Source organism: Astyanax mexicanus, chromosome 20, assembly GCF_023375975.1.
Source record: "Astyanax mexicanus isolate ESR-SI-001 chromosome 20, AstMex3_surface, whole genome shotgun sequence".
Classification (NCBI taxonomy): Eukaryota; Metazoa; Chordata; class Actinopteri; order Characiformes; family Acestrorhamphidae; genus Astyanax; species Astyanax mexicanus.
In genome coordinates, this window is record NC_064427.1 from 38,157,866 (window position 1) to 38,229,954 (window position 72,089).

The 72,089-nt window shown below is 37.4% G+C and overlaps 3 protein-coding genes across 15 annotated transcripts in view; 2 read left to right on the forward strand and 1 right to left on the reverse strand.

Moving 5' to 3' along the window:
- The first annotated feature begins 2,931 nt into the window (after nt 1-2,931).
- On the forward strand, nt 2,932-50,241 carry synj1 (synaptojanin 1). 12 transcript variants are annotated; one of them, XM_049468919.1, is made up of 34 exons: nt 2,932-3,019; nt 5,474-5,627; nt 5,737-5,823; nt 6,577-6,844; nt 8,037-8,262; nt 9,154-9,237; nt 15,636-15,697; nt 20,511-20,607; nt 20,728-20,903; nt 22,938-23,019; nt 23,149-23,301; nt 24,719-24,884; nt 26,068-26,091; nt 28,382-28,573; nt 29,293-29,380; nt 29,829-29,969; nt 31,368-31,560; nt 32,668-32,826; nt 33,204-33,360; nt 33,494-33,611; nt 34,792-35,004; nt 36,142-36,220; nt 37,201-37,363; nt 38,471-38,656; nt 39,644-39,682; nt 39,848-39,961; nt 40,180-40,206; nt 41,604-41,648; nt 42,097-42,135; nt 43,670-43,710; nt 44,548-44,737; nt 45,661-46,004; nt 47,806-47,829; nt 48,731-48,818. In XM_049468919.1, the coding sequence occupies exons 2-33, from the start codon at nt 5,504-5,506 to the stop codon at nt 47,824-47,826; spliced, it is 4,098 nt and encodes a 1,365-aa protein (XP_049324876.1). In that variant the 5' UTR covers nt 2,932-3,019; nt 5,474-5,503; the 3' UTR covers nt 47,827-47,829; nt 48,731-48,818. The 12 variants fall into 12 exon arrangements, with proteins under 12 accessions (XP_049324876.1, XP_049324877.1, XP_022537172.2 ...); XM_049468920.1 differs by having other exon boundaries at nt 47,809-47,829; XM_022681451.2 differs by lacking the exon at nt 47,806-47,829 and having other exon boundaries at nt 48,731-50,241.
- Nucleotides 50,242-56,072: 5,831 nt separating this feature from the next.
- On the forward strand, nt 56,073-65,163 carry cfap298 (cilia and flagella associated protein 298). Its single transcript, XM_007247239.4, has 8 exons — nt 56,073-56,356; nt 59,022-59,178; nt 61,517-61,684; nt 61,769-61,836; nt 61,935-62,093; nt 62,843-62,974; nt 63,175-63,270; nt 64,521-65,163. Exons 2-8 carry the CDS (start codon nt 59,040-59,042, stop codon nt 64,629-64,631), a joined length of 873 nt encoding a protein of 290 aa, XP_007247301.2. The 5' UTR covers nt 56,073-56,356; nt 59,022-59,039; the 3' UTR covers nt 64,632-65,163.
- A 2,406-nt stretch (nt 65,164-67,569) lies between these two features.
- eva1c (eva-1 homolog C (C. elegans)) overlaps nt 67,570-72,089 on the reverse strand; it is a 14,696-nt gene continuing 10,176 nt past the window's right edge. Inside the window, exons 7-8 of one of the 2 annotated variants that reach the window (XM_022681461.2) lie at nt 70,921-71,010; nt 67,570-69,466 (exon numbers count right to left, since the gene is read on the reverse strand). In XM_022681461.2, the coding sequence (XP_022537182.2) occupies nt 69,066-69,466; nt 70,921-71,010 (491 nt within the window). In that variant the 3' untranslated portion in view covers nt 67,570-69,065. The remainder of the gene's footprint in view (nt 69,467-70,920; nt 71,011-72,089) is intronic. The other variant, XM_022681462.2, reaches the window with a different exon arrangement.

Genomic DNA, 72,089 nt, shown 5'->3' on the forward strand with positions numbered 1-72,089 from the left:
TGCTTAAGGAACATTAAAAAACGGTACACTTGTGTCCCTTTTAATAAAAAAAAACAGCAAAAATATAATAATAATAATAATAATAATAATAAATATTTAGCATCTAGTAGCTTTTTTGCCATATTAGTAAGCTTTTTGTAATTAAATAAGCTTGATAACTCATTATATATTGCAAAAAAACTATAATAGTGTAATTATAAGACAATTTCATGCCACTGATATAATGGCATAAAATAACGATGCAATTATACACTTATAAAGCATCTATCTATCTATCTATCTATCTATCTATCTATCTATCTATCTATCTATCTATCTATCTATCTATCTATCTATCTATCTATCTATCTATCTATCTATCTTTCTGTCTGTCTGTCTGTCTGTCTATTACTAAACATCTATATCACTGAAATGTCATACCTGGAGGGTAAGCCACAATGCAAGTGCCAAAATGACAATTGTCTACACTTTAGACAATAGTATTTAGTTTTAACTTTATAATATTTATGTAGCTTATTTTATCTGTACCAGTGTGATTATCTTCTGTTTTTCTTTTCATGCAGCTTTCAGTTCAGCAGACTTCAATTGAAGTATTTAATAATCAATAAATCATTAATTACATAAATAATACACTACAAACACAAGATATTTCCTGTTAAAATATTCCCTCATTTTGAATTTGATGCTGCAACATGCTCCAAAGAAGTTAGGACAGGGGCATGTTTAAAACCATGTGTTACGTCACCTTTCCTTTTAACAACACACAATAAGCTGTTGGGAACTGATTACACTAATTTTTTTAAACTTTATACGTGGGATTATTTTGCTCTCTTGCTTGATGTTCAACAATTTTGTGCTTCATAATGTGCCACACATTTTTATTGGAAACAGATCTGGACAGCAGGCAGGTCAGTCTAGTACCTGCACTCTTTTACTATGGTGCCACGCTGCAGAATGTGGCTTGGCGTTGTCTTGCTGAAATAAGAAGGATGTCCCTAAAAAAGATGTTGCTTGGATGGCAGCATATGTTTCTCCAGAATGTAGCTTTCAGCATTAATGGTGCCTTTACAGATGTGCAAGTTACTCATGCCATGGGCACTAACATACATCCATACCTACCTACATTGCACTGATAACACTCTGGATAGTACTTTTCCCTTTTTGGCCTGGAGGACACAACATTTATGATTTCCAAAAACAATGTAAAATGTGGACTCATCAGACCACAGGAAATTTTTCCACCCTGATTCAGTCCATCTCAGATGAGCTCAGGCTTGGAGAAGCCACTGGTATTTCAGGTTGTTGTTGATATCTGGCTTTCACTTTGCAAGGCAAAGTTTTATCTTGTAATTGTAGATGAAGCAACATAGTGTGTCCACTGACAGTGGTTTGTTTTCTGATGTGTTCCTTAGCCCATGTGGTTAATATCCCTTACAAAATGATTTATAATGCAGCGCAGCCTGAGGGATCTAAGGTCACATGCATTCATTACATTACATTACATTACATTACATTACATTTGGCAGACACTTTTGTCCAAAGCGACTTACAATAGTGAAGTGCAATTCAGTGTTGGTTTACTACTTCGCCTCGCAGAGATTTTTAAAAATTCTCTGAATCTTTTGATGATATTATGGACTGTAGATAATGAAATCTCTAAACTCTATACAGTTTATTTATTTCAACATGAAATATATTTTCTTTGTAGTGTATTCAATTGAATTCGGGTTAAGAAGGATTTGTAGATCATCGTATTCTGTTTTATTTATGTTTTACACAGTGTCCCCCTTCACTGATATTGGGGTTGTAATATTAATTATAGAAGAAAAAGAAGAAAAAGAAAAAGAAGAAGAATAGATACTTAAATTATCTCAAATAAATGTATGCATCCAGTAACAACAAACAGTTTGATAAATACACTCAGAGAAAACAGAAGAATAGTAAATATGAAAATATACAAAGGGTATAACAACTTTGGTAAAACAGTGCAGTAGGTGGTGCTAACGGCCAATAAATATTTAACAAAAAAAAAAAAGCTAATAACAGAAATTGGAGGAAAGCTAATCAATATAGCTTACATAAAATGGTCATTATAAATTTTAAAAATAGATTTTATTTTGATAAATTAATTATTTGAATTAAAAACAGCTCTCTTGTTGTTGTTTTTGTTTAATAATTAATTTGACAAGTTTAATATGAAGCTTAACAGTATATTCTATGTGTTAGAATATTAGACTTGTTGTTATAATAACACTTTATACACATATCTGGAAAAAAAAATAAGAGACCACTTAAAAATGATTTTTTTTTGATGAGTTTCTTTGGTTTTACCAAATTATATATAATATAATATAATATAATATAATCAATTATATAAAATATAATATAATCAAAAGATGGATGGATGATCATAATCCATCAAACCAAGCTGAACTCCTTAAATTTTTGCACCAGGAGTAATGGCATAAAGTTATCCAAAAGCAGTGTGTAAGACTGGTGGAGGAGAACATGATGTCAAGATGCATGAAAACTGTTATTAACCAGGGTTATTCCACCAAATATTAATTTCTGATCTCCCAAAACTTTATGAATATGAACTTATTTTCTTTGCATTATTTGAGGTCTGAAAGCTATCCATCTTTTTTGTTATTTCAGACATTTCTCATTTTCTGCAAATAAATGCTCTAAATGACAATATTTTCTATTTGGAATTTGGGAGAAATGTTGTCCCTAGTTTATAGAATAAAACAACAATGTTAATTTTACTTAAACATAAACCTGTAAATAGCAAAATCAGAGAAACTGATTCAGAAACTGAAGTTTTTTTTTTCCAGAGCTGTATTTAAGAGTAAATGTAAAATGTTTAGAGGGTTAAGAATTGAGGAAATAAAGCTCAGTCGTGACGGGCGCAGATTATTACACCACCCCTGATGTACCTGGGGGGCGGGGCTTAGTCCGCTCCCTGCCGAACCACTGTCATTCAGGGACTGTCAAACCGGCGGAGACACAACACTGCCAGGTACCGCCAGCCTCCGTTTATGCTTTTTAGTTTTCGGTTAACCAAGAACTGCTTTTAAGATGTTTTTACATTTATTCAATATAGTGTATAAACGCTCTCTGTGGCAGTTCGCTGTCTGTAACGTTATCCAGCTCTCTGTGCTAGTTAGCTGGCCTCGGATAGCCTAGCTAACGTTAGCTTAGCTAACGCTATAGTTCAGTTAATAACGCTTCAGCATAAAGCTGCAGCAGTTCCCGGTGTTCTGTCAATTTGTGCGACCTTGTCAAACCGTGCTACCCTAGTGTATTTAAAGATTGTAAAAATACAAAAAATAGAACATACTCCCGGTAGAAGTTACAGTAATATTTTTGAGTAACAGTTACTCTAAATCGTTGTATCGGAGTAACGTTAATGTTATGGCAATATAATTTATTGTGATTATAAGCCGTTTTATATATATTGTTTTATTATATTTTTATTTTTTGTTGTAATAAATATCTAATTTAAGCAAAAAAATAAATGTCACTGAGCTCAGATTGAATAATAAATTATCAGGAAAAAACATGAAAATAGTAAAAAAATAATAATAATAATAATAATAATAATAATAAATGAGACATAACGCATGCGCAGAGCCTGTAGGTAGCACGTTTCGATGGGTGGCGCAACTCGACAGAACACCGGCTCTCTGCAGGAGCTCCCTCTGTGTTTGAGTTGGATTAGCTAACCTAACGTTACCCTGATAATAAACCACATTATCGAGGCCACGAATTAACCTAGCTAGTTAGCGTTAGTCCTCTAGCTAATGCCAGAATAGCCAGCTAGCAGCTGAGCTGAATTATTCGGGAATAATGTTTGTGAGTCATTTGAAAACAACCTTGGCCACCAGCTTCACTCCATCTCCTCAGCTCAGGTCGCACAGGACTGGCTAAGCTAGCGTTAGCTGGGTTATCTGTCTAGCTAAGACCACTTCCTTACTGGGGCCCGTTTGTTTCTGTGGAGCTAGGAGCTAACAGCTAGCTTAGCTAATCTATGTGAGATAGGGTAAGGTAGCTAACCTACCTTTAGCTTTAGTGATGCACCTTACAATCACGACTACTGTGGGTTAGTTAACTAACATAGCTAACGTTACTGTTATATATATAGCAAGATGAAGTGACAGTTACTGTAACGTTAGCTATGTAACATTAGCTTAGCATACCTACAACATTTGGGTTATAATTTGTTTGTATATGTTTGGTTTTGTTTAGCTTCTGATTTAAGGGCCTGGCTACAATCCTTTAACTAGCAGGCTAGCTGATGGCTAACAGCAGGTTTGTGTGCTGCTCAGTAAAGCTGGTTCGGTTCGGTATTAAAACGCTCTGTGTTTTTTCATGGTGACCTGTCGCCGTATAGCTATAACGTTACATCGATCTGGTCGTGCTGTAACTTAACTGTATAAGGGAGCTAGCTAATTTAATGTCGATGGCAGTAAAGGACAGACCCCTTCTTCTATGGTGTTCTCTGGCACGATTCGTGCTTAATTCTATATCATTGCACGACAGATCAATCATTTATAGATTGGAGCATTAAATTCAAATAACCTCTTTCCATACTGCGAAAACAAAGATGATCTTTATCACTGTTTTTCTGCATTCTGAAGATGTTTATGATGATGGCTAGCTAGCTAACCTGGCTTAGTGTATTTGTAAAGTGAGAACCTGCTGAGCACCTTCTGCTTGTAGATGCTGGCCCAGAAAATGGTTAAACATAGAATTGGGACTACACAGAATTTGAAATGGAGCTTTTATATTAAAAGGAAGATATAGACTAGGATTAAGCTAAAATCAATCTGTGATCTGTGATGTTTAAAAAGATGATATGATGTTGGATGAGAAGATAACTGGCTAGCTTGGCTGTTTTTTGTTTTTTTAGCAGTCCTGTGATAAGCTGCATGTCTATGCTGACCTTCAAAACTGTTGTATCTACGTTTCTGGGGTTTATGACCTTTTCACATAAAATGGATTTGGATATAGTTTTTTCTTTTATATAATATATTTTAAAAGAACTCAATTTTCTAGCCAATTTAGGAATATGAAGTGAATATGAATATGAACTCATCCTATCATTAGCACATGCCTTCTCCAACACATGTAATGTCAGCCACTTTCTCATTTTCAAAGTGATGCCGATTCCACATCACTGGGCATCCAGCATGTTTGGAGGAAAGCACCGGCTCCTCAGCTTAGAAAATGTCATCGGTCCACCTCTAAGAGAGCAAGACTAGTTGTTTTCTCTCAGATCTGAATAATGTTTTTTTTTTTTTCCTTGTGTGAATTTTTTTTAAAAAATGGACCAATAGAAATGCTCCAAAATGACTTGATTGAATCAAATCTTTTTCCGTTGTTTTATTGAACAGCAATGAAAGAATGTTGCATGACAGCGATGCTATGAAAGATTAATTCTAGCTCACGTGTTCATGTCTTTGATTGGCAGGTGTAAAGCAAGTTGTGTCAAACATCAACCATGGCATTCAGTAAAGGATACCGCATTTATCACAAGTTGGACCCGCCACCCTACAGCGTGATTGTGGAAACAAGGAACCGGGAAGAATGCTTGATGTTCGAGTCTGGAGCTGTAGCTGTGCTCTGTAAGAGAATGCTTCTATATATTTCTATTAATATTGTTTAAATGCTTAAAGATGTAGGTGCCTGTTAGCATCCCAAAACTTGCTGTTATCTGTCATGTTTCAATTTCAGCGGCTGCAGAGAAAGAGGCCATCAAGAACACGTATACCAAGATGCTGGATGCTTATGGCATACTGGGGGTTCTTCGTCTTAACTTGGGTGAGTATACAGACTGTCCAGCATTAACTGGAAATATAATGGTTATTGTCTGTCAGAACAATGTTGAACATTACAGTTCCCCATTTGTCCTTCATAGGGTGTTGCCACAACAGGGCTAAATCCCAAAACAGATTAAAGGGAAGTTCTTGATCTCTTTAAAGAGATGTTGACCTCAGAGTTGGCACTATGAAGTCAGTAGATTATTGTGCCTTGTGGAAAATGTTGTTTTTAATATTTTATGTTATTATAATGTTGTTATTTTAATTGCAGAGAAGTTTGTTGTATCAGTTGTTAATCTGTTAATAGTTTGCAGTTCAGTTAAGTGTGGTTGGTACTTGGGCTGCACTGGAATTGCATTTGCAATATGTATAAAATGTAAGAATGTTTTCACATGAAGAAAATCTAACATGACATAATAATGCATCCTGTGTGTCGAAGATTTGAGTAAAATGAATATATTTGGGCAGATTTAATCTGTCTTTGTTTAATATTTCTAAGAAAATGAGAGCAGTAATATTTCATTTTGAATCGAGCTGTAAAAATAAAACATGTTTGCACATTAAGCATCCTGTGATGTGACATTTGAGCATGCACACATTGCGATAATGATGTTAAAACGATATACTGCTTTTTTTTTCTTTCTTTCAAATGCTGTGTGCAGTAAAATAAAATGTTGCAAAAAGCTGTGAACCCATCAAGCCCGTGCTTCCTCTTTCACAAACTGATTTCACAAATGTTATTCTCTTTTTTTAGGAGACTCCATGCTCCACAGCCTTGTCGTAGCAACGGGGTGCAGTTCGGTGGGGAAGGTACAGGATTCTGAAGTATTCCGGATCACAGCTACAGACTTCATCTCCCTGAAGAATGACCCGACTGATGAGGACAAAATCTCAGAGGTGCGAAAGGTTTTAAACTCTGGGAATTTTTATTTTGCCTGGTCCTCCACTGGAGTCAGCCTGGATCTCAGTCTTAATGCACACCGCAGGATCAGAGAAGACACGTCAGACAATCGCTTCTTCTGGTGAGTTAACCAGGTTTATGTTTTCTGCTTGGAAATTGTTTTGCAGTTGCAAAAAAAAAGAAAAGAAAATGTGTGAATGTTACATTTGTGAGGAGAAGGCATGAGCTCACAGTTTATGAATGCCATTGTTTTTTGGCTGTGTTTATATGTCGTAATGGAGAGATTAGCCAGGCTATTGTCCTTCTTAGAAAAGAGACGCCTCTCATGCATTCTTAGGTGTCAAATTCTTGTCTGGTGTTACTTTTGCTATCTTTTTCTCACTATGACATTGTGTAATTATCAGTTTTGCTGCTGTTTATGTCCCATTTTGGCTGATTATTTGTCTGGCTACTGGTGCTTAGTAATGGGGGGTGTAACACAAATCAATACATTGATGTGTCACATTTATTATGTTTTGCAATCCTGTATTGATTGTGTTTTAATCCATAGTTTACATGTAAAGATTGATGGCAAACAATATCAGATCTCTCTATTACAATTTACACAAAAAGTAAATTATCTTTTTACTCTGCATATCTATTTTAAGGCATATGATGATGTTGTTATACTATGACAATCATATTATATTGAATTTATAACAGCCCCTGTATTGTGATATCTCCATATACAGCTCTGGAAAAAGCATGAGACCACTTAAAAAGTATGAGTTTCTTTGATTTTACCAAATTGAAAACCTCTGGAATTTAATCAAGAGGAAGTTGGATGATCACAACCATCAAACCACCAAACTGAACTGCTTGAATTTTTGCACCAGGAGTAAAGGCATAAAGTTATCCAAAAGCAGTGTGTAAGACTGGTGGAGGAGAACATACCAAGATATATTGATTTTTGACTTGTCTTTGAATTATTTGAGGCCTGAAAGCTCTGCATCTTGTTATTTTAGCCATTTCTTATTTTCTGCAAATAAATGCTCTAAATGAGAATATTTCTATTTGGAATTTGGGAGAAATGTTGTCCGTAGTTTATAGAATAAAACAACAATGTTCATTTCACTTAAATATATACCTATAAATGGCAAAATGAGAAAAACTAATTCAGAAACTGAAGTGGTCTCCTAATTTTTTTCCTCAGTGTGGTAATCCTTTTAGGTTTTTAAAGATTAGTAAAAATAATAAGAAATGACTCCATCACAGCTAAATACACAGTTAAAATCTGTGTACATGACATCATGTTCTGTACTGCTTTGAATCAGGAATCAGTCCCTGCATCTGCATTTGAAGCACTATGGGGTGAACTGTGATGACTGGCTTCTGAGGCTGATGTGTGGCGGAGTGGAGATCCGCACTATCTACGCCGGCCACAAGCAAGCCAAAGCCTGTGTTATCTCCCGCCTCAGCTCAGAGAGGGCTGGCACACGCTTTAATGTCCGAGGCACCAACGACGATGGCCAGGTGGCCAACTTTGTGGAGACTGAGCAGGTGGGTCTTCTCTATTTCGATATTACATTACATTACATTTGGCAGACGCTTTTGTCCAAAGCGACTTACAATAGTGAAGTTCAAAAGTAATAGAAGTTAAAGGTAAAACATCTTTAGACAGGGCCTAAAGGAGGTCAAAGGGAAATAATGGAATAGAGGAGTGAAGGAGAGGAAGAAGGAAATGAGGTTAGAAGTAGGTAGTTAGTTAGAGGTGTTAAGAGAGTAGGTGCTCTTTAAAGTGCTCTGTCTTCAGAAGTTTATTAAAGATAGTGAGAGATTCTCCTGATCTGGTAGTAGAAGTAGTTAGTTAGAGGTGTTAGGAGAGTAAGTGCTCTTTGAAGAGCTCTGTCTTCAGGATTTTATTATTAAAGATAGTGAGAGATTCTCCTGATCTGGTAGTAGAAGTAGTTAGTTAGAGGTGTTAGGAGAGTAAGAGCTCTTTGAAGAGCTCTGTCTTCAGGAGTTTATTAAAGATAGTGAGAGATTCTCCTGATCTGGTAGTAGAAGGTAGTTAGTTAGAGGTGTTAGGAGAGTAAGAGCCCTTTGAAGAGCTCTGTCTTCAGGAGTTTATTAAAGATAGTGAGAGATTCTCCTGATCTGGTAGTAGAAGGTAGTTAGTTAGAGGTGTTAGGAGAGTAAGTGATCTTTGAAGAGCTCTGTCTTCAGGAGTTTATTAAAGATAGTGAGAGATTCTCCTGATCTGGTAGTAGAAGGTAGTTTTGATATTGTAACAGTTAGGATGCATTAACATGATATTGAATAAATACACAGAAAGCCAGGTCCTGTTTAAGTCCTGCATGCATTTATCTTTTTTTTTTTTTTTTAGTAGTAAATTCTGTAAGTATATAAAATATATTTATGCACATTTATACGTTGATCTGTCATCACCAGGTCATTTTCCTTGATGACAAAGTGTCTTCCTTCATTCAAATCCGTGGATCGATACCTCTGTTCTGGGAGCAGCCAGGTATACAGGTAAGCGTGCAAAACATTTGCATGGCTCTATCTCAGCATCTTTGTAATTTAGTTGGAAGTATGACCTCTGAGTTTGGCATTAAAGAGAACTCGGTCAGCATTTGCTTGGTTCGACTGTGCACTGACTGTGTTTGTTTATTTTATATCGGAAGAATTCTGTCCAGGGAATTTTGTTGCATCTGAATCAAAGCCGTCATTCTGGCACACACAAGAAGGATGCCAAGCCACACCTGGTATTTGGAAGGCTTAATTTTTAAATCCTTTGAAAATTGGTGGCTGGTCCTTTTTTAAGTGCTAAAGGCTTCGTGCAATGTCAGTGATGATAAGTACCGATAGGTTGATGGGTATAATTTGGTAAGCCTTATTTGGACAGATGTTATTCAGTTCTATATTAAATCCTGAACATACATGAACTGAATTAAAGCAATTCTTAAAATGTATTTTCTTTCCATTGACATTGCACAGAGGTAGTGGCTTGAGCTGGTTGAGGAACCTCTTGCTTTTATGCATCTGATCCTAAAAGGGTTCCACAGGCATATTGTTTTAATGTTGGTGTTCTTTATTGTGAAATGTTACTTTATTGTTAAAACAAGATGTGGTTTGTGACCCAACAGTGCAGGCACCTTCAGATTAAATCTACACACACAAAACAAATTAATCAGCACCAGGCCCTTAAGTTATTATGCAGATTCTGAATATTTTAATATATTCAAATAGGTGTTTTGAATGTGTATTAGAAAAAAAGCTTGGAGGGTGGAAAATGAAAAATGATGTACAGAATCAGTCAAAATTTGGACCCACCTCTTCTAGGGCTGCAACGATTAGTCTGCATAATCAACAACATAAACTATAAAAAATAGTTGTTAGAATAAAATATTTCTTGGATGGATGGATGGATGGATGGATGGATGGATGGATGGATGGATGGATGGTTTATCCCGAAGGAAATGTAGGAATATGTTAAAGTAACTACATACTGTAATAAAATAATAATTTTCTTAGACAAACAATCATTTCAGAGAGGTATCTCCTTGGAAAAAAGCAAGAAAGAATGTTTCCTACAATATACTTTGTGGGCATGACAAAAAAATAATCGCGACTAATCGAACAAATATTCTGCAGATTAGTCGACGACTAAAGTATTCATAAGTTGCAGTCCTAACCTCTTCTCATTCTATGTGTTTTCTTTCTTTTTATGATGTTTTAACATTGTATATTTAATACTGATGACCGGTTTAAAGCTATACAGGAACATGTGGAATTATTTGGTAAACTGAATATATTTTTAGGTTCTTCTATGGCAGGGCTGTCCAAACTTTTTTTGTTGGGGGCCAGAAGGAGAAATATATTTGAAATCACGGGCCACAGACTCTGTAATAAAACAAATAATGAAATATACCACTTTAAATAATACATTTTCCTGATTATTTCATTTACACACCATTTTACTTGACTTACTATCTTTATCTTTGACAGTGTTGTGTAAACTAAGATTTTTCAAATTGATGTTTAATTTCATGATGTCTCTTAATTGCGAGAACTTTTAGACTCTTTGGCCTGTTTTTCTGCGCTAGAAATGCACACCCTCTCCGCTTTTAGACTCTTTGGTCCGTTTTTCTGCGCTAGAAATGCGCACTCTCTCCGCTTTTAGACTCTTTGGCCCGTTTTTCTGCACTAGAAATGCGCACCCTCTCCGCTTTTAGACTCTTTGGTCCGTTTTTCTGCACTAGAAATGCGCACCCTCTCCGCTTTTAGACTCTTTGGTCCGTTTTTCTGCACTAGAAATGCGCACTCTCTCCGCTTTTAGACTCTTTGGTCCGTTTTTCTGCGCTAGAAATGCGCACCCTCTCCGCTTTTAGACTCTTTGGCCCGTTTTTCTGCACTAGAAATGCGCACTCTCTCCGCTTTTAGACTCTTTGGTCCGTTTTTCTGCACTAGAAATGCGCACCCTCTCCGCTTTTAGACTCTTTGGTCCGTTTTTCTGCACTAGAAATGCGCACCCTCTCCGCTTTTAGACTCTTTGGTCCGTTTTTCTGCACTAGAAATGCGCACCCTCTCCGCTTTTAGACTCTTTGGTCCATTTTTCTGCGCTAGAAATGCGCACCCTCTCCGCTTTTAGACTCTTTGGTCCGTTTCTGACACCTAGCGTTCAAACTTTGAATCTCACATTATAAAAACCTGCTTAACAGTGGGCCAACTTTCATTCTATTTCTAAAATACCTCGCGGGCCGCTCCAAAAAAGGAAACGGGCTGCAAATGCCCCGCGGGCCGTAGTTTGGGCACCCCTGTTCTAAGGAGCAACATTTAGCTTTGATAACAGATTTGCACAATCAGTGTTTTCTTGAGGTAGAGTCTTGAAGGAAGGAGTTCCTGAAGGTGCTGAACAATAGTTGCTGCTTTTCCTTCACGCTGCAAAGCTCCAGCTCATCCCAATTAAATCACCATCTCAGTTGTTTTTAGAACAGGGGATTGTGGAGGACAAGCTCTTTTTTGTGTCCCTTAATTTTTTGATGTCTTTAATATTAATCTGTAAATTGAATAAAGAAATACAGAAAACATTGAATGAGAGGGTCTGTCCAAACTGGTAATGTACATGCCCCAAATAGCACACGTTTTGTTCTATAAATGTTAATAATATGTGTTACAATAGTTTTTTATTTATTTAACTTCTAGTCTCCTCTTAATTTAAACATTTCAATTATAATGCTTCCCATACAAGAGTCACTTGTCACACTCTGAAGTGTTTTCCCATGAAACAGAGCGAAACCTGAGATGCCCTGGATGCTGCAGCTGAGCTAGTATTAAATATTTATGGCAGAGACCTGCACAGGGCAAGAATCTTGGGTGGGTTTGGGACACACCTACTGCAGGACTAGGGTAAATATAGAGGCTTTTAAAGGCTGTACACTCTGACTTTTCTCGATCCGTGGGTGTAATCTGGATTAGGCGGTTTACTGGAGGAAATGGAAAAGATGTAAATGCAAGTACATATTTATTACATGAGAATATCCTGGAAACATTGCAGTTGATCATTGTTTGGTTGCTCTGTTTGTTAAGAAAACATGTGGTATCAAATCAGGTAGCATGGTGAAGCAGGGTGCGGCAGGATGTAAACTGTAACTGTGTCGTGACCAGCATCTCTCTCTCTCTCTCTCACTCTCTTTCTCTGTCTCTAACTCTCATTCCCTCCTTCTTCCTCCAAATTAAGCCTGATGCGGTCAGTGATCAGTGACTGTTAACAAAGTGGCTGTAAAAGACTACTGCAGGAGAATATTAAGACTGAGAGCAGCTGAGCTGATGTGGCAGTGTTACTATTTTCTGTTCTTGCTGTTCTTAACGCTTGTCTTGACTTCATGGTGGCCTAGTGAAATGTGATGCTGTGACAGCGGTTCAGTTTACAAAATGCATTTGAGACCAAAACAGTAATTACAGTGCTAGAGCAGATGTGCTGTTCTCATGATGGATGAGGGACCATTGCTTTACCAAAATGTAGAGACTGAAAAAGAATTGTCAGAGCCTGCAGTAATTGGGGGGTTTCAAGAATTCATACATGCAAATGCAGTCAAGCCCCTTGCAGTTAGGTCCAGTTGCTGCATTGGCTTACCATTTTGGCACTAAAAACAGCAAAATCTGTGAAGCAATCTTGTACTGTGGTTGTTACAGTGGTTGTTACATTTGAAGCAGTTAGTAGCCATTTAATGGTTAAAAGTTGTTTGTTTGCTTTCTGTCTTAAGACCTGACAATGGTATTTGGTTAGCTAGTTGCCCTTTCTGATGTTGTGCCGAAATCTGTCTCTATGACAGAATCTGACTCCCTTTAAAGGTCTCATTCCATCGATTTTTCATTCATTTTAAAATGTCTAGCTGTGGTCTCTAGTATCTAGGCCTCCAGTGATCAAGTATAACGCTGCTTTAGTCCGGTGGAGGAGTGGACGAGGAGAAACGATAGGATTTAGTCTTCTAAGAGTTAATCTACAGTTACAGTAGATACAGGAATCACCAGTGTGATCAGTTGTGCACACTGCTGTGTGATGTACAAACACGTAAAGAGGAGTTTTATTTTGGCACATCACCCTTTTCAGATATCCTGTTCATGACCTGCATCTCAAAAAACTGACTACATGTGAGCTTGTTGACTAGGTGAATTTAAATATGTAAATTATGGTGGACATAAATGTTATTTGTAACATTCCTGGCACATTTTCAGTGTTTAGTTTTTGGAATTAGCCCATTTTCCAGCCTTATTTCAGTTATGATGGATTTTCATTTTCATTGTAAAGTGTTTTAAATGCACTATGTGTTCAGGAGTCCCAGGATTTACAGAGAAAGGCAGGCAGCCATTTTGTCTTTTGATGAATAAACAAATGCTAATGCTAAATCTAAGCTACTTCAGCTAACATTACTCTTGTAACCCTGTAGCTAACAATCTTGCATCTTTCACCTCAAAAACAGATCTTTGTAAAGAGGTAGTAAACTAATACCAAGCATGGCAGCTCTGGCAGCTGTGTCTGTTAGCATTACCAAGCCAACCCTGCTGAACCTGGCTGCTAGCATTGCAGCTAATTTGCTCCAAACACTAAAGGGCATGGATGTTTTGTCTGTTAGCCTTGTGGCTCCAATCCAGCTGAGCCTGGCTGTTAGCATCTCGGCTAATTCGCTCCAAACCCTGCAGAGCTCCTGTGACTTTTAGCATTGCAAAAAAAAAAAGCGCTGCTAGCATTGGGGCTACCTTGCTGCAAACTCTGTGGGCCTGGCTGAGGGAACTTTGGCTTATGATGGTGTGGGTATTTCTTTTCTTTTCTTTTTTTTTTATATTTTATTAATGTGACAGTTTCCTAAAATTTCCAAAACATATTCTTGCTTACTAATACTTGCTTACTGTTTTTGCTAGTACCCATTTCTAACCCTTAAAGTCTAAAGCTTCATTACTCACACCTAGAAACATTAGAAACACCTAGGCCTGTCACAATAATAACTTTATCGATATATTGTACAATACATGAACATGACCTCAATAATATTTGATAATCTTAATATTGTCTATTGTGTTTATTTGTATGTTTATTCACATATATAACAGTGAACAATATTTTAGCCAGTCCTGCTTCAAAAACTGACCAATGCTTCAATAACTGTGAACTGCAGCAAGTAAAGAAATAAGTATATAATTCCAAACCTATGATTAATTTAAATTGTGTTGTCCTAAAAAATGTATGATTGTTTTTTTTGCTATTCTGTTATCATTATTTTAGTGCCATTTAATGGTCTTAATATAAAAAAAATAGATCTAGACAGATCTAGAATCACCAAATTCTTAGGTTACTTTTTGAATTATAAATACGTTTATTTAAACTTTAAGTTTAGCATTGAATTTTAGTTGAAATTTTATTGGTCATCTTTTGGCTGATCTACAGTAGCATCCGTCATGTATATGTCGATTTTTTGAGAGGAAGCAGGTTGAAGTTCATGCATTTAACAGCAGTTGAAAGCAGTGACATAATTGTGTCACTGCCCACAACATTAAAAATGAGCTCAGAGCAGTAAAATAGTCCAAAGTACGAGATTACACATGTCCTTTTTTTTTTATCAGCTCTGACCATAAAATCAATTTAATAGTACAGCTCTATTAAAGACTATTAAAGGAGGATATTGCTTATGTGCATGTTATTATGATTTAGGGTCCTCAGAGTCTCCTGGGTTTCAGTGTGTTTAGCCTTTTTACAGTAATTACTATTATTATTATTATTATTATTATGAGAGTTATTGCACAGTATATGGACATCTTTATTAATTTGTGCTGATATCAATATTGCACATTATGTTTCTTAGAAAGGACAGCCTATTAAAGTAAATAAACTGATATGTCTTTTATGTAAACATATGGCTTTGTTTTCTTTTTAATTAATGTTTTATGTGTTTATGATAAGGACTGGATGACATGTCCAAAATTTATATCATGCTATATATTTCCAATTCGATCTCGTAACTGTACTTAATAATTAAAAGTTCATTGCCCTGTAAAAGGATGCAATTGCATTGAATTATGCTATTATATCATCATTAGCTTGTAATAATTGCATACATGATTTTAAAATGACAGTAATTTATTGCAAATATTTCTGAATAGTGTTTTCTCCAAACAGAAGCATTAAATACATGATTATGCTAGAATATTCAATGCAAGGTAAAAATCTGTTTAGACTGGGGTTGACTTTAATAGACTTTATTGAAAAAAAAACCCTTTTTTGGTTTTCTTTTATTTTACTGTCTGCCTGCCTCCCTCTCTTTCTCTGCTGCGTCAATTTAGTTATTTCTCTCTGTATTAAAAACATATCATTTGACGTATGTCTCTCTGTTCTCTTTCTCTCTCTCTTTCTCTCTCTCCACCTGTACATAAAGGTCGGCTCCCACCGCGTCAAGCTGTCTCGCGGCTTTGAGGCCAACGCTCCGGCTTTTGAGAGGTAATTAACCCGTGCTGCTCCCTGCTGGTGTGCCAGCCACTGTGCCACTGCGCAGCTGCTCGGGACAGTGTTCCAGCATCACTGCCGCATTACAGGCAGACTGTCTGCTCCAGCATGCACAGTCTAACAGACTTACACAACCTTCCTTCAATCAAAGTGCTCTAAACATACAGTTTAATATCTGACCAACACTTTTCACTGGCCTCAAATTCACACTGAATGCTGTATAGCTTGCCGTATCTTTAGAAACTGACATCACAGTATTGTCAAGGTCAGACAGAGAGCGAGAGAGGAACCTCTTCTGGGATTCTCCACCAGTGAAGAAGAAGATAGCTTTGTGTCATAATTTTTTATTTAAATAAGCTCTCAAGCACAGGTATTGGGCAGCAGTCTTAGGATTTTTATTATGTAGTTTCATTCTACAGTTTCGGCAGCTATAATGCATAATGCAGCTATGATGTAAGATATGATTTAAGTATAAATTAGCTCAGTATTTTGCACATATACCTGATCTCAGGCAGATGTTATCCTGTTCTGGCCTAAACCATTGTGAGGGAGCTCTGTGGGAATTAATTGTTGGATATGTGAATCAGTGACTTCACTAGAGATTAATGAATGACACAGTTAAGCCTATTAATAAATGGTCTAGGTAAAAATGCTACCCTAGAATAAGTATTAAAATGCCCCCAAAATATTGGTTTACCATCCATTTTTAGAGTAGTAATATGTGTAGAGAATGTAATAATAATAATAATAATAATAATAATACATTTTATTTATATAGCGCTTTTCAAGATTCTCAAAGACGCTTTACATACAAAATAAGGCACAAATTAAAAGGCAAAAAATTACAAGCACAAAAATAAGGGACAGTCTTTAAATTGAACACAAAAATAATTATAATAAAGGCAGTTTTCCCAATGACAATTTACAATTTATATAGCAGGGTCTGGGGAGGCGGTAGCTCACCTCGCGGCGGACCGCCAGCCCACAATGTACAATGTACACAATGTATTTGTCTCTACACAATTGTTATTTCTGTGATTATATCAACCAAAGCTTATTCAAAACAAGCAGAGTCAAGCAGTGCTGTATGCTTTGTCGCAGACAGACACGTTTATTTACTGTAAATACAGAGTCAGTCTTTTTAATCTTTTTTTTTTTATGTTGTCTCTCTTGAGACTGAACAGAGACTGAACTACAGCTCTGGAAAAAAAATAAAATACTACTTCAGTTTCTGAATCAGTTTTCAGAAATCAATATTTGGTGGAATAACCCTGGTTTTTAATCACAGTTTCCATCCATCTTGGCATCATGTTCTCCTCTCTCCACCAGTCTTACACACTGCTTTTGGATAACTTTATGCTGCTTTACTCCTGGTGCAAAAATTCAAGCAGATCAGTTTGGTTTGATGGTTTGTGATCATCCATCTTCCTCTTGATTATATTCCAGAGGATTTCAACTTGGTAAAATCAAAGAAACTTGTTATTATTAAGTGTTCTGTTCTTTTTTTTCCAGAGCGGTATATTCTGTTTCTATTCATGCCTCTTCACTGCACTGAAAACCAACCTGTCTAAAACACCCTTAAATGCATTTAAAACTTTCACTATCAGTTGGCTAAAAGGTGGTCTCAGACTGCTTTCAAACAGACTCTGGAGTGGTTTCCTTGTGGTGAGAATGTGAACCCACCTCTGTTCAATGCGGTGCAGGTGCAGTTTAATCTAATTAATTACCCAGATAATTACTACAGTTAATAAATAATGCCAGCTCTGCTGCTCCATGCTAATCTTTTTCACACTGAATGCCATGTATGTAGCTCTCCCCGCTCACACCCACACAGCTGCACTTCCTGTGCTGACATCCAGCTGAAAACACTGTTTGAAAGTGTAACATCAAATTTTCTATGTTCAGTGTTAAAGTAGTAGTAAAGAACTTTCTTGCTCCCACGCCAGACATTTCTGACCAATCAGAAGAGACAATGCGCTTGCTTTGTTTATTGGTGCGCATTTTGGTGCATTTAGGTTTGTGCCTGTGTGAAAACAAACCAAACCGAGGGGGAACGAACCACTCCAAGTAAATAAACTCAACTGATCCAAAAAGGAGAAATGAACTAACTACAGGTAAAAAAAAAAAAAGTAAGAAAAACACCCTAAATTAAAAGTGAAAAGCTTTTATAGAAAATGTTAAAGGTTTTCTATATATCTAATAATGGTCGATAGACTTCAAATAATAATAAAATAAAATGTCACAGTTGTGGATAACATGATTTAAAATTGCTGTCAATCAAGAATTCAAAAGTAAATCTTCTTATAAACGTAGCTTAAACTAAATAAAAGGAAAACTTAAGCATAGACCTAGTTTAGATGCATTACAAAAGGGATCTGTGTCAGTATTTTAAATGTAAATAGAATGCAGGCTTTTTACATTGTTTGGTTTCCAATTTTCCTATTGTAATTCTTTGAATAATTAAAGTTTATTTTTAAAAGAGAGCGAGGACCTTGACAAAATAAAACACAGAATGGCAGTCTTACACTTAGTGAGTCATGTCCTCAGAGTTCTAAAATGAGCAGTGTTAAAATCAAAAGGAGACCTATACACAGTGTACGCGTCTTTGTCCTTTTCCTTCTTCTTACTCTGACGTGTTTAAGATCTGTATCCCACCCACTTTGGTTCTTTACAATAGTCTTAGTCATCCTCTTCCTTATTACCCTTGCCACATAATCGAAATGTGAATGTAATATTTGTTTTAAAAACTTGTGTTCCAGACTACACTGAACACTATTGTATCTGGTTTTGTTTTTTGTTCTTGCTATTTCTTTCCATGTTCTAACATGTCTGATTAATCACAGTCTAGAGCAGGGGTACTCAACTTAAACTCAAAAGTTTGGTACTTGCCTTATTCAAACTCACCTGAATTAACTCATCACTTAATTACCAGACACAGAAGGAATCCCAGGGGGAAATGTTCATATTACAGTAGCCAAGTTACAGCAAGCAACAGAAATGGCGAAAACAGAAGTAAATAAAATGTAATATCATACAATCTGTATACAGTGAAATAAAATATAATATAATAAGAACTACAGAAAAAAATATTAATTGATAAAGTGTTGGTCCCCTGTAAACAGCAAATTGGATAAGGTTTCTATGCATTGTAATTATTCAGTGAGATATCCCAGTTCAAATCCTAGATCATAGGTCGGCAATAGGCGCCCGCGGGCCAGATGCGGCCCGCAAGCAAAAAACATCTGGCCCGTGAGGTTGAACTATAATGAAAAAAAAATAAATCGGACTGTCCGTCTCAAAAATGCTCTTTATTTAGAAACTTAATTTTCCAAAACAGAAAAATTTATTAAAGATTTTTTGATAGAGCCACGGGCTGTTAGATAACTGCTAGCTTCTTTATTCCGTTATTTTTTTTTTTATTCGTTTGTTTTTTTTTATTTAACAAACAGGTATATCATTAATAGCGCCCCCAATGGTCAGTCCACAGATTTCACCCACATCAGCCCACTTGAATGTCTGCTTGTCATTTTAAGAGCGCCCTCCCGCCACCGCTCCCGCCACCGCGCCCGCCAATCCCCCCCCCAAACCCCCCTCCCCCCCAAGTGCTTGTGGCCCGCCATGTAATGGCTTGGAAAAAATCTGGCCCGCGGCCAAACTTAATTGCCGACCCCCCTGTCCTAGATCATGCTGCTTGCCACATGTACAACCATCTGTTAGCTAATGTGTCAGAGCTGGGGTGCTGCACTTTCCTCTAAGTGAACTGGCTACCAAGTGATTCTGTGTCAGCGTCTGATGCTTGACTCCAACGCCCTGCTAAACCAAACTTAACATGCCCCAAATACACACACCTTTCTCTACCTAGGAAATTCAGAGTAAACACTAATATGAGTAACTTAAGTAAAATGAAAGAAATATAAAATAAATGGCTTTGGGTGAGAAAACGGTATCAAGATGAGTTGCACAGCAGTCTGTGAAGTTTACGCTATGTGCTAAACAGATGTTGGCTGCCTAAAAAGAAGCCAACTTTAGCTTTGTAAGGTGGTAGTGTGTATATGTTTGAAAAATTTGTCTTGTTTATTGTACAAGTGCTTATTTGATCTGATTTAAACCTGATCAGGAGGACAAAACTTGAAATCTCTGTTCAACTCTCAGCTTTAAATGATAAAACAACCTGCAGGATAGAGCCAAATGGCACAGACTCAGCCAGACACACAGATCCCTAATTTAGCAATCTATAGGTGAGCCGACAACCGAGCAGCTTGATATAGGGCATGTCAGTGTGTCTCTGCTATCGTAATGACGGGAAAAGTATGCCTTGTGCGGCTCGAAACACAAGGCAAGTTCTAATTCTCTTAATTAATCATGGGTGTGTTTATGGCGTAACATTCAATGAACCAATCAGCGCATCACTTGCCATTACCTTTAAGAGCCAGGTGCGCTCTGATTTTGGCGGATTGCTACTTAAATGGTTCAGCACTTTTGCACTTCTCAGAGAAAACTGTTGTTTTCCACCTTGCACAGGGAGTAGGATAGGGCCCACAGAGATAAGGCAACTACCAAACTTGACTTGAGGCACTTAAGTTTTGTATCCCTGGTCTAGAGTGTCCCCAAGTAATTTGAACCACTTTTAATGGCAGTAAATTGACACTATCTAAATGCCATACACTATGTCTGTCTGCTGAGTTCATAATAACATACTTTTAGACTTCACTGTGCTACCTGTGCGTGCATGTACCGCTTAAATATCAAGGCTTTTTAAAATTTTACAGTTACACGCTCCAACTTACCTGTGTAATTTCCTGTGCAGGCACTTTACAGCTCTACGACGGCTCTACGGCAAACAGGTGATCATTAACCTACTGGGCATGAAGGAGGGGGAGCACATGCTCAGCAAAGCCTTCCAGGTTAGCCATCTTCCAAATGCATTTTTGTTTAAAATATTTCAGCAGATATTATGTCCATGGGTGCAGTCGGCAAAATGTTTGGTACAAATCATCACATATTTTAATTCTGCCCCCAAACAGAGTCACCTAAAGGCCTCAGAGCATTCACATGCTGTGAAGATGGTGAACTTTGACTACCACCAGATGGTCAAAGGAGGAAAGACAGAGAAGCTGAGCACTGTACTGAAACCGCAGATCAACAAATTCCTGGATGAATGTGGGTTCTTCTATTATTCTGCAGAGACTGGAATTGAAAGGTGAGTAGATACATACAATTTACCAGGGTTGGACAATGAAACTGAAACCCCTGTCATCATTTTAGTGTGGGATTTTAGGTTTCATGGCTAAATCGGACCAGCATGGTCGCCAATCTTCATTAATTGCACATTGCACCAGTAAGAGCAGAGTGTGAAGGTTCAATTAGCAGGGTAAGAGCACAGTTCTGCTCTAAATATTGCAATGCACACTATAACATTATAGGCGACATACCAGAGTTCAAAAGAGGGCAAATTGTTGGTGCACGTCTTGCTGGAGCATCTGTGACCAACACAGCAAGTCTTTGTGATGCATCAAGAGACACGGTATCCAGGGTAATAAGTCAGCACACCACCAAGAATGATGAACCACATCCAACAGGATTAACTGTGGACGCTGTAAGAGGAAGCTGACTGAAAGGGATGTTCGGGTGCTAACCCGGATTGTATCCAAAAAACATAAAACCACGGCTGATCAAATCACGCAGAATTCAATGTGCACCTCAACTCTCCTGTTTCCACCAGAACTGTCCGTCACCGCAATCAATTATTGTGCTCTAAAACCAGGTGTTTCAGTTGCATTGTCCAAGCCCTGTATATAAGATTCAGTATGAGTATGTTCAACAGCAGGTAAATTAGCCTAAATCTCTTCATTTTTTTCCTATCTAACATTTGTTTGCGCTGTGAAAGTGATTCATGTGGGCCAAAGAGGAATGCTTCACGTGAAGATTGGGTTTCATTTTCTCCAAAATCATAGGAGTTGTCAAAAAATTCCACTCACAGCTGGGATTGTCATAGGGAATGCATATGAGCTGAAAGTATAAGAGGCATTTTGGGTTTGCGTTCTTTGTTCCTTTAAACTTTGCTTTATTAAAAACAAATTGTTTTCTTTGACACTGTAGCTGTTTCTTGCTGTGACTACATTCAGCCAATTCTTTACAAGCACTGCCGTTTTGACCCAAGCCTTTAAAGAGGATCGCACACTTAGTTATGTTTAAAGCTCACCTTCCGCGAAAATCCGATTTTTCTTGTTTTTTGTGGAATACAGTAGGTCTCTCCGAGTTGAATGTGTACACCTGCACATTAAACTGTTTTGCAGCCCCCATTGTCTGCAGGAGCTAAGCAAAGAAATCCCCCCTCCCCCCCTCCGAAAAACGGGTGAATTTTGAATTATCTTTCTGCCTACGTAGGCAGAAACTCACAGACCAGCCCACCTTGGCTCGAGAAACTCCCAGAGGCGGAGCTGAAGCGACGCAACATCACCGCTCATCAGTTAGGAGGTGGGAGGCAGTGAGCGGCAGAGCGGCGGAGGGGCGTCGCAGTGCTCCTAGCCAATCAGAGGAGAGATATTTGCATGCTGTTTGCATGTATGAATATTCATGAGCAAAGCTGGAATCCGGTCATTTTGGACACACCCCTAAAACAGTCCATTAAAAAAGAGCTATACAGAGACACCTGAGCACTTTTTTTTTTTTACAAAAACGGCTCACATGTCATTCATTCATACTAGAGACCACAACTAGACATTTTAAAATGAAAGAAAAAACGACGGAAGGTGAGCTTTAAACAAAGACATTTTTTCAAATATATATTGTCCGTTGCTTCATTTTCCCACCTCTGAAACCCTTACTCACACCGAAGTCATCCATTCTCACATATCCTAATGCCTGTTTTTTGTTCTCTTTGACATAAAAGCATGAACTGCAATCTGGCTATCTACTTAATGCCACATATTGAAATGCCACAAATTCACATTTTTAATTTAAATCAAAAATGTCACATTCAGTGTGTTCATTGCTGTTCACACTGCCACACAGATATCATATATATGTATCACACATGATAGAAAAGATCAGATTTGGGCTACCTTTACATGGTGTGTTAACGTAGCCACATTTTCTTTTTTTTTTCTTGTGGATTGTACAATAGTTTTGTTCGGTCTGAACTGAGGCCTTCACGGGTTTCATTGATCCCAGCATTCCTAGGCAGCTTAATCCACAGCTATGCAAAGTGTAATTTCTGTTTCTTTCCTTGTAGATGCCAGACTGGAACCACTCGAGTCAATTGTCTAGACTGCTTGGACAGGACAAACAGTGTCCAAGCCTTCTTTGCACTTGAGGTGTGTCCATATTGCTGTTTACACTGGCAGAGTTTTTGCCTTCCAGTTTAACACTAAATAAATGTTCTGTGGAGATCAAATAATCCTCATGTTTAATAGATTTTTTTTATACACTTGTCATTTGATCAGATGCTGCCACAGCAACTAGAGGCTATGGGACTTACAGAGAAGCCCCAGCTGGTAGCACGCTTTCAGGAAGTGTTCCGGACCATGTGGTCCGTCAATGGCGACTCTGTCAGCAAGATCTATGCTGGCACAGGGGCTCTGGATGGCAAGGCTAAGGTACAGTTTCCTCTGTCGTTGTTTTATTCTGTGTCTTTCATTATTTGTAGCTGTTCCAGAAGCTTTTTTCGTGCCTGAGTTTAAGATCATAGAAATCATACACAGCCTTTTAAAGATTCTAAAACACATTTAGAATTCATGCAGTTTAAAGATGTAATTTTGCTAGAAAGTGTTTAGTACTTGCTCTATTTAAAATACAGTAGGTCACTCAGAGTTGCATATGCAATATGCATGCTGCATGTGAAACTGTTCTTCTACCCTGGAAAATCTCCTTGTATGACGTCAACCCGTAAAATAGGATTTATGGCCTCCTCAGCTATCGACCGCCCACTGCAGATCCTTGAAGGGAGTGTTAAAGTGCTGTTAGCCAATCAAAGGCATTGCAGGCGTTTGCATGTCAGGAATATTCATGAGTAAGAGCCAAAATCTTGTCGTTCTTCTCTGCCAACTCCTCCACCAAATTAAAACAACCTGAAACAGGATCACCGGATCTCAAAAATTCCTCACTAGAGGTCACCTCAAAGTTAATGACAAAGAAATGAAATATGATGTTTAACAAGAGAATAACTATGTGCTGCCAAATTTTAATCAATTTTTGATGTTACTGAATTTGTCCTAGTAATTGAGGAAGCCTTCCTGGAAATACAAATTAACTAAGGGTGGATACACAGTCACGGATTTGTTCATCTTAAGTCTGATAGTATCAGTTTGTATTTTACAATAGTTCTTGGGCTATATCTTTACCCAAGACACTGTTATGAAGCAAAATGTTTTTGCATTGGCATTCATTTTGTTCAATCCAGGCCAGACCCAACTACAGACACTTGGTAGTCTGTTACACTTGGTACAATGCAGTCAGTTTACTGACTCCAAATATCTGTAGCTTTAAGGTTTTCTTATACATCTGTGTGGATCTGAGTCTGTCTCTTTAACTCTTAATGTGTGTGTGCTATTGTTCTCTGCTTTCCTCTGGACACTTCTCTACCTGTTTGGTAAGTTGACAAGCCAGTAATTGTGGCTTGAGTCTTTACACACTGTGTCTCTGTATCTGTGTTCTTGCTCTCCTGTGTGTCTGATGATGTTTAATAAAAAGAGGCTGCGAGAGAGACAGACAGAGAGAGAGAGAGAGAGAGAGAGAGAGAGAAAAGAGTGCATCACTGTCTGTGCTGTCAGATTTAGTTTGTTCTGTTTTCACCCGATTAGATAGGGCTATTCCTCAGCCTTAAACCTGAGGACACGTCATCACAGATACATTGCTAGCATTTATGTATTGAACAGTCAATGTTCTTTTTTTTTTTTTTGCAATGTTTTGTCATTTTCTGTTTAACAATAAAATATATATATATCATTCCTCTCGTGCTTCACATGTGCTTATGTGTTTTCTTTTTTCCTCTTTCTTTTACATGTGACTCTGCAGACTGGAAAGCTGAAAGATGGAGCACGTTCGGTCACCCGGACCATCCAGAACAATTTCTTTGACAGTTCCAAGCAGGAGGCTATTGATATTCTGAGGCTAGGCAGCACTCTGAACAGTGACCTGGCTGATAAGGCACGAGCCTTGCTTACCACCAGCAGTCTTTATGGTACGCAACCAGAAGTTTCTAAGTACTCTATACTAATAGAATTTCCATTACTCTTCTCATTTATAACATTGTGAACATAGCATAAGTGCTTTTTAATATAGGATAAAAGTCGCCACTGGAACACAGCTTAAGCTACTTAAAGCTCTACTAGGTGGGATTGAGATTTTGTGCTCTTGGGCTCCCCCTACAGTTGCAGAGTGTAATAAATGTTTCATTAGAACTGAAGGTCGGAAAGCAGGTCGCAGTTCTCGCGAGCGTTGGTTGCGGCCGCCTCGGAAAACTTAGAGTCTGGTTTGAGCTCAGAGGAGCTCTGGCACAGACACGAGAGCACCGCTATTCCTCCTATTACACCTCAATGCAGCGCTGCAGTGAGTTTCAAGCTGTAATTTTACTTCTTTAAAAAAAATAAAAAATCAAGGAAATCCTACCTAGTGCTGCTTTAATTAATGCTTTTGCTTCAGATTAGATTTGCAAATCATTATCATATGCTGGCCTTTATTATACTGCAAGATGCAATTTGAATGTATTTGTGAAAGTTTTTTTACTCTTTTTTTGTGTGTATTAATAATAATTGTGAACTTTATTAATATAGCACCTGTTCAAAACAAAGTATTACAAATTGCTTTACAACAAGGAATAGGCAGGATATAATGTACCAAACAATACATTTTTTAAAGGAAAAAAGAACATGTAGATATTTTCAAGGACCCTTAGTTATCTGGAAAGGGAGTTCCAAAGATTAGGCCTGTATTATAAATGGCCAACTGTCCATGTTTAAGCAAGGTTGCCATGTATGATATGGCTAACTTGTTTCTGTTGGCTGATCTGAGTGCTCCTGAGCAAACATAACTGATAATCATGTACTACTGGTAGATATTGTTAAGCAAGGCCATTAAGGCTTTTAAATATTATATATACACCTTCATTTTAAATTGTTAGAGTCAGAACAGGAGGATTGGGAGATGAGCTTGTCATACAGGTCTGATTCCTTAAAGCAGAGAGGGATAAAAGGGGAGTTTTCCTGTGTTAGCGAGTTAATCTGCCTCCTCCAGCTGCCCTGCGTGCGAGATTAGTTCTGAAAATGTTCTGTGCTAATACTGTTATCTGCCTTGCCGGCTAACCGCTAATCATGCTACCTCTTTCCCTCCCTCTCTCTCTCTTTCTTTCCTGCTTACACGGTTAGTCTCTGAGCCCATTTTACAATCAGGTACAGTATGTGCAGCTCAGTCGTAAATGTTAACGATGCCTCATTTTAGCAGCCCCATTGTGACTGCCTGTTTATTTTATTTTACGACATTCTGCTTTTATCACCCTGTCAGAGTGAGATTCTTTTTCATGTGTGTTTCAACTTAAGCAAACTGTTGTCATATGTACTTTTTTTTCCTTTCTTTTTTCACATGGCCATGCTTTTAGTTGTCCTCTTTACACTCATCATCAAAGGAATAGTTGCAAAAATAGCTGCACCCAAAAAGAATGGTTGGATGGCATTGCTATTCCGATTGACGATAAAAGTTACAAGGAGCAGTAAATGATTGAACATTTTGACTGATATGGACAAGTTTAGGTCATATTTATTGAGCTATAACTGCAGAGAGCACCGTAGTGTGTGACATAGGAGTTGTAGAGGTTCCTAATGGTGTCCTATGATAATCCTTCCAATGCAGCTTGAATATTCTCATGCAGTTTCTTCAGATTGTGCAGTAGGGGTGAAGCTTTTATTAGGACTGGGTATTGTTTTAAAATTTTCAATACCGATACAATACTTTAAACTCGATACCAATATCCGAACAATACAAAAAAAAAAAAAGAAAATTTTCTTGCATAGCATATTCTAACAGCAGGCATGAGTAGTCTCATTCTCCTTCTGTCATCATGAGAGGCTACCATCTTTTTGGATCTTGTTGGAACAATCACACAATGATCATGTTTGTGGTGCTTTATTAAGAACAAGGACAACAGCAGATTTATTGTGCTATAAATCTTTTTCCCAGAGCATACTGCTGGATGCAGTTCAGTTTTTTTTTATGAAATATCAGCACTAGATTAAATTAAATGGCAAAATTCTATTACTTTAAAAATTAGTTATCATGATTTTTTTTTTAATGCTAACAGTTGCCTTTATTATTGTGAGGGGACAGTATTTATAGTGTATTTAGGTCTGGCAGATTAGTGTTTTTTTTACTGTATTATAATGTCTCAGGGTAGAGAAAGAGAGAAGAGCGTGAGAGAGAGCAAGCTCCTCAGATTTGAGCACATCAAACAGTGTGAAAGAAAATGAAGTGTGGATGAATCTTTTGAAGTAGAGCCAGAATTTAGAGCACTTTGACATGTTTACCTTGTGTGTACGCTCTCTCTGGGTTTTTGTGCATGCTTTTTGCATTTACCACATTTTTGTGCGTTTCTTGCTAAGTAAGAGTTCGCTCTTGAGATTGCAGTGGTATCTGGCTGAGCATTGTCTTGTTAGAACGAAATCGTACACAATATTTGCACAATATTATATCTCCTCCAATGCTAAAGCCAGATTTTACCTCAATATGATCTGCCATTCTTTAACTAATGACAATCTAGCATAAATACCCACCAAGTTTATTTACTGGCATTTTATTCCATGTGGATTAGGGGTGGGCGATATGGCTCTAAAATAATATAACAATATATTTCATGGTATTTCTGCGATAACGGTACTTTTGGCGATATGACAAAACACTAATTAAAAAATATATTTCAAGAATACACTACTGCAGCACAATACAAATTAAATTATATTATTGCATACAATAGGATATAGTATGGCACACCCCTAACTGAGATATAAAAAAATATATAAGAATTTTATCAGATTTGTAACAGAAGTCAATGATCATAGAATCCAGTCATGATACTAAGAATAACGCACTCCATATATCTCCAAATATCCAGGATAAAAGTAAATTAAATGATACTGGACAGATATAATCGGTCTCTAGTAGATATATAATGGGAAATGAGAACAGTGTGAATTTTTCTTTTGCTAAAAACAGTAAAACAAAAAAGTAGTACCCTGATGTGGTAATTGGGAGTGGGTGAAAGTTGGCTATTGTTATATATATATATAATTATAATAATAATTATAATAATAATATAATTATAATATATATAACTTAATATAATATATATATATATATATATATATATATATATATATAATATAATAAAAGATATAATATAATATATATCATATATATATAATATATAATATAATATAATATATATAATACAATAATAATAATAGTAATAATATAATAATAATAATATTATTATTTTTATATCGTATTATTAATTAATTAATTGTTATTGCATATATTATTACATATGATACGATATGGCACACCCCTAATCTGGATGCAGCTAGTTTGATGATGAGTGTATGTAGGGTTTTCAATTGTAGGTTTTATTGCTGACGCAATAAAAACATTTTTTTGTATGACTGTTGTTTGACTGTGCTCATGTGTTTCCAGCATCTCCCAGAGTGTTGCTGGGCATGTGCCAGAACCACCACAAATACACCAAGCCCAAAAAGATCCGCGTATGTGTTGGCACGTGGAACGTGAACGGGGGCAAACAGTTCCGCAGCATTGCTTTCAGAAACCAGACCCTCAATGACTGGCTGCTTGATGCTCCTAAGATTGCTGGCCACCCCGAGTTCCAGGGTAAGAGATTTCTTCAAATATAAATACAGTACCAGTCAAAGTTTGGACACACCTCTTCTCGTTTAACGTGCTTTCTTTCTTTTTATGATTTTTTACATTGTAAATGTAATATTTAAGATATACAGGATCACATGTAGAATTATTCTGTAAATAGAAAGTGTCAAACAGACCAGAATATATTTTATATTTTAGATTCTTCTTTGTGGACAGATCTGCACTCTCTTGGTATTTTAATCTCTTAATGTCTTCATGAGGGAGAGTCACCTGGAATAGTTTTCTCAGCATCTTTAAAGAAGGAGTTCCTGGAGGTGCTGAACAATAACTGCTGCTTTTTCTTCACGCTGTGAAGCTCCAGCTCATCTCAATTAAATCACTTCAAATCACCATCTCAGTTCATCAGGTTTAGATCAGGGGATTATTGTGGAGAAATAACACTTTTTTTTTACAGTTTACTACGTAATTCCATATATCCCTAATGTTTTATGTCTTTAATATTAATCTATAATGTAGAAAATAAATAAAATAAAGAAATAATAATAAAAAAAAACATTAAATGAGAAAGTGTGTCCTAGGTGTGTGTACTGTTTTTATTTTTTCTTTATGATTGTTAGATATGTTTTTCTTTAACCTTGTTATGGAAACACTGCACACTGTTGCAGATGTTTAGTGTACTGTAAACAGGTTGTCTCATCTCTGATGGCTGTCTCTTTGCTTCATAGACAGCAAAGCTACTCATCCTGTGGATATCTTTGCTATTGGCTTTGAGGAAATGGTGGAGCTGAATGCTGGCAACATTGTTAGTGCAAGGTAAATGGAGAAAAAAAAAACACTTCAAATAATAATTTCTTCATCACAGCATAGCATCCTTCAGTAAAAAGTACCTAAATATTTAAATAACCCTAAAATTATGTATGGGCAATATATAGCCATAGAAATAGCTTATTTATTAGGTTATTTTATGCCACTGAAGTGAGGATAATGTGCTAGCATTATGATGTTGTAAAAAGCAATACATTTTTAATTATTAGAAAAATATTTAGACATTGTAATTTTAATATGTGGTAAATATAATTAATAAGTAAATCAGATTTTTTTAAACAGTCTACATACCAGCTTATTAAATCATAATGAGCAATATGATGTTATGCCCATATATTGTACGATAAGTCAATAACGTCATTATCGCTACATGCCTGATCAAAATCTTTAGGTTTTTCATTAAAGAGAAATTAATAATCCCCCTTTTTCGTCACAGCACCACCAATCAGAAACTGTGGGCAGCAGAACTGCAGAAGAACATCTCACGGGATCATAAGTATGTGCTGCTGGCCTCTGAGCAGCTGGTGGGGGTCTGTCTCTTTGTCTTCATTCGGCCTCAGCACGCTCCTTTTATCAGGTATATTCATACATGGAAAAACACACATACATTTATTTTTATTTATTTAATCATCATTGTTTTGCTTATAGTAACTACATTAAGCAGCCAATCTAATGATTTAATGATGACCCCTGATAAAAAACCCTCTCTGGTGTTTGTAGTCTTGAGTTTCTGATGCCTTACATCAGGGGTGTCCAAACTACGTCCTGCGGGCCATTTGCAGCCCGTTTCCTTTTTTTTGGAGCGGCCCGCGAGGTATTTTAGAAATAGAATGAAAGTTGGCCTGCTGTTAAGCAGGATTTTATAATGTGAGATTCAAAGTTTGAACGCTAGGTGTCAGAAACGGGCCAAAGAGTCTAAAAGCGGAGAGAGTGCGCATTTCTATTGCAGAAAAACGGGCCAAAGAGTCTAAAAGCGGAGAGAGTGCTCATTTCTAGCGCAGAAAAACGGGCCAAAGAGTCTAAAAGCGGAGAGGGTGCGCATTTCTAGCGCAGAAAAACGGGCCAAAGAGTCTAAAAGCGGAGAGGGTGCGCATTTCTAGCGCAGAAAAACGGGCCAAAGAGTCTAAAAGCGGAGAGAGTGCGCATTTCTAGCGCAGAAAAACGGGCCAAAGAGTCTAAAAGCGGAGAGGGTGCGCATTTCTAGCGCAGAAAAACGGGCCAAAGAGTCTAAAAGCGGAGAGGGTGCGCATTTCTAGCGCAGAAAAACGGGCCAAAAATTCTAAAGGTTGCCATAATTAAGGAGTTTAATATTAAGAGACATCATGAAATTAAACATCAATTTGAAAAATCTTAGTTTACACAACACTGTCAAAGATAAAGATAGTAAGTCAAGTAAAATGGTGTGTAAATGAAATAATCAGGAAAAAAGTATTATTTAAAGTGGTATATTTCATTATTTGTTTTATTACAGAGTCTTTGGCCCATGACTTCAAATATATTTCTCCTTCTGGCCCCCAACAAAAAAAGTTTGGACACCCCTGCCTTACAGTCACCCCAGTAGTTCCATGTTAAATGGACTATGCTGGGAATACAGATATACAGATTTAGATTCAGGTTCCAGTCTGTACAGAGTGAAAGTGTTCAGTTTAAACAAAAGGGAACTTCAAACTGCAAAGGGAAGTAGTGAGTAACAGTTAATCACTACACAGGAAGCTGGCAGTAAAGTTTGCCCATCAGTTATTACAGGCATTTGGGTGTTAACGGAATATGGGAATAAAAGTGATCTAACTATCCCTAAAATCACATTCATCACTCAATCTCTGACTGGCAACCTATGGACAAATTTCAGTTTGGCAGGTGCCAGGAGAACAGTTCTAGAACCCGTTCTAGAAACAGTTGTGCAAGCCTAAGCCATGACACTTCCTCCATCATGTTTTTAATATAATAATGTTTTTTTTTTTGTTTGCTCGTACAGAGATGTTGCTGTAGACACTGTTAAGACCGGTATGGGTGGAGCCACTGGGAACAAAGGAGGAGTAGCAATACGGATGCTCTTTCATACTACAAGTATCTGTTTCTTGTGCTCACATTTCGCTGCTGGACAGTCGCAGGTCAAAGAGAGGAATGACGATTACGCAGAGATCACCCGTAAACTATCATTCCCCATGGTAATTAACCCAGCAAATCATTTTGCCAGTCAACTCAAATTCAGCTGTCCAGTCTGACACTTTTGCCCATATAAATTATATAGCAATCAATTTTGAAGTTTCTTTTCTTTTCATTTCTTCTCATAAAGAAATTCATAATAACAGTTCAGTATTTTTTGACCTAAAAGAGATGTTTCCTATGAGGGACGGTCTGAATTAGAGCCGGATTTAATGATTAACCATAATGTTGGGCAGCATGAATGTATTTTTTTTTTTTATTTCACTTTTAAATAGAGAAATCGAAGTGTAAATTAATTCACAGCACTTCCCACTGCAAAATAACCCACATCTCTACTGCATTAGGATGACCCTTTGTCTTTTATAACTTATAAATTAATAAAACTTAAATTAAACAAATAAAAAAATTAAATTTGTCAGATTTTAAATTATTTTTAGATGAGAAAATTGTTAGATCTAAAAATGTGCAATTAATACATTACCCATGCTGAAATAATTATTTTTTGCACATTAAGTGACTGTACTTTTCTTTAAAAAAAGGTCAATCTTAGCTGTTAACAAATAAATAAAAACAATCTACAATTTAGTTTCTAAAATATTGGAATTATAAAAACAAACCTTTTTTCTAACCTAACATGAAAGATTGTGTTGGCTAGCGGTAGGAAATATGGCTTTTTTGTTGTGATAACAATATTCTTGGCAATATTACAAAACATTTATTTTTTATTATAAGAATATACTACTGCAACAAAAATATGAATCCATTTTATATAGTATAAATACCGTCATTTTAAATATTTAGTACATTACATTTATTTGGCTAGCTTTATGTAGTTGCTAAGCTCTTATCTTGCCAGCATTGGTAGTGTGATGTGATTAGTGGACAGGAATTAAAAAATTGAGGGAAATTCTTCAGTTAGCCATTTGCTAAATAACAAAAAAATACAAAAAAACAAATAAACCTTGTCCGTTACAAAAGTGTCTGGGTGGTTCGATAGCATTACAGTAAATTTAATCACATATAGGTGAGGAATGATGAAATTTGTAATGTAGGTCTGTATGCTTATCAGAAACTTTCCTCTTATATATATTTTTTCTTCTCGTATCCAGGGTCGTCTGCTGTACTCCCATGATTATGTGTTCTGGTGTGGGGACTTCAACTACCGCATTAGCATTCCAAACGAGGAGGTAAAAGAGCTGATCAGGCAACAGAACTGGGATGGCCTCATTGCTGGGGACCAGCTTGTGGAACAGAAGAACGCAGGATTGGTAATCACCTTTTCTGTTTTATTACACTGACATTACAGCAAAGTCATGGGGCAGGAAATAGTATTGTGTCTCTTAAACTTTGCCAGGTCTGACCTGTGGTCTTCCACATTAAATTCTAATGTATTTTCTGAATTTTATAAATTAAATTTCACGAAAATGAAATGTCCAAACAACATCAGACCCCACTATCAGCTTAAGCTCTGATGATTCACATCACGTTGCCATTAAACATGCTAGCCACTGTTCAACCTTCATTGCAAGATAACATCTTGTAGCTTCTACATCTCCTAATTTAAAAGAATGAAAGAATCAGGTAATAAACAAACTGAGCTCACAAGAATCTTCATTTCTAAAGCCTGTTTCTCTCTTGCTTGCAGGTATTCAGGGGCTTCATCGAAGGAAAGCTTGACTTTGCTCCCACTTACAAGTATGATCTTTTCTCTGATGACTATGACACCAGCGAGAAGTGCCGGACGCCTGCCTGGACTGACCGTGTGCTCTGGAAGAGAAGGAAATGGAACTTCGACAAAACTGGTGTGATTTATTATTTTTAGTTTTAAACTTTCTTAGTTTAGTGTATTCATTACACAGAATTTAATTGTGTATTATACACCTTTTTGACTGTCTGTCTCTCTGTCTGTTGTGTTTGTGTATGTGTATTCACCAGCCGAGGAGTTGGAGCTAAATGTAGTTGGAGCTCCAGTAAATGATGAAGAGCAGTTACCGTGGAGCCCTGGCGAGCTGAAGTACTATGGAAGAGCAGAGCTCAAGACTTCTGACCACAGGTACTGCAAAACAACTTTTCACAATTGTTTGTGTAATTAATAACAATTTTAAGAATTTTAGTTCATTTAATTTACCGTATTTTTCGCACTATAAGGTGCAACATATTATAAGGCGCACTATCAATAAAAGTCTATTTTCATACACAAGGCAACTTACTAACCGCTAATGCCGTCTAACTACCGCCCGACAGTGCTACACTGAGGAACCCTGAGTGTTCCGGTAAACCAGGTCAATATTAGCTAGCAGTTCGTCCCACATAGCTTGTTTTAACACTGTAAATGCACAGGCTGCATAATACTCATCTCTGAATGGCCAAATGGCTAGCACAGTAAGCTAATGATGCTCCAGCAGTGCTAGCCAGGGTTAGCAGCAGACTACAGGCCGATCATTTTCACCTCTGAATGGCCGAATGGCTAGCGCTTAGCGGGTGATGCTAATACTGCTGGAACTAAGAAACTCCTGTATAACGCTGTACATCAGCAGAGTGACTTTACTGCTCCTTACAACCTGACTGATTCATACATAAAGTGCACTGGATTAAAAAGTGCACAGACGGTTTTTGGGAAAATGTAAGTATTTCAAGTGCGCCTTATAGTGCGAAAAATAAGGTAATTTGGCTGTAAAGCTAAAACTTGGGTTTTGTCGGGTATTTGTTGGCCTCAGAACGCAGGGGTTATATCAAGGTATTATATTTTTCTTGTTGATTTTTGTCAACGCTCCTTTTCATATCATTAACATAAAAAAAACAGGAAAATGAACAATAATATGCTTTTTTCAGAGATGCCCATCCTACTGGTTTGCATTATCTAAAATATATACAAAAAATATAAATCTGCTTCACAGTTCTTAAAACAAAAATCTTTCTGCCTCACTCAGCCCTCTGCTTAATAACAATCATGATACTGAAAAAATGCTGTTCATTGAAAAGAAAATGTAATGTACAAGAAGACGAATATCTAATATTGGACAGCCCAGGACCTGTCTGACTTATAGGTCCCAGATTATGTCCACTACAGTGAACAAAAAATAATGATCTCAGGAGGGTAAAGACATGCATGGACCTTTTAATTGAGGAAGAGTTTTGCATTGACCTGGATCTCTAGGCATATGTTCAATCAGAACTGTATATTTTGTAGTCACTGTTTTAATAAACACTACTGTTTTTCCTGTCTCTTCTAGGCCAGTAGTAGCAGTCATAGATGTGGACATCCTGGAAGTGGATCCAGAAGCACGACACCAGGTTTATAAAGATGTCATCGCCCTGCAGGGTCCCCCTGACGGGACCATCTTGGTCTCACTGTGCAGTTCTGGGCCTGATGACTACTTTGACGATGCTCTGATTGATGAGCTTCTAGACAAGTTTGCTAACTTTGGAGAAGTCATCCTGATCAGGTAAGGGTTTAGTAAAGAGGTGACCTAAAAATTGATTATGTTGTTAAGCCTAAAGCCCAAGCCCAAGCTGCTGAACAGTGACTGGGTGAGCAGTTGCTCGGTACAAGCTGCTTTGGCTGCCAAATTACTATTGTTTGACTACTGTAATTTCCTTATAACAAATTACTTCCCTATTAAAGCCTGCTTTGGTGGATAGAACTGATCCTTATTGACATCCAGTAAAGAGAAATTCAAATTCTTTACTATTCATTGGATAATGGGTATTGGAGACAAAACCTGTAAATCCTTTCCTATGAATTGAAATCCAAGCTGACATTTGTAGTCAGTAGGTTAGGACATCATAATCCGTAAAAGCTTCTTCCATCTTCTTTTTCTGCTGTAGTTAGGCAGCATGTCATCTAGTGAATACCGCCCCCTAGTGGTTTGAAGCAGAGACTGTAAAAAAAGATGGACGTCGTGTCGCCGTTCCCATTCATTCAATGAAAATGAAGCCAAAGTCTTCCTCCATGTTGGCGATTCTGACGCCCGATTCTGCGCAGTAGAGACCAGAGGAGGGAGAAAGACTGTGGAGAGACCGTCTACTCATTTAAATAACCCCGCCCCTGAGGGCTGCCTTGCGGTCACAGACTGCAGAGCGGAGCGGGGCGGAGCTGACGGTCTGTTATTGGTCCCGCCCATAAGCAGCCCTTTTACAATAACCACACCTTTTTTTAATAGAGCTGAATAACGTTTTAAAAAACGAATTCTGTGGGGATATAAAATATGACAATATAAGCAGAGGTTACACTAGCTGCTGCATTTAAATAATGCAGGTAGAATTACAGTATATTAGAAAAAAACGTGATTGAAAGTTGTTCTGTTTTAACATTGAAACCTATGGGGATGGGTGGAGTTACACAGCTTTCTGCATCCGAACAGCAGGGGGCACCCGACCTGTGGTGGCTTCACTTTAGAGAGACGATGCTCTGTCCAGCTATGTACAGTCTATGGTTTGAAGTATGAAGGCTAGAAACAAATGCAGTACACAGACAATTCAATAGGCACCCAGAGTGATGATGAAGAATGAAATGGAAAAAAAAAAGACGTTTTACTGTTGGATTCTAATAATCGCCTGTTTATTTATTAATTTTTTAAAAGATTTGTGGAAGAAAAGATGTGGGTGACGTTTTTGGAAGGGTACTCTGCCCTGGCTGCGCTCTCACTGAGTGCCTCCACAGTAAGTAATTGGATTTCAGCTGAATCTACAATTCAGCTTTTTCTGATTTTGCACCACCTCTTTTGTAAGGGCCAGTATTGTGATTAACAGACTTCCTCTAGGAAGTCCTTTAGGAAGTCCTAATACAAATTAGGGGTGTCACGATTCCTTAAATCCTCGATTTCATTTTATTTCCGTTTTTAGAGTCACGATTCGATTCTCAATTTTCTTTTTTTTCTTATTTTTACAGCAGAGAGGCCTATGCCAGTTTTAGATTAGTCTATGATCAGTCATTGGTTTGATTCATCAAATTTACAATATCTTATTTCAAAAGGTGGGCTTGATATAAGTGATGCAAAGTGATACAAGTGATCTGTAATACACCACATTAGGCACTAATGGTCAAATTTAAATAATTTAATTAAGATATATATGTAATGCCATCTAGTGGCTTTTTTTGGTAGCAGCAGTGTGCACTATTAAAACAGCAATGTGCAACATAACAAAATAAATAATAAAAAATACAGGAACAGTCAGGTACAAAATAATAGAACAATTAGAGCCTTAACAAACTGAACTCTATCCTACTATAACAGTTAAACATGAAAAATAAGACTTTAAGACTTTTTCGGTCCCTGAGAATGAGAAGTTTTTTCTTTAATAAAGATATATTATTAACTTTATCTGAGAGAAAGATGTTCCTTAACGTACCAAAACTATTAACATATTTGAGGCTAGACAAAACAACTGTTATTTTTATATTTTCTTTAAGTTTTTCTTTAAGGAGATGAGAATGTCCACATTCTCTGGAGAAAGAGCTGCTCTTTCAGCAGTCACAATGTCCGCGGCGTCGCTACAGTGTGCTGCACCGTTTGCGTAGTTTAGAGGGAGGGATCGTCCATCCTCTTTTTGACTTCGATGCTCGAGACCTAAATCGTGACACCCCTAATGCAAACACATGCGAAATGCCATATGGATAACTTTCCTCACTGTGTGTTCAGGTGTTGGGAAAGACTATAGATATCCGTCTGAAAAGCCCTGGCTGGATTAAAAGTCTAGAGGATGAGATGAGTGTGGAGAGGATCTGTGGCAGCATCCCGACTTCCGCCAGCTCGACGTTACTCGCTGAGGACACTGACATGGGAGATGAGTTTGACATGGAAGGTATGTGGGCTGTGAATATGATCATTGTATATTAAATTAAATTGTCTTAGAATGGAAAAATGTATGGCTTTGCTTGGCCAGGAGAAAAAATGCTACCTCCGGCTGCTACATGAACAAAACCTAATAACTACAGCACTGGGTTGTGTCAGTAACTGCAGAAGGGATGATGGATGCAGTGCTTATGGAAGCTACAGCACAGGAAGCAAGTGGATATACATATCTTGCCTTAAACAAATACCTTTTATGTAGTGAACAAGCAACCTGTTGTTTAAAGCAGGGATTCTACAGAATATAGTGCTGCATTAACTAGTTTTAGGTCTTTGCTATTCAATTACTTTAAGGATTCCAGTTTTGTAGAATTGCGTAACATATTGGGTAGACCAATTATTAAAAATGCACAGTTCGTGGACCAATATAAACACTGAAATGATCCAAAATATATATATAATGGGAAATTTCACAATATCTCTGTTTATGTTTATCATTCTGTAAATCAAGCTTCAAGAACAGCAACAAATAATTCAAATTTAGTTTTTGTAATCTAACCATAGGTTTATCTAACAAGGCCAGTGACTGTAGAAAAGGATGAACGGTGCAAAATCTCTCAGACAGTATGATGTGTAGTTTTTTTTTTATCTTTTAAACTGTCTTTCCTGCTTCAGTGTCTGGTCCTAACAGTTTGTTTTCTCAGTGCTAATACTGGCACTTTTTGCCCCACAAATCAATTTTTAAAACATGATTTTAGGTCATCATAAAACAAGGTTTTACTTTGGAATGAAGTGAAGTATAATTTTCTATACTGGAGTAATTATTTTTCAGACAACTTTTTACTTCTACTCATATACTTACTACTAATATTTTCACCCAATTTATTCAGTTCTATAATTTTATAAAATATATAGGGGTCTTTGGAATAGTTTAAACTAATATTTATTACTGCAATATGTCTCACACCCCTTACATTTTGAACAGTTTAAAATAAAACTAAAAATCGAGTTATTCTGAAGGATCTATTCCCTGCTGCACCTTTTATAATGGGTCAGAATGAACATCAAGTCATGTGTAATGGTATAATTTTTATTTTTTATTATGTTGTTGTGTTTGAAGGTGATGTAGAGGAGGAGCTTGAGGACATTCTCCCTCAGCATCTGCAGCCTGGACTGGGCATGGGTCCTGGGATGTCCCCTGCTGCTTCCCCTCGCACCAGCCCTTGCCCCTCTCCCACCCACGGGGAACCTGCTCCTCCCAGCCGACCGAGTAGGGCCCCCCCACGCACAGCTGGACCTCCACAAGGTAGAGCATGCATGCTGTGTATTTTGCTGTTAATTGTAATAGCTAGGGGTGTCACGATTTCGATGTTTTATCGAAATCGATCGAAATTATGTCATGGTCTCGAGCTTCGTAGTCAAAAAGAGGATCGACGATCCCTCCCTCTAAGCTACACTAATGGATCAGCACACTGTAGCGACGCCGCGGACATTGTGACTGCTGAAAGAGCAGCTCTTTCTCCAGAGAATGTGGACATTCTCATCTTCTTAAAGAAAAACTTAAAGAAAATATAAAAATAACAGTTGTTTTGTCTAGCCTCAAATATGTTAAAGTTTTGGTACGTTAAGGAGCATCTTTCTCTCAGATAAAGTTAATAATATATCTTTATTAAAGAACAAAACTTCTCATTCTCAGGGACCGAAAAAGTCTTAAAGTCTTATTTTTTATGTTTAACTGTTATAGTAGGATAGAGTTCAGTTTGTTAAGGCTCTAATTGTTCTATTATTTTGTACATGACTGTTCCTGTATTTTTATTATTTATTTTGTTATGTTGCACATTGCTGTTTTAATAGTGCACACTGCTGCTACCAAAAAAAGCCACTAGATGGCATTACATATATATCTTAATTAAATTATTTACATTTGACCATTAGTGCCTAATGTGGTGTATTACAGATCACTTGTATCACTTTGCATCACTTATATCAAGCCCACCTTTTGTAATAAGATATTGTAGATTTGATGAATCAAACCAATGACTGATCATAGACTAATCTAAAACTGGCATAGGCCTCTCTGCTGTAAAAAAGAAAAAAAAAGAAAATCGAGAATCGAATCGAATCGTGACCCTAAATCGGAAGTAAAATCGAATCGAGGATTTAGAGAATCGTGACACCCCTAGTAATAGCCTAATTAAAGTGTATATAGATATTGTCTGTTTGTGACATTAAGTTTCCTTTATATTCTGTTTCTGTGTATTGATTTGATTTTTGTTTTTACTGTGTATGAAAGGCGGCCTAAGTCCTGCCACATGTAGGAGGGATCTGGCAGGTAAAGAGTGAAGCTTTTGGAGATGGCGCTGAGTGTTGAGTGTGTAGTGCAGACTCTTAGAACATTAGTACTGTGTATGCTGTGCTTTTGTAGTGCTGTGTGATATGCCAAAGCTCTTACAGCCAAGTAATGATGGTAATATTAATCAGTGTTTGTTCTCTTTAGGTTCTCCTGTGGAATATCAGGCAGCAGGACTGGAACCAAAACGCCCGCCTCCTCCACGCCCAAACGCTCCCCCTGCCAGACCTGCACCCCCGCAGCGCCCTCCACCACCCTCCGGTACTGCAGTCATCACTTTTAGTGTTCACTACAGAGGCTGATTTAATAGCATGGATGTTCACTTGACTGTTAAACGTGAAGGATTTGATTTATAGAGAACGTATTCATCTTGATATAACATCTATGATGAAAAAGTAAGAAGTGTTAAGCATTTTTGGAAATGGTTAATTATGACTAGCTGATCTTTCTTCATCATTTGCACACGAACGCTTCCAAAGAATCGTCTGGTAGGAGAGAATCAGAAGGTAATGCAGAGTCTGTGGAGTAGAAAAGCAATGTGGTTTTGATGTACAGTAGCAAGAAAATGTATGTGAACCCTTTAGTTTTTCTGTTTTTTTTGTTTGTTTGTTTTTTTTTGCATAAATTTACCATAAAATTTAATTTGATTTTCCTCCAAGACATTTTACAGTACCATTGTGGAATGTCTGTGCTCTTGTAGTAAGCAGAGGCTTCCTTTTGGGGTCTCCTTAATAGACGCCGTGCTTGTTGAATAGGGCTGCAACGATTAGGCAATATAATCGACAGTGTCTATTATTTAAATTTGTTGACTACAAATTTTATTGTCAACTACTCTTTAATTTGTAACCGTAACGCATTACACAAAGTGCTGGGGAAAAAAGTGCAATGGAAGATGGGTAAATGGCTCACTCATACAGGTTACACTCAATTTAGTTTGTGTCTCCAAAAGTGCCTGAACACAACAGATTAAATATTTAATCACTAAATATCACTAATGTCCATGTTTAAACAACACCTAGACATTTAAACACCTTTTAAATCTCATGTTCAGCTGTTTCTGTCATTTTTAGAGATAGAGGACATGGCAGAAATAATCGTTGACTAATCGAAAAAATTATCATAAGATTTGTCGACTACCAAAACTGTCTTTAGGTATAGCAGCCCTATTATTGAATGACTTAGGGACAATATACTCATGAATACAGATAATAGCCAAAGATTTGAAGGCGTCACTGGTACAGGCTGTCACTTTTCTTTACCTCATTGATGAGTCTCTCTTGTGCTCTTGGGGTCATTTTGACTGGGCGCCCACTTCTTGGCAGAGTAGCCACAGCCCCAAATTATCTCCATTTTTAGATTGTTTGCTTTACTTTAGACTGGTGAATTTCAAAGACAATTTTTGATTGTGGATCCTCTAAAAGCTCTTTTTATCACGGCATACTTGTGTGAAGCAAGTTTAAAAAGTGTGAGGGTTTATCAGTCAAATTTGTTCTAGTCCTCACCTCCAAACTAGCAAGATTCCAGGTATGCTAACCAGTAGTACTATTAGGTTTTTATGGTTTTTTCAATGAAGACCTGAATGATCATTATTTTATTTGTTTAATAATTTTAGGCAGATCATATTTTGACTAATTTTTATCTCAGAAAAACATTAAATTGCAAAGAGTTCACTTACCTTTTCTTGCCACTGTAGTAGTTCAACCGGTAAATGTGTGTTTAAATGTGTATTTTTTAGTAGTAATGTCCCATATCTCAGATTTCTCATATATTTTAGCATACACTGCTGGTCAAAAGTTTTAGAGCACCTTTTTTAGGGAACAAGTAATGTATAAACACTTTACAGCTGATCTGTATAGAGATGTCATGATAACTGTTGCTTCACTTTATGAATTTTTGTTTGAAGGCTTTGCAGAGCCTCTAAACATTTCTGATTTCAGTGATAATGAAGGTAATTATGAATAAGAATAGCTCTTGTCTTCTCCTTCGAGGTTTGTTGTGGATTATTAGTTGTGTGAATAGGAAGTTGATGCAGTACGGTCGTAAGTAGTGCACCCCTGTTATGTGTTATAAGTTTTTAAAGTTTTAAAGTTTCCCCGTTTCAGAGAATAGACGTCCAGTTCTACAGTTCTACTGGTATAGTTTTGTGAGATTTTGTGTGTGTGGGTGTGGTGTAGCTTATATCTGTAGCCTAATAATTCCAAGACTGCACAATAGAGGAAGAGATGGTGAAAAAACATTTGTACCAGGTAAGACATGCATAGACACAGAGTTACCTGATGAGGCTGTGTCTGAAAAGACTTAATATATAGTTATATTTAGTTTCAAGTCTTAATTAATGTGCTAAATACGCTGCAACTGAGATAACAGTGGATTGCTTCCTCCCCCATGCTTCAAAGGACAAAAAAGCCCTGCTTTAGCCAGAGCAGATGCTGCCGGTAAGTATCTGTGCACTCATCTGTGCATCACGGTGTTTCTTTTGTTGTGTTCTCCTGTAGCTAGCAGTGCAGAAAGTATGCAGGTCTTGGCATAATCCTCAGCTAGTCTTCAGTCACTGCTCTGTAGCAGAGCTGCTCCTAGGAGGGTTGGCCTGTCTTCACCTGGCTACTACAGTTGATCCCAGCTTGGCCAGCATTTTCCTGGCACATCTCGGTTATTTAAGTTGCGTGGGAAACGGAGCCGAAGAATAGTTCAGTGATCTGACCAGGTTGTTGGCCAGGCAGCTCGGCTTGGTGGCAGCTTTGCAGCTTGACCCTCTGCTGACCAGGAAGAGGTGAGTCATTCTAAGAGCTGTGCTGAGAGCCAGGGCGGAAAAGAGCTGGAGGAGAAGGAGGGGTAGGGTAGGGGAGATATCACTTCGAGATGAGAGCACTGCAGCAGTTCTGCATACAATAGCCCAGATTTAGTCTTTTTGACTTCACGTTTGAGCCCTTTAGTTCTCCAACTAACTCAGGAAGTGATATGCATGAGCTGGTTGGTATAAATGTGGCTTTGCTTGCGTCCAGAAACCCCAAAAGTGTCTCCTTTTTCCTACCGATCCTCCTCCTCTCCTCCGTGACCCGGAAACTGATTTCGTGACGCCATCTTGCCGCCTGTCCGAATACCGTAGGAGACGAAAGAAGCCGCTTAAAATCCACCTGTAGGAGGTTTCCAACGGAGGTTACATCAGTGTATCCTACTCCGGAAGCCTTTTAAGGATTTTCCAATGACATCACTGCATCCACGCACACAGAGCACGCGAAAATGGGGAAGGCAACACACAAATATACGTCATAAACATATTAATTAACTAGGTTCCTTATCTAATTAAACAGCCAGTAAAGCAGTAATATAATTTATAGATAATATAATTTAGATAAACTGTATGCTCAGTAAAACTATATTTATGACCCTATGTGTATCATGTTATACATATAAAAACATATATTATTTATAATATATATATATATATAATTTTAATTAATTCATTTATTTACTTATTTATTTTAACTTAGGGACTGATGAGGAAACTGAATCCCTCATAAGGCTGAGGTCAGACAGGGCTGCCAGAGTCACTGGTCAGAGATGCGGCCTAAAATGCGGCTGGGAGTAAACAGGATTTTATTGGAATATCTGAATTTTTAGCTGTGTGTGATAGTAATGTTCTGAAACGTGCTGAAAGTGAGCGTTGTGATTGGCTCAGTTCAACGGTAGTCAACATCCTATCTAAAAGGGATCAGCTGTCCCATTTCCCCAATTACAGCTCCTTCCCTCCATTCCTCCTCTCCTCTCCTCGATTCCTCCGCCCTCTTCCGGGGTAGGAGAGGAGGAGTAGGAAAGGTTTCTGGACGCAGCCTTTGTGGGCAATGGGCATGTTGTCAGGTAACAAGGCAGCAAGCCAGTGAGGTGCCAAAGGCTGAAAAATGAGAAAAATTGAGGGTATTAACAAAAGTAAATGGTAATTTAAACACAATTGCTCTTCTTGTGTTACAGGACGAGGCCAACCCACTGGACCTCCGGGCGTCCCAAGGCCGGTGGGTAGCACAGTTAGCACAATGAACCCTACAGGTTTAATCTAGAAATGATTCAGTAACTGCTGTAAATGGTTCAGTATACGCTTTATATTATTCTGTGTACTGGAAATGATCCAGTAACGTTTATATTTGTTTAAATAATTTAGTAAATGCTATAGATATGATTCAGTATCTTCTATAACTGATTCAGTAACAGCTGTTAATGATTCAGAATGTGTTTCAGTATCTACTTTATTAATTATGTAGTAAATGCAATAGATATGATTCAGTATCTTCTATAACTGATTCAGTAACAGCTGTTAATGATTCAGAATGTGTTTCAGTATCTAATTTATTAATTATGTAGTAAATGCTATAAATATGATTCAGTATCTTCTATAACTGATTCAGTAACAGATGTAAATGATTCAGTAACTGTGAATATTACAGTATATACTTTTAAATTATTTATTAAATGCTAATATATGATTCAGTATCTACTGTAATTATTTTAACATCCACTATAAATTATATAGTAATTGCTATAAATGATTCAGTATCTGTTATGAGTGAACTAATGTCTACTCTAAATGATTCAATTCTAAAATCTGTTTGTTCAGATGTGTTTACAGTTGTAATAAATATGGTGATCCCATATGACATATTCATTTAGTTTTTAAAATCTGTATTAATGTTATTACCAACCAGTTTAGCAACCATAAACAATGGTTATTGACCATACCATGTATATGATTTGAAAAAGGAGCGTATTAACTAAGCGTATTAATTTTGATGAGCTATGTAGGTTTATTTACTTTGAAATGAGAGATGTTTATGGATTTCTATCTTTAATTTCAGAACATTCCTCCTAGAGCGGGAGTTATCAGTGTGCCACCCCAATCCCGGCCACCTCCTCCTGCTCACCCTGGAGCGCCCAGACCCATAGCCGAGGTTCACCCGGGTGCCCCTCGCCCTGCCCCAGACAACCACCCAGGAGCCCCAAGACCCATTCCGGAACCACAGGCCAAACCATCAGAGCTCCCTCTGGGTAGATGAACAGTTAGACTTGCTAATACATTGATTCCAACTGTTTTAGAGTCCTAAACAATGCAATATATTTAAAAAATTAACACAAATGCAGGGCTGCACAGGATGGACAAAATAATAACAGTGTGATTCTACTGATGAGATGGCAACTCCTTTGTTTGGAGCAATTACACATATTGATTGGAAATTTTGAATTTATATTTTGCCATGTAAGCTCTTTAGGTCCAGTCAATGAGTGGAAATGGTATAAAGTCCAGGGTACACAATTTTGCAGTAAACTGCTGTAGCGTTTAAGGAAAACAAATGAACTGAAAACTAAAAACTAGAAAAGTAAATTTAGTATTGTAAAAAAAAAAAAAAAAAAGATTTTAAATATAGTATAATGTAATAATGTAATAGTTTTTTTTTTAAACCTTTGTCTAGTAAAGCAGTGTTGGAAAAGGTTGTGTTACAGCACTCTACTGCAGCATTTACACTCATCATAATAACTAGAAAAAGACACAGAAACACAGATCTATATCTAACAACTCTATAACTATTAAAAGTATGTCTTTTCTTGAGAGACCTTCAAAAGACTCTTGGAAACTGGCCCACATGGCGACACCTTTAGCTCAGCTTGTCATTGGACTAAATCTCAGTTTTAGGCTTGAATAGAAGATTTAGAGGTCTGACAGGTGAAGTGCAGTAATAAAATCATTAAAGTCATTCAAGATGAGAAACCATTTTTTGTAACCATTGTTATAATTAATAGATGCCTGGAAACATACCCAGACACAGTAATTGGTCAATAAATAATAAATAGACAATCTGACAGTAAAAATTTGACAGTAGATTTTGGGCATTAACATTTATGAGTGTCTTTTTTACAGGATAACCACTAAAGTCAATCTAAGAGACTGTCCTGTTTGTGCTTTTGCTTTACAGGTCCTCCTTCAGGTCCTCCTCCATCCATTCCTGGCCCCATGAGACCACAGATGACCTCTCCCATGCAGCCTCCGGCCACTTCCCCCATGCAGCCATCATTACAGTCCCAGCTCCCTGCACCCATTCAGCCGCAGCTGCCACCGCCCATGCTGCCCACATTAGCTGCCCCACTGCAGCCTCAGCCGGCTGCTGCAGCTGCAGGTGTAGCTCCTCCCCCTCAGCCTGGCTTGGCCTCCCCCAAGCCCCCACCCCGTAGCCGCTCCTCACACGCTCTTCCTCCTGATGCTGCCACTGCCTCTGGCCCTTCCCCTGCCCCAACTCCTGCACCCACCCCTGACTCTCAGGTTAGTCCTGCGCAATATTATACACTTTATGCACTTCATCTGTTTTGATAAGTTAACACATTAAGTTAACAGCATCTGTTAATTATTCAGTATCTGCTATAAATGATTCAATATCTGCTGTAAATGATTTAGTATCTACTATAAGTGATTCAGTATCTGCTATAAATGATTCAGTATCTGCTATAAATGATTCAATATCTGCTGTAAATGATTTAGTATCTACTATAAGTGATTCAGTATCTGATATAAATGATTCAATATCTGCTGTAAATGATTCAGTATCTGCTATAAATGATTCAGTATCTGCTATAAATGATTCAGTATCTGCTATAAATGATTCAGTATCTGCTATAAATGATTCAGTATCTGCTATAAATAATTCAATATCTGCTGTAAATGATTTAGTATCTACTGTAAGTGATTTAGTATCTACTGTAAGTGATTCAGTATCTGCTATAAATGATTTAGTATCTACTATAAGTGATTCAGTATCTGCTATAAATAATTCAATATCTGCTGTAAATGATTTAGTATCTACTGTAAGTGATTTAGTATCTACTGTAAGTGATTCAGTATCTGCTATAAATGATTTAGTATCTACTATAAGTGATTCAGTATCTGCTATAAATGATTTAGTATCTACTATAAGTGATTCAGTATCTGCTATAAATGATTCAATATCTGCTGTAAATGATTTAGTATCTATTATAAGTGATTTAGTATCTACTGTAAGTGATTCAGTATCTGCTATAAATGATTTAGTATCTACTATAAGTGATTCAGTATCTGCTATAAATAATTCAATATCTGCTGTAAATGATTTAGTATCTACTGTAAGTGATTTAGTATCTACTGTAAGTGATTCAGTATCTGCTATAAATGATTTAGTATCTACTATAAGTGATTCAGTATCTGCTATAAATGATTTAGTATCTACTATAAGTGATTCAGTATCTGCTATAAATGATTCAATATCTGCTGTAAATGATTTAGTATCTATTATAAGTGATTCAGTATCTGATATAAATGATTCAATATCTGCTGTAAATGATTTAGTATCTATTATAAGTGATTCAGTATCTGCTATAAATAATTCAATATCTGCTGTAAGTGATTTAGTATCTACTGTAAGTGATTCAGTAGCTGCTGTAACTTATTCAGTGTCTAATAATAATTTATTAGTAACTAGTCTTAATGGTTCAGAATCTACTATGAATGATTCAGTATCTAATATAAATTATTTAGTAACTGCTCTTAGTGATTCAGTATCTACTGTCTTTTATTTTTTACAATAAATGATTTAGTATCAGTAACTGTTATGAAGTCAGTAACCGCTATAAATAATTCAGTAATTGCTATAAATGTTTCAGTATCTACTGTAAATGCTTCAGTATCTACTGTAAATGATTTAGTATATACTTTATCTTATTTAGTTTCTACTGTAAATGATTTAGAAACTACTATAAATTATACAGTATCTACTTTAAGTGATTAAATATTTGCTGTAACTGGTTTATTATCTAATGTAAATGTTTTATAACTGCTACAAATCATTATGCACTGACTCAGGATCTGCTATAAATGATTCCATCTCCATTAGCACCCAAAGTCTGGGCTACAAGCCGATGGACCCTTTGGTTCTTCATCTAATTTCTACACTTTTCTCTAGATCTATGTTGGAACAGATTCTATTTTCTTACCTTTGTCTCTTACCTTTACCTCTGTAGCTGTTTCTGGAAATAATATTTCCCACATTTTTGATGCATGTGTGTGTGTGTGTTTATCTGTTTTTTCTCTCAAGCAGGAGCAATCCTCAGGTTGACAGGTATTTAATGCCCATTTGGCCTCAGTCCTGTCTTCACAGAACCATAGTCTTCCTTCACAATGTGTCCTCAACCTCCATGTTCTAGTTTCTTTTATTATGATTTTTTTTTTTTTTTGTTCAGTTGACTATTTTAAATGTTAAGTTTATAGCTGGTTTATTATTTTTAGTAGTATAATGACGTATGTACGTGTTTGGATAAAACTTCACTTGAACCTCCTTTCATTGAGTTCTACTTAGATATATAAATAATTAGCTTGTTACTAGCTAATAGCAACACTGCCTATATGGACCAACAGCTTGTTTTATGTAGATGAACAGATGGTTCAAGGAAAGTTTTACCTTGTGGTTGTCTAGGTCTATTTTTTTAAATTGCTTTTAGTTTTCGTTTTGAACATCCCATGCTTCCCATGCATGGAATTTTGTGGATATGACTTAAGGGATAAAGGATTACATGTTTTAAAACCAATAAAAGCATAATAACGCAGTCTGATACCATTCATATTGTGTGTAACATGACTGACTTGATACTGATGACTCTGTGTTCCAGTTTCCCAGATCTCAGATTAAGCTTAGGCCTAAAAAATGTCTAAACAAAGTCAAAAGGTTTTAATGTTTTTCTCCATATGTTAAATCAGTGGTTCCCAAACTGGTCGCCAGGGTGCAACAGGCTATAGGAACCATGAGAAGCCTGAAGACCAGTTTGTGAACAATCACTTTCTAAATGTCTGTACAAAGGGAAATGAGTCACCCAGATATTGATCAGTATTCCATAGTCATTGTGATTTATTTAGCCAGCTCTGAAGCTCATAACTCAGGAATGATGTGTTTTATTCATCCTATATCACACCCAGGTTTTACTTAATCTTAATTGCTTCTGCCTTTGTGTGATTTCTCCCCACAGACCAATGGAATGAACGGAATCCAAAGAGAAGCACAATGGAAACCAGACCCCTTTGACTCGCTCACCTCTGACCTGTTTCCCTCCAATTCCTGGACGAACACCCAGTCCCTATCACGGAACGCCTCCCTTCACACCTCATCTTCCTCTCCTTCTTTTTCCTCCTCCACCTTGCCCAGCTCTGTCTCCTTGGATTCCAGTTCTCTGTTTTCCTTGCAGAACCCAGCAGCAACTCCAGACCCCAGCGGCTTCACCTCCTTTCTGGCTCCTCCTCCGCCCTCCCGCAGCCGTTCACAAGAAACCCTCCGTGCCTCTCCGAACCCCTTCCTGTCCGACCTCCAGCCCAGGCCCAACAGCACCAATCCATTCACTGGCCCCCTGGCCACACCCTTAGCGGCAACTCAGCGCCGCTCCCTCACACCTGACTTTTTTGCTCAGCAGCAGGCCCAGGCGGCTAAGCCAGGCCTTCTCCACAGAACTGGGTCCGCCCTGGGTCATAGCTCCACCCTTCCTCCCTCCTTTTCCAGGCCTTTAGCTCCATCTCCAGTTCTAACTCCAGCTTCAGCTCCAGTTTTAGCTCCAGTTTTAGCTCCAGCATCCGCTCCACCCAAACGTACCCAGCATTGGGTGACCTTTGACGACGATTCGGACTTCAGCACATCAGGAAAAGCTCCAGCATCGACAGCATCGACAGCAGTGACTGGGACTGCTCTGCTGTCTTTATCCTCCACACCAACATTCCAGCAGCCTCAGTCCCAGAGCATCTCTGGCTTTGACTCTCTCAGCAACTGGGCTACCACTCCTTCCACCACAGTGTTGGCATTCCCAACACTGCCCCCTCCCGTCCCAGTCAGGACTAATCCCAATGTCACCCCGAGGAACCCTTCCATCCCTGCCAGAAACAACGAGTTCACAGAAAGATGAATATTACGACGACGAGGATGATGAAGATGTCAAATGTAATGCTCTACTGATGTGTGCGTGGGAAAACTAGTGACATATGGGTCTGTATTTTTTTGTGTATGGTTTGTATAGTAGTGTGATGCTGTTTTCCGCAAAAAAAAAAAAAAGTGTTTGCTTCTTTCAACCCAGGGCACGCCTATACAACATCCAGTTCAACACAATTACAACACTCTGACCTTGAAAATAATGGAATTGAAATAATGGTTGGCACAGAGAGACGTGACATCATCTGTACGCATTAATGAATACATAGATATGTGCACATGCAGTGTGCAAAATACTGTGCAATACTTCAGCATACTTTTCTGCATATCTCAGCGACAGATCATGTGGCACTTATAAGAAATTAAGAAGGAAGGTAAGAATAAAGGTAGGGAGGTGCAAACAAAAAAAATTGTATATGTCCCTTAATGGGAAATGATTATGTTAGATCATTACGTTAGATCTTGCTAGATCTTCAGTGGAGACCTCTGTATCCTGCAACACCTCTTTTAATGTGACCCTAACAGTTTTAATTCTAAAGAAATAAATGAATAAAGCTGCAGGATTCAGTTCGTCTTCACCCTTTTTATTTCATGTAATTAATTTCTCCATCATTATGAATGTATGATCAGTCTGTTATTCTTTATTTATTTTATTTTTTTATCACCCAAACTTGTGTTAACTTGGCTGTGCTTTCTGAATGGTTACACTCGCAGTGATCATGCATCTGATCATATGGGCCCACTCTTCTAAGTATTCTCTGTATTCTGTTGTCTATCTCTAGGCCAATGTGCTACGTATATTTATATATATATATATATATAAGTTGTGTATATAGACATATATATCAAAAAATATATATATATGTATATTATATATCCTTCATAGTGATCCTTCATATTGTATATGTTCTCCCAGTATGAAAAATGTATATGATAAATGTTTATGTATTTATAAACATATACATGCCGATACATACTAGTAATGCACTGAAAATCTCTTTCAGAAATCTATTTATTCTTCAAATGCATTTTGAAGACAAGAGTTTTGAGTTGTTTTCAGGTTTACAGTGAGAGAGCATATCTGCATATCTGTTTATCTGTTTGTTTTTGTGGCATGAGGGCTTTGTCTGTCCCCCCCCGTTCACACACACACACATACACAAACACACACCCCACACCCAATGAGCAGTGTATTCTTGTGCTTCAGTTTCTTCTGATCCAAAGCTTTCAGCAGTGCTACTGTGCAGTTATGAATGTGTTTGTTTTAGCCTGTTCTGGTGGGAAGCTTATTTGTCAGTGAGTTGGTAATTTTTTTAATTTGATTTCAGATTTTCTTGATCAATACAGGTGCTGGTCAACGAATTAGAATAATTTGAAATAGTGCAATCATGAAATTCTTTGAATGCATTTTTTGTGCAGAAAGCAAATCAGGTGTTCACCGCACCTGTCCTACTCGTTAGACTAATCACAGAACTCGTTACCTGGAAAAAAATTTGCTCAGCTGAGCTTTCCAAAAGGCCCATTTAGGCCATTTAACTGTGACACTGTTGTTTTATTGAATTAGAATAATGGAGAAACCGTTTCATTGAATTAGAATAAATGCTTGAATTTTTGTTTTCTGTGAAGAGTGTTCACTGTGCAGTATAAAGTCAGGGTTGAGTAGAATTTCTAAGTTGTAAAATCAATCATGGGTAAGCAGCGCGACCTCTCAACCGGAATAGTGGCTCAAATTCAAGCCCTTCGCCAACAAGGCTTGACCCAAACTAAAATTGCTGAGCAGCTCGGCATCAGCCAGTCTTCCGTCTGCAAAGCTCTCAAGAAAAACTGCAGCAAGCGCACCAACTGTTCCGGTGTCCGAAAAACTTCTGCTCGCGACAACAAGCAGCTGAGAAAGATCGCAGTCAGCAACCGGTTCAAGTCCACTTCCGAGCTCACCGACTTGTGGAACAAGCAGACCGGCGCTGACGTCTCCAGATCAACCACTTACCGTCGTCTGCGCGAACTCGGCTTCAAATCTCGCGTTCCAGCAGTAAAACCGATGCTGAACAAGAAACAAATGGAGAAACGGCTGAAGTGGGCCAAAGAACACGGCAAGTGGACTGCTGAAGACTGGCAGAAAGTGGTCTTCAGTGACGAATCACGCTTCTGCATCTCCTTCGGTGACCAAGGTCCTCGTGTCTGGCGTCGTGGTGGCGAAACCTACAACCACGAGTGCGTGAAAAGATCCGTCAAGTTTCCCCAGAGCGTTATGGTCTGGGGATGCATGTCCGCTCGAGGTGTAGGGAAACTCTGCTTCCTCAAGAAGACTGTCAATGCTGCCGTATATCAAGATGTTCTGGAAACGTTCCTGATTCCGACTGTTGAGGAACAGTTCGGCGAAGAAGACTTCATATTTCAACAGGATCTTGCACCGGCTCATGCGGCAAAGTCGACCAAAGATTGGTTCACTAAAAAACAGCTTGAAGTTTTGGCATGGCCAGCCAACTCGCCTGACCTCAATGTCATTGAAAACCTTTGGGCCATCGTCAAGCGGAAAATTCGCGACAGAAAGCCTACTACGCTGGACCAACTGAAGCAGAACATCGCCACTGCCTGGGAAGCTGTGAGTGCGGAAACTTGCGACAAGCTCGTCAAATCGATGCCGCGGAGACTTCAGGCAGTCATACAAGCCAAGGGGGCAGCCACAAAATACTGAGAAAGTGATGATTGTAATTATAATAAAAATTATTCTAATTCAATGAAACGGTTTCTCCATTATTCTAATTCAATAAAACAACAGTGTCACAGTTAAATGGCCTAAATGGGCCTTTTGGAAAGCTCAGCTGAGCAAATTTTTTTACAGGTAACGAGTTCTGTGATTAGTCTAACGAGTAGGACAGGTGCGGTGAACACCTGATTTGCTTTCTGCACAAAAAATGCATTCAAAGAATTTCATGATTGCACTATTTCAAATTATTCTAATTCGTTGACCAGCACCTGTATTTATTCTTCTGTGAGGAATTACTGTGGTGTGTCTTGGCAGGTGCTGTCTGTCTACGTGTCTACGTGTGTGTGTGTGTGTGTGTGTGTATGTATGTGTGTATGTGCTGATGTTGTTTGGGCTACTCTTGTTTCTCTTTGATTTGTAGAAGCTGACCTAGAGGTTGGGTTGGCTTTTCATTCTTCTGGTTCAGACTGAAGCAAACAGCCTTTTGAACCCATGCAGAATGCCTTTAAGCATGTCCAATCACGCACAGTGGCAAAACGTCTATTTATTTTAGTGGCATCTTCTTGAACTAGTTAGCATTTAACGCTATCTAACACAGACTAATGAGTACACAGACTGATGATGCACACAGTATTGCTGATGACCTCTACTGTACATTTATCAATTTGGGAGGAACAAACGTATCCTATCTATATCTATAGTGCCAGCTTTCTGACTACTGTGCGTTCCACACTGTATCGCTCTGTTTTAATCTGGTGAATTTGCTCTGAGGCATTGGTATATATATCTTAATCTTTTTTTTCCGGTATGTGGTGACGATGTACATGTTCATGGTCTGTGTTCTGTTTTCTTTTCCCAACTCGTGAAGCTTTATTCATTCTTTCTTTGTTCAGGTGCATCCTACACTTATTGATACTGCTGTGATTGCAGTATTTTATTTTACAGTACTTTGTAATTTTACGGTAATCATTTACTAGTTACAAGGCTTTACACAAGCATGCCTTTCATTCTTGCTTCATTCATTCTGATCTCTGCAGAGTAAAAAAAAATAAAAATCAAATGAACATCATCTCAGACTTTCTCAGATGAGCCAAGACTTTTTTGTTTAGTAATCTGATGTTTGCTTTTTATTTTATTTTATTTAGACTGGGTTTGGCTAATGTTGCTAACAAACATAGCTAGCTAATGTTGCTAACTGGACCTAGACTGTCACCCATCATCTCATTGTTTTTGTAAATAATTTTATTTTTGGTGATAAATATCTTTGTGCTTTCAAAGGGTTAAGAGAGGCATTTTTGGTTATATATTTACTGAGATAAAATTGTAACAATGACAGTCTATTTTATTTTTTGTTTTAGCAACGTTAGCACTATGTTTATAGCAACTTACAAGCTAATTCCTGTTACAGAGTTGGGCCAATGTAGTGTTGGGACTCTTGCCCAAAGACTCTTATTGGTTTAGTGCAGAAAAGTGACTCAGTGAGATCAGGAATTGAACCCCAGTCTCCCACATGATGTGGTAGCTCGCTGGCAAGGAGTGGACTGCGCCACACACCAACCACATTAGCATTAGCGTTTTCATTCTAAACTAAAGAAGTGAATGTAAGCTATCAAAAATGTCTTGGTTCATGTATTGCACTTGCGATCACTGTCACAGATAGGGATTAAGCCTTGTCTTTGAATATATTTCCTTTTAATTAAGATATTCTTCGTTTAAAATGCTGTGTAGTCCAAGACTAGGCTTAATCACTGTCTGGGAAACTGACCCTAAGAGTCTGAAATGAGTCATATTTTTCTTCAAACTATTTCATAATATTTAAATTTCTGTGTACAAATACGCAAATACGAGAGTCCGGACACTCATGTTCTTTTGTTTCTTGTACAGAGAGTTTAATTTAGACTCTACAGTTGTGTTTTAACCTGTGTGTGACTATTAAAATGTAGGTATTTCATGTCACACAGCTTCACATATGCGCCACTTTGAGCAGCCGCTGTCACACAGTCTTTACAACATTTTTAAAAAAGAGAGAGAAGGGAGAACCAGGAAGTGGAAGATGTTCTTAAAGAGATGCAGGATGGGTTTACATGTAGCTACAGAGTCTCAGATGCAGACACAGGCCAGTATAGGTGTGGAATTGTGTAGAATAGAATTTAATTCCAAGATGCAGCATGAAATAATCAGCATACTCAGCAACTTGTTAACATTCATTCCAAGGTATCAGGGTCTATGAATGCCAGCCAGCGATTTTATGTGTTTTATGCATTGGGGGGGCGGGGTTAATGACTATTACTAAAGCTGTTCAGTCCTAAACATGATGATAAATGTAAATTCATTATTGTCCCCCTCTTTCTGCCATTGGAGATAATTGTAACCACTGGAAAATATATAAGCATTACATGTACTGTTAAAGGTGTATTCCGCTAACAATGGCAACATTCAGTCTACGTTACTAGCCAGTGCTTAATTCATGCAAAGGTTTTATAGGAAACTAATAAATGAATCCTTTTTGTGAGATTGACGTTCCTTTGTAGCTTTAGCTCAGTAGTAAAGAGAACCATGTGGTGTTTACCGTAATCTATGTATACAAACAAACCACGACTGCAATTCAGTACTTAGTATTCAATCTGTGATTTAAGTGCATATCGAAATGCACAGATGTATGGAGTAATCGGTGTTGTACGTATGCAATAATAAATGTAAATGGACATGTATTGTGGGTCTGTCTGGTTTTTTTTTGTTAGTTTCTCTCGTTATTATTATGTAACCATAAATAAGATTTAGCAGACTCTGATGGATGGATGATCACAAGCCATCAGACTAAGCTGAACTGCTTGAATTTTTGCACCAGGAGTAAAGCAGCATAAAGTTATCCAAAAGCAGTGTGTAAGACTGGTGGAGAGAGGAGAACATGATGCCAAGATGCATGAAAAAACTGTTAAAAAAACAGGGTTATTCCAGCAAGTATTGATTTCTGAACTAAACTTTATGAATATGAACTTGTTTTCTTTACATTATTTGAGGTCTGAAAGCTCTGCATCTTTTTTTTTTATTTCATCAATTTTTCATTTTCTGCAAATAAATTCTGTAAATGAGAATATTTTTATTTGGAATTTGGGAGAAATGTTGTTTGTAGTTAATAGAATAAAAACAGCAATGTTAATTTTACTCAAACATAAACCTATAAATAGCAAAATCAGAGAAACTGATTCAGAAACTATAGTGGTATTTTTTCCATATAGATATATATCTATAAACAAGGATGATAATTTAACAGTGAATATCTCCTAACCAGTAACAGTTACATATAGGTCATAAAACACTTAGAATAAATCTTATATTTACCCCTTCATTTAAAACCCCACCCAAATTACATTCCCATATATTCCAAACAATAAAGTAATAAACAGACAAACAAACAAATAAATACATAAAAATGTTGGATGCTCTTTCTGCCAAGGTCTGCCTCATATTGTCAATTTTTTGTGAATATTATGGTAACTCATAATAGAGCCAAACTTCCTTTCTCTCAAAAAAAAACAGGCATTAATTCATACTAGAGACCAAATTGATGAAAAGAAAACGTAAAATGATAGTAACTGAACAGTAGAGGTGGATTTTACAGTGTGTTGAGTTTGTGGGGGCTCGTATATTCTACACAGTACGGCGGGCGGGCGGTGTGACGCTGCTGCTGGGCGGATGTTGTGAGTGAGCTCTGCTGTGCTGGGTACAGTAGTAGTAGCTGCGGTAGTATCTGTAGTGGATCAGATCTCTGTATTGGAGACTACACAAGAAGAGTTGGAGCGGATTTAGCTTTAACTGGAGAATCAGCTTTTAAATTAAACACCAAAATACATCAAATATTTACTCCCTCTGTTCTCAGTAAACTCCAGCAGCGCCTCAATAACGTTACTAAGCTTCAGTGCGCGGCGGAGGGCTGAAAGCTGAAGGGCTGGAGAAGTTTCTAGCAGCGGAGGGGTAAGTTTTGCAGGCAGTTACCATAGCAACCGGGCAAACTTTAGCCAGTAGTTGACCAAGACATTAGCCTAGCCTAGCTTAGCTTAGCTTTAGGCAGTAATAGTTGGCGCTGCTGTGCTGCGGTCGTAGGCACGAGGCCACAGGCCGACCACGAACCTCAAGTGTATTATTGCGAGTGTACCACAGTTCCTTTATTGTTGTTTATTGCAATATTTTAGTTAATAAGGACGAGAAAATACGATTTGTTTGGTTATAAACACTCTACGAGTTAAAATAGTTCCTTGGCTGTTCTGTTTGTAGCTGCACTTTTTGGCTGGTAGGCGCTGCAGCGTTGCTAGGTTACCTGTATGTGGCGGAGTAATACATTACCAGCTGATTACCAACTGAACTCATAGAACGCCTCTCAGCCAATCACATTGCAGGGTTGGAAAAAGAAACTGTGGTATATGGTATTAAGATGCACAATGAATTTTCTTAGCTCGTTTAGTAAGTTATAAAGTATTCAGTAATAGTGTTTGGGGGGAGTTTCTCAGACAGGGTTTAAGTCTAGTCTTAGGCTACGTTCACATTTCAAGCCACATTGCTCGAATCCGATTTTTTATCTTTTGAGAGTTTACATTAACAAAAAGCAAAAAAATCGCATGAATTATAAATGGACCATTCACATTCATGTCGAATGTCTATGGATCTGGTACTTCCCTGATCTGATTTAGGACCACATATGAAAGTGACTCAAATCTGACTGGGAAAAAAACGGATTTGGCATGTTCACACAGCCATTAAAAAATCAGATCTGGGGTGGGTTTCCCGAAAGCTTCGTAACGCTAAGAACTTCGTTAACTCGTACTTAAGATTGATCGTTAATTAAAGAGTGTTTCCCAAACCCGTGCGTAACTAAAGTACTACGTAAACTCGATCGCAGATTAACGAGTGCTCTCACCCACTCGTTATTTCTAACGAGCTTCTTTAGGGGATCTCGACTTGCAGTTCAGCACCTTAAACACCAGGGACCGCCAATTTTGAGGAAGAAAAATGATAATTTCCGTGTTTGAAGCAATTGTATTACATTACTATTAATCATAATCAATTATATTACTATATAATTATTAATATTATTATATTATATTACTATTAATTATAATCAATTATATTACTATATAATTATTATATTATATAATTATTATATTATATTATATTATATTATTTTATATTATTTTATTTCCCGTGTCTGCGGGTGGTCCGGTTTCCTCCCACAGTCCAAAGAAATTAGTTCAGGCTAATTAGATGTCGGATAAAAATTGCCCCTTAGGTGTGAGTGAATGTGTCTGTGTGTCTGTCTGTGTCTGTCTGCCCTGTGATGGATTGGCATCCTGTCCAGGGTGTATACTGCCTTCAGCCCGATGCCAGCTGGTATAGACTCCAGCCACCAAGCATCGACCCCCCCCCCCCCCCCGCCCCTTAACGGATAAAGCGGTTGACGAGTGAGTAAATGAGTGAATAAGTTATATTATATTATATTATAATGCCAACTGTGACTTGTAGTCTAACTGGGCAATCAAACCCACGAGTAAATTATTTAAATCCAGATTAGCGATGATAGAAGTCTTGACATTAATGCTGCAAGAAATGCAATCAGTCAATTCCTGCAGATGATGCTCACGGTCTAAGCAAAGCTGCAAAGTCACCAAGTTCATCTGGGCAAACTCTGGGGTGTGTCAGCTCGCAAATATCAGTCAAAAGTTGGACACGTCTCATTCCATGTTTTTTTTTTTACATTGTCGATTAATATTAAAACCATGAAAACTAATTGACGCAAATGGAATTAGTAGACAAAAAGGTGCATGGCTTTGACAATCCCCTGACATAAACCCAACTGAGATGGTGATTTAGGATGAGCTTCACAGTATAAAGTACAAAACATATTTCTGTTGGTTTAAAATGTGATATATATATATATACACACACACACACACACAGGAACATATGTATTATTATATTATTTTTATAATAATAAAAATTAGAATAATAATAAATTAATATTACTATCAATATTACTGTTAATAATATTAGTATAATATCTATTAATATAATATATATTAACAATAATAGTTTTAAAAATGAAAAAATAAGTTTAATGTTTTAAAATAGATTGGATTTTCGAGTATTTATTTAGTCATATGTATCTTTAGGAGTATAATGTTGTTAATTACAACACATTTCTACGTTTTTAGGGTGTAATAGTGAATAAATACTGCATATTGCAGTGTTGAATCGATATTTGTGGATCGATTGAGCACGCTGTTTCGGGGGAGGAGTCAACAAAGATGTTCTTTAACCTCGTTCGTTAATTTTCACGTTGCGAAGCTCTTTGGGAAACACTCGCAGAACTGGCTCGTTCTTTACTCACGTCATTCGTTAGTTCGTTCGTTATTCGCTAAGATTGATCGTTTTCGGGAAACCCACCCCTGAGCCACATTGAGCAAAAAATCGTATTTGGGTAATTTTAGTCTAGATGTGAACACAGCCTTTCACTACACAGTATTTTAAAATGAGATTTTTTTTTCATTAAAAGAAAAAGTCTAGTCTATGAAAAGTTTCCCTATTTTAAACTAACCAACCTAACCTGCAGAAGTCCTGTGATTTTATCTTTATCTTCACACTTTAGTGAATCGTGTGAGCAGCCATGGTTCAGCTCCATGTTAAGCGAGGAGAGGAGAGCCAGTTTCTCTTCAACACCACCGCAGATATTCCCATAGAGACCCTGATCCAGCAGATCACTGATATCTACAACAGCAGACTGAAGGTGGACAGGATCTGCTCTGGTGAGTTAAAATAAAAAATAATAATAAACTGCCTGGAAAAAATAAATAACAACTTAATACTGTCAGAAATAAGAACATTTTGTATTAGTATAAAAACTGTAATATAATTGTGTAATTGTTTTGCTCTTATGTATAGTCAAGTATAGTCAAGATATTCCAAACAACTGATGCCATTATGTCAGTATAGTGTACAAAAAATACACAAATATATGCAACAGTAGCGTGAAAAAAATGGGATGGGCAAACCTAAAGTTAAATAGCATTTTTTAAAATTAGAAATGGAAAAAAGATGGCTAGTTTTTGGTGAGAGCATAGAGTAAGTGTTTGGTTTCCATGTTTGGAAACCTACTCTGCCCAGCAACTATTATAACTATCAGCTTTGTTGTGGGCAAATATATATATTTTTTCCCAGTGTGAGAATTCTGGCCAATATCCAATAATGTTGGAAACATTTCAACCTACTAAATGCAAAGAACAAAATGAAAGGGTTCTCCAGAGAAACCAGTTTGGTAACACTTTCTTTGAATGTCATCTCTATAAGACTCTATAAACATACTCATAACACATTATAATGCATTCATTAGGCATTATAAACATGGCTATACATATGTATAAAAATTTATAATTAATTATAGCCAGTTTATTATGCATCATGAACTGTGATTATAATGCATTAATAGCTGTGTTTATAACATGTTATACATCAATACCAAGAAACTCGGTCCTTTCTTGCAGAATTTATCATTAATAAAAAAGCTTCCAACTTTTAAACACACCCTAAATAATCCTGTAAATATATTTTAACCACTTATAAATTATTCTTGTCTTGAATATAATATTAGTTATTCAATTATAATGTATTATAACAGCTCTTTGTGCGCTCTAAGTAAAGTACCAGACTTTCATTGTAGGACTAGATTATTAATGATAGAGATATACTATTTTAACACATATATTATAAGCACAGCTTATAATGTATTATGATCACAGGTCATAATGCTTAACAAACATGGCTATAATGGGTTATGCATTTTTATAAACATTTATAGACATGTTTATAATGCCTTATGAATGCATTATAATATGTTATGACATTCATAGAAAGTGTTACCACGAGTTTTTGCATTTTTTGGTCAGTGTTGCTTAACCCTTTTCCAGCATACAATAAATGCATAAGTTTAAATCAGTTTAAAATATCGTCCAAATCTAGGCTTTAAACCAGTGTCGATGTTACAAAAAAATCAACCATTACCAATATAATTCCAGTATCATGGAGAATCACTGGGTGATAAGAAGTGTAGTTGGCTCCAGAGAAAGCAGCTGCAATGAGAGCTGCCCAGCATGACAACATATAAACATGATAAAGAGGGAGGTGCTTCCGTGATTGTGGTTGTGGAATTGTGGCTGGCAAAAAAAAAGTATGTGTCTTGTAGGTTTTTGTGTTTTACAAGCCACTGTAGCAGGAGAAAGCAAAATTACACTTCCAACACTGAATGCATCAGAATGCATACTTCTTTTAACTTACAATATCAGACTTTAAGACTTCTTAAGTGCTGCAAAATGTTAAACCAACAATAATTGATCATAGCCCATATTTGCATTTTGCAAATAGATAGATAGATAGATAGATAGATAGATAGATAGATAGATAGATAGATAGATAGATCATCCAGCAGCAGGTATAATACACAAAGCTACAAATTGAATACACAAAGTTACATATAAAATATAAAGATAAAGATACATATAAATACAATCAAATAAAAAATAGAATGTACAATGTAAAAATACAGTCTTTAGTGTGTGTGTAATGTAGAATGGAGGTAGTGCAGTTCAACAATAGACAGTGAACACCAGTTGATAAAGTGCATAAAGTGAGGATAACTGATGTCAGCGATACAGAAAGTGCAAATACACAGTTATATAATCATTTAAATTCAGCAGTGCAAAATATACTTAAACAGTAGATGAACGAACTAATGAATGAACTACTAGTGCGAAATAGGGTAGAACTGTAAAAATACTGTTATAGGCATCAGCAAGACTGAGAGTGTGTCCATAGCTGAGGGTGTGGCCATGGTGTGGCCAGAGTTACCAGAGTGAAAAAGTGTCACAGAGTCTTTAGTTTGCTGTGCTGAGATGAGTTGTAAAGTCTTATGGCCTGAGGGACAAAAGACTTTCGGAGTCTGTCTGTGGAGCAGGACTGCGACAGCTGAATGAGCTCCTCTGCCTGGTGATGGTGCTGTGCAGAGGGTGGTGAACATTGTTGAACATTGCTGAGGGCTCTATTAATTAATAATATTAAATATTAATGCTTATTCCACTTGTGCTTCCACAGAAATCCCAGAACTTGCAGATCATGGCATCACACTTCCCCCCAACATGCAGGGCTTAACAGATGATCAGATCATAGATCTGAAACTGAAGGACGAGTGGGAAGAAAGGTGCACCCCCAGCGGTGGAGCAGAGTTCAATAAGGACGAAATTGGACGGAGGAATGGACATGGTGAGCACTTTAGGCAACATGTAGTAACTGATCTTTGCCTTTATTTATTGCTGTCACATTAACACACACTCCTCTCTTAATCAGCTCCCAATGAAAGAATGAAGACTGTTTTGAGGAAAACTCTGGAAGAGGCCAAAGCTCTGATATCTAAAGTAGGTACCCCAGTCTGTGAGAATGTAGCCTGGACTTTTCAGATGGACATGGGGCCTCATAACCTATATTACTTTCTTTCTGTCTGTTTCTGTTCCAGAAACAAGTGCAGGCAAATGTGTGTGTTACCATGGACCTGGTGAAAGAGGCCCTGGACCAGTTGAGAGGAGCAGTCATGATAGTTTACCCAATGGGGCTCCCACCACATGATCCCATCAGGATGGAGTTGGAAAATAAGGAGGACCTTTCTGGAACACAGGTTTCTATTTGGCAACTATTTGAGCAAAGAGATTAATCCAACAGAGTTCTTTTTTAAGATTCAAGATCTAAACGTACTCTATTAACTTCACACAGTCTTTTATTCACTGCACTACTCCATCGAGTGTATTATGTTCTAAATTAAGATGTAATCTAAATTATTCACAGGGATGTGAAATGCTCTGTCGCAAGGTTGTGGTATTTTTGTGTGTATTCATAATGAATAGGTATATGTTATCTTTTGTAAGTAAAACAAAACATTTTTTTAATGTACATTTCATCTAAAAAAACAATTCTTATAAATTCTTTATATATATATATATATATATTTTTTTTTGTGCAAAGCAACCCAATTAATGCCACTGTAAACTAATGAGAGACATCTATGATTTGGAGTCCATTTCACATTACACCTCTCTAAATGGTTGTGTTCACATTACAGTAATTAAATTATCCATTTAGTTCGATCTGTGGAATTTCTCTTCAAACATATCTTTCACATTTTTCTTAACACAGTAACTGCTAACAAAAGCAATTTCCGAAACAAATGTGTTGTTGATCTTTCCCAAATGAAAACAGTTATAGGATTTTGGCCAAAATGTACTGAAGCAAAATAGTTTAGCCGAGAATTAGGCCTAGTTGTCATGACCTGGAGACTATATAACTACATCTCTTAGAAAGAAGGTAGAGAAATGTGGATTGCGTTTAATGTGGAACGTTTAATTAAAGCTCTCTGTGCATTCTCTGTAGGCCTCTCTGCAAGTGCTCTCAGAGGAAGAGGCTCAGCTGTGGTGGGCATCTAAAGAAATGCAACGTGGCAAAAAACTGCAAGATTACACTGGAAAAAATGAGAAAACTAAGATTGTAGTGAAGCTTCAAAAAGTGAGTGTCATCCCAGTTTCAGATCTGATTATCTTTTGTTGGCTGACCACTCTTCTGATGTTTTTAGTCAATTTCCTCATAATACAGATTATTACACATTTCTTCTATGATTTTACTATTGTGTGCATTAAGGAAGCTTAAAGCAGTGACCCAAAGGCTTTCATTTTAACCTCAGCTGTTTTATCTTTGTTATATTTCAGAGGGGTGAGGGGGCACCATCACGAGAGCCTCTGGTCAGTCAGGAAGATCAGAAACAGATGATGTTGAACTACCACCGGAGGCAGGAGGAACTCAAGGTGAGGCATTTGGTGAAGATGTTCTTTTTATATTGATGTTACTCATCCATTAAAAAATGCAAGGGGGGGGGGGGGATCAATAAAATACTAAAAATATTTAAAATTAATAAAAAATATTAATATAAAATAAAAACTCATTTAAAACACAATCAAATGCTATCTAATAGTGTGCAGAATAATATCAGTTTCAGTTAGTTTCAGTTTTCAAATAATTGACACAGCAGAGAGAGAGAGAGAAGCGCATTTTGCCTGATTTCTTGATTAAATATCAATAAATATGTGAATTTAATACCATATATTTTACTTCACTTGATAGGACCATATTAATTAAAACGTTTTTTTTTTTGTTTTTTGTTTTTTTATCGCAATGCCATGCGCGCTTTCCTTATGACTGACGCTAAATCCTTATAACTGTTTGATCCAGCTGTTATATTATATTATGTTATATTAAGACCATTTTAACATTTTTCGTTTCTATGTTTTGAAATTCGTTAGATTATATTTTTGTCATCATTTTGGGTTTATTTTCGTTTGTTATTTTTCTAATAATAATAGAAATTGCATAATTTATTTTCTTTTGTACATTTTTAAGGGGCGAACAAAAGTAAGTTAATAGTTACTTTTACTGGTAACTAGTTACTTTTATAGTCGAGTAACTCCGTTAGTAACTCAGTTACTTTTTTGGAGAAGTAACTAGTAACTATAACTAATTACTTTTTCAAAGTAAGGTGCCCAACACTGGTTGACAATGAGCAAGTTTCCCAACGCACAACCAGCAGGCTTATTCTATTTGCGTGAATAACATGAAATGTTTAAAATTAATACAGACAAGCAGAAAAAAAACAAAGACAAGCTATAACCTAGATATAAATAATAATATCTTAATAATAATAGAATAATAATAAATAATAGAATAATATGCCAATTAGGCATATTTGAAGCAGTAGGCTATTTTAATTTTCTTCCCTGACTCTAATTCATAAAAGTTATATACCTGATTTGATCTTTTTCCGTACAATCCCTGCTAAAGTTTTAGGTGAAGGAGACCTAAAGAAGGTCAGTGCATGTTTCTGGAAAAACAATAAAGTGGGCGTGGCATAGCGATGGTTACCATCCATCGCAATGTTTGGTCATAAATGACGATGGAAGATGATATCTTTCATTGGCACAACCCTACTGTGTATATAACTGTGTGTAATATCAAATTTTCGACTTAAATCTTTGGCTTGGATGTATTTGTTCCTCTACAGAAGCTGGATGAAGCAGAGGACGATTCCTATTTACAGTCTGAGTGGTCCGACAGGCAGGCTTTGAAGAGGCAATTTCAGGGACTTTCCAATATCAGATGGGGTCCAAAATAAATGGACAGGATAAACTTTGTTTCAAAGCCGAGAAGATCTGCTGAGACGCCTTATCCTCCCAAATGTGGACAAACAAACCAGATGTCTTCTTATGCTGTGAATCCACAATATTTTAGATCTATTTTTTTGTATTTTGTGGAAGATTGTAAATAGGGTGTGTCATTTAAATGTGAATTCTAAACAGTCATGAATTAGTAATAATTACACAGAAAGACACAGAAGTATTTTTTGTTTCTCCAGTATGTGCTGAAAGAAGGATGCAACACCTTTCCTCTCTTTGTCTGTGGTGCTGGCACTCTTTCCACTGAAACCCAATGCTGTTTACGGGCAGGATGTTACAGCACAAGCTTCAGGGCCTCCAGTTCATCCAAAGAGTGGAATTGTTGAACATTTCAGGTCCTCAAAGCTAATGAAATACAGCATGGATTGTGAGGTGTGGTGTTATAAGAAGAACGTAGTCCTTTTATTCTAATTCAAAACAAAATAAATCTTTAAAAGTGTGAAATAAAGGACTTTTGGTTTTGATTTAGAAGTTTGAATCTCTTTTTTCTGTTCACACTGAAAAAATCGACACTTATTGAAATTAAATGTATTTTATTTAGTATGAAATAACTTATTAAACATGGAATATAAGAAATATATTAACGTCAGGTAAATAAGTGAAAAAGTCTAATATCTACTGACCACACAGTGATCGTAACCTGAGAATTCCTTTAAATTTATAAAACATTTGGCTGCATGACATATATTTACACACAGTTGTATAAAATTGTTTGGGTGACCCAGGCAAAATAAATAATTAATTTTTAAAGTGAAAATAGTGAAATACAATCTCTGTAGCGTACTGTTTAAAATAATTATTTCGTAAATATTAATTCCATTGCATAACATAACAGCGGTGCGCCTTTCTGCTCCATATAACTTACCTTTACCTTCCTCCAGAGACAAGAACATGTGTCTGGGGTTGTTTTTAGCATTTTGAGGAGGGGAAACAAACAGAATATGTTTATCCAGAGATGTGGCTCAGTTATGAAGTTCTAGTTAAGCAGATGGGGCACTTTTGAGGCCCTTAGGTTACCTCTTTACTAAATTGTAATAAAAAGAGGTGTGGACGTTTGGCAGGATGTTTTAAATGTAACTCCTTAACTGCAGACAGCTCCTCTTCTCTGGAGGGCAGTGGGTAAAGGTATACTGTGGCTGGCCAAAGTATTCATAGCCCTTGAACTCTTTCACCCTGAACACACCATCTACTGTGAAACATGGTGGTGGCAGCATCATGCTGTGGGGATGCTTTTCTTCAGCAGGGACAGAAAAGCAGGTCAGAGTTGATAAGACGATGGATGGAGCTAAATACAGGGCAATTCTGAAAGAAAACCTGTTTGAGGCTGTAAAAAGACTTGAGACTGGGAAGGAGATTCACCTTCCAGCAAGACAATGACCCTAAACATACAGCCAGAACTACAGTGGAATGATTTAGATCAAATAATATTAATGTGTTAGAATGATCCAGTTAAAGACTTGACCTAAATCTCACTGAGCTTCTGTGGCAAGACATAAAAAAATGCTGTTCACAGACGCTCTCCATCCAGCTCATCCAACCTGGCTGAACTTGAGTTATTTTGTAAAGAAGAATGGACAAAACTCTCAGTCTCTAGGTGTGCAAAGCTGGTAGAGATATACCCCAAAAGACGTGCAGCTGTAAGTGCAGTGGGGGGGGGGGGGGGTTGGGGGTTACTCGTCACACTTTTTATATATTTTTTATTTCAAATTTCGAAAAACATGTATTATTTTCATGTGCTACTTTGTATTTGTCTATCACTTAAAATCTCAATAAAATACATGCAGGTTTGTGGTTGTAAGGTGATAAAATGTGAAGAAGATCAAGGGGTATGAATACTTTTGCACAACAACTTCATACCAAATCCAACATTCCAACAACAGTCTCTACTTCAGTCCCAGGTTAACATTGCCAACCTGAGACATACAATGTTGGATATATTAAGGTTAGATCTTGTCTAGAACACTGGTAAATTGTTGTTAAACTAATTGTGGTAACTCTAAATTCTTTAACTGCTCCAACATCGGACCTCAAGGCAAATCATACCTGTCAAGTCTCCCGTTTTGTCCGGGAAACTACCGTATTTTAATCCTCTTTCCCGCCGTCCTCCCGTATTAGTATTTTCCCGTAAATTTCCCTTATTATATTAAGATTAAAAAATATATATTATTGAGGAGATAGAGCACTGACCCCGCTGTGTCTCTTAACCAATCATGGAGCCGGTTCAAGGAGAAAGTCCCGCCTTTCAGGAGAAACAGCCAATCAGCTTGCAATAGAGGGTCAGTGTGGGGAAGCCCCCCGTCGCGGTGAGTTCAGGCAGCTCGTCGGAGCTGCTGATGTTAAAACATATCTGGATATTCAGCGATTTTTTTTAAAGAAAGGTAACGGTTGGCTAATCATGTAAACTGTGATGAGATTTTTCTGATAGCTGTTTAAAAATACTCGTCTCCGAAATAAAACACACAGATTAAACCTTTTAAAATAAAAAAATACAGCTTGTGACTCAGTTTAACTAGAAAATGTGGAGAGGACCGAAATGAACTGAACTGATCAGGGGTTGAGTGATCAAAAGAAAGAAGTATTAATTAAAAATGATTAATTGTGTAGGCCCCTTAAGACTAATTTTTACTGATGGAATATATCTGGTCCATGTCCTTTTAGTAAAAGCTCATGATACTATTTTTAGGTCACCAACAGTCATTTTGCTGAATTTGTGCACCCTTTGTTTAATTTTAAATCTATTAAGTAAATAAATAAATATATAATATAAAAGAGTGCATTTATGGCAAAAAAGACATGAAATCTTAACTTTTTAATATCTAGAAAAGTATTTTTAATTTGGCTGTATTAAAAGAATGACATATGTAGGAATGTCCACAACATTTCAGATTCTGATAATCTAATTGTAGTGTGTAAGTGGTTCACATGTGGTTATTTTTAATTTTTTTGTAAACCTGTCTTAAAATGTAAGGGGTACTGAACCTTCGTTGGGCTGGTGGGACGGCTTTAAGCGGACAGAGGAAAATATCCCTTATTTTTAAATCTAAAACTTGACAGGTATGAGGCAAATTGATCAGGGCATGAATAAAGTTTGACTCTTCTTGCTCTCCTATAATTATGATCTCCTATGATAATCTCGATCAGAAAAAGGTTATTAAGATATACGACATATTTGACACGTTTGTGAATGTCACTAATAAGTAAAAATTAAGGGGAACTGGGGAAGCCGAGCAAAGGCAAAGCAAACACTGTATATTAAAGAATAGGACATGCAGAAAGATTTAGTTGGTTAAGGAGTGTTGAATGTGCAGCATCGCTTGCTGCAATGCTTTTCTTTTATTAAAAATATTAAATAAGGGGCGCAGAGTGGTCCAGAGGTCCAAAGTGCTGCCACTATGAGCAGGAGGTCGCAGGTTTGAACCCCCGCTCATGCAGTTTTACCATCAAGCTGCCGGCGCTCAGAGGGAGCACAATTGGCCCTGCTCCCTCCGGGTGGGTAGATGGCGCTCTCTCTCCACATGACTCCTAGGGTGATGTCTGCAGCACAGGGCGTCTGTGAGCTGATGTATCGGAACCGAGTCGCTGCGCTTTCCTCCGAGCGTTAGCGCTGTGATGCTGCTCGGCAATGCTACAGCATCAGCAGCATGTGAACACTTTGTGAATACTTTTGACACCCTTGCTACTTAGGCGTATTAACGCCTAAATTAATAGTATATTAAATTCACTTAACGCTGTATGAAATGCGTCTGTCGGCGCGATGTTAACTGGCGATTGAGGCAAATATAACCTAAATACCTTTTTGCTAATGATCATGGATTACATAGATCCCTTTTAGACATTAAACAACGCTGAACCAAACTGGAGACATATCAAACTGCCTAGGTTAGCTAACAAGTTAGTTAGCTGAGCTGCGCTACATTATGTGCTTAACCTGCTTTCACTAATAGAGTTTACCTTTATGAAAGTCTTGGTGGTGAGAGAAATGCCTCATGATGTTTGCTGTGTTTATGTTCCGCTGATTTTATCACACATAGTTTGTGCTGAGTTTTGTTCTCCATGGTAGCGCAGCTGAACCTTTCCCAGCAGTGTTTATTACGATTAGCGGGAGAGAGGCTGTGTGAATCAGCTTTGTAGCCTGGGGCATTACTAGTGATAGGGGAAGTCCTAATGAGTGAGTTGGGTAATTGGCCGTCTAATTTTTAAAAATTAAAAAAATAATAAAATAAATAAATATAAATATAAATACAGGGTGTCCCAAATATTTTTATACAACTGTATTAACATGTATTCATAAATTACACAGACAACTACACAGGCAGCTGAACAACAGAACAGTGTGTGTGTGTGTGTGTGTGGTGTGTGTGTGTGTGTTTTAGTCAGTGAAGAGCACAGGAGGTTCCATTAAGGTAAGCATTCAACCTGATCTCCTCGATCACCATCTCCCGACGTTCCAGCCTCTCCATCAGCTCTGCAGCTTCAGTGGTATACGTCATCTCTTCCCAACAGTACACTTTCCTTCCCACCTCTGACATCATAGAACTGTCCATCAAGGGTTCAGAAACATCATCTTCGTCAGTGCTTTCATCATCCTCGTCATCATCATCATCATCATCATCATCATCATCACTTTTCAATTCTTCAAGTGCTTTCTTGTGGAGACAAGTTGTCCTGTCAGGGTGTCTCGTACAGGTTATCTTCATGGAGATGGCCAGCAGAACAACGAGCAGACCCAGACATACGCTGGAGACGAAGAGCAGGCCGGCCATCTCTGCGTTTTCTACAGGCAGAACTTCCATTCATAAGTTATATTTATAGTGATATGATGATAAACACACAAAACAACACAACTTCATCCTGTGAAGAGGTTGTTTAAACACAAATATTGTATAGATATATGTTTGATTAAAAATTAACATTGTTTTTTTTTTATTCTATAAACTACAGACAACATTTCTTCCAAATTCCACATAAAATATTGTTATTTAGAGCATTTATTTGGAGAGAATAAGAAATAGCTGAAATAACAAAAAAAGATGCAGAGCCTTCAGACCTCAAAGTTCATATTCATAAAGTTTTAAGAGTTCAGAAATCAATATTTGGTGGAATAACCCTGGTTTTTAATCACAGTTTTAAACATGCATCTTGGCATCATGTTCTCCTCCACCAGTCTTACACACTGCTTTTGGATAACTTTATGCTGCTTTACTCCTGGTGCAAAAATTGTTTGTTGCACTTATCTTGTTTAATGTACTTATTTGTGGTTTGGGACACTCTTTGAATAACAATACTCTGAAATCTCCAGCAGCATTTAGATTTCAATTTGATTATCGTTTATTTGCAATTATTACAGAAACAAACGAAGTGTTTGTAAAAAACAGTTATAAACAAACTAAACCTGTTGAAACTGGTCTTAATCTCCAGGAAGAAGTTTGTAACAGAATGGGTTAAGACAGGGGTGTCCAAACTTCCTTTTTTGCGAGCTATTTTAGAAATAGAATGAAAGTTGGCCCGCTGTTAAGCAGGTTTTTATAATGTGAGATTCAAAGTTTTAACGCTAGGTGTCAGAAACGGGCCAAAGACTCTAAAAGCAGAGAGGGTGCGCATTTCTAGTGCAGAAAAACGGGCCAAAGAGTCTAAAAGCGGAGAGGGTGCGCATTTTTTAGTGCAAAAAACAGGCCAAAGAGTCTAAAAGCGGAGAGAGTGCGCATTTCTAGTGCAGAAAAACGGGCCAAAGAGTCTAAAAGAGGAGAGGGTGCGCATTTCTAGCGCAGAAAAACGGGCAAAAGAGTCTAAAAGCGGAGACAGTGCACAGGTTTAGCGCAGAAAAACGGGCCAAAGAGTCTAAAAGCGGAGAGAGTGCGCATTTCTAGCGCAGAAAAACGGGCCAAAGAGTCTAAAAGTTGCCGTAATTAAGGAGTTTAATATTAAGAGACATCATGAAATGAAACATCAATTTGAAAAATCTTAGTTTACACAACACTGTAAAAGATAAAGTAGTAAGTCAAGTAAAATGGTGTGTAAATGAAATAATCAGGAAAATGTATTATTTAAAGTGGTATATTTCATTATTTGTTTTATTATAGAGTCTGTGGCCCGTGACTTCAAATATATTTCTTCTTCTGGCCCCCAACAAAAAAAGTTTGGACACCCCTGGGTTAAGACATGTTTCTGTTTACTATAAACTCAAAGAAGAATGTGTTAAATAGAAAAGAGATAAGGATATGCCTCTACCTTTAATGTAGCCATATGCCATAAGCGAATTGCTCACAAGAATTCCATGCATTTTTGGCAGTCTGGAATCTCTCACATCTGGAAAGTCCCCTTGAAATAACAGAGCAGGTAAAGGTTACATTTACTTGTAATAGACATGAATACCATGCAAGCCTGAGCTGTTTTATTTTGGTTTCTATTTTGTTGTTTTTTATAGCAAAAAAATGTATTTTGGCTACTTCTGTATTTCAGTTCATCACAAAAACAATCATTGACCTTATGGCCTTCTCAGCTAACATCTCTCCTTTCCCTTGAGAAATTGACTTATGACCTCTGCCAGAGGCCAGAGAGCTTTTGGCATGTGGTCCCCTCTCTGGACGTATCTGGAAGGTCTTGGGTACAGACCCAGCGCTGCCACTATGAGCAGGAGGTCGCAGGTTTACCATCAATCTGCCGGCGCTCAGAGGGAGCACAATTGGCCCTGCTCCCTCTGGGTGGGTAGATGGCGCTCTCTCCCCACATCACTCCTAGGGTGATGTCCGCAGCACAGGGCATCTGTAGCAATGCTACAGCATCAGCAGCAGCTGGAAAAGAAGCGGTGGCTGACTTCACATGTATCAGAGGAAGCATGTGTTAGTCTTCACCCTCCTGGTGTGTTGGGGCATCACTAGTGATAGGGGGAGTCCTAATGAGTGGGTTGGGTAATTGGCCGTGTACATTGGGGAGAAAATGGGAAACAATTAGAAATAAAATTATAAAAAGAAAAAAGAAAGAAACCCTCAGAGACTGTTTCTGTTGTTTTTGTATACTATGTGTGTGACTGGGATGTTTTTTGTTCATTGTAACAGTGGGATGTAATGACAGAGTACAGCCAATAAAAATTGATGCTGTTTTTCTGAAAATACGATATTGATATGAGGTCAATAATACAACTTTTATCTTTAGCTGAAAAACGCAAGAATGTCCAAATGGATATTTGACCACTATTTATTTGTTTTTTTTGGCACAGATCTTACATTTATTTAATTGCATTTTTTTTTAGTAAAGTTAAGGTCTGGGAAAGCCATTCCAAAGGTTAATGACAACCTGCTTCATCCATACATTTTACAACCATCTTTGATGTGTGTTTGGGTTCATTGTCTAAACTGTGGAACTGTGTCCAAGTTTTACAACCTTTAACAATCTTATAT

Excerpts from the sequence above, each read along its gene's own strand:
- synj1 (XM_022681451.2), top strand. The coding sequence starts at position 5,504 with ATGGCATTCAGTAAAGGATACCGCATTTATCACAAGTTGGACCCGCCA. Across the intron at positions 36,221-37,200 it reads TCTCACTGAGTGCCTCCACA|GTGTTGGGAAAGACTATAGA; the intron begins GTAAGTAATTGG and ends CTGTGTGTTCAG. Across the intron at positions 43,711-44,547 it reads CTCCGGGCGTCCCAAGGCCG|AACATTCCTCCTAGAGCGGG; the intron begins GTGGGTAGCACA and ends CTTTAATTTCAG.
- cfap298 (XM_007247239.4), top strand. The coding sequence starts at position 59,040 with ATGGTTCAGCTCCATGTTAAGCGAGGAGAGGAGAGCCAGTTTCTCTTC. Across the intron at positions 62,975-63,174 it reads TTGTAGTGAAGCTTCAAAAA|AGGGGTGAGGGGGCACCATC; the intron begins GTGAGTGTCATC and ends GTTATATTTCAG. Across the intron at positions 63,271-64,520 it reads GGAGGCAGGAGGAACTCAAG|AAGCTGGATGAAGCAGAGGA; the intron begins GTGAGGCATTTG and ends GTTCCTCTACAG.